The sequence below is a fragment of the Xiphias gladius genome, chromosome 10, assembly GCF_016859285.1.
Source record: "Xiphias gladius isolate SHS-SW01 ecotype Sanya breed wild chromosome 10, ASM1685928v1, whole genome shotgun sequence".
In the NCBI taxonomy this organism is placed as follows: Eukaryota; Metazoa; Chordata; class Actinopteri; order Istiophoriformes; family Xiphiidae; genus Xiphias; species Xiphias gladius.
The window spans coordinates 18,638,623-18,709,637 of NC_053409.1; the positions used below are offsets into that span (position 1 = coordinate 18,638,623).

General features: G+C 40.1%; 5 protein-coding genes and 1 gene segment (V, D, J or C); 2 read left to right on the top strand and 4 right to left on the bottom strand.

The window, feature by feature from the left end:
• Positions 1 to 1,659: 1,659 nt before the first annotated feature.
• On the bottom strand, positions 1,660 to 16,168 carry diras1b (DIRAS family, GTP-binding RAS-like 1b). Its single transcript, XM_040137791.1, has 3 exons — positions 16,072 to 16,168; positions 3,599 to 3,940; positions 1,660 to 2,466 (listed from the first exon to the last, which is right to left on the bottom strand). The coding sequence occupies exons 2-3, from the start codon at positions 3,905 to 3,907 to the stop codon at positions 2,179 to 2,181; spliced, it is 597 nt and encodes a 198-aa protein (XP_039993725.1). The 5' UTR covers positions 3,908 to 3,940; positions 16,072 to 16,168; the 3' UTR covers positions 1,660 to 2,178.
• A 3,703-nt stretch (positions 16,169 to 19,871) lies between these two features.
• zgc:101744 (uncharacterized protein LOC541409 homolog) lies at positions 19,872 to 27,492 on the bottom strand. The gene is made up of 6 exons (XM_040137792.1): positions 27,368 to 27,492; positions 27,127 to 27,259; positions 23,400 to 23,493; positions 22,352 to 22,490; positions 20,840 to 21,008; positions 19,872 to 20,604 (listed from the first exon to the last, which is right to left on the bottom strand). Exons 2-6 carry the CDS (start codon positions 27,239 to 27,241, stop codon positions 20,567 to 20,569), a joined length of 555 nt encoding a protein of 184 aa, XP_039993726.1. The 5' UTR covers positions 27,242 to 27,259; positions 27,368 to 27,492; the 3' UTR covers positions 19,872 to 20,566.
• A 14,379-nt stretch (positions 27,493 to 41,871) lies between these two features.
• The window catches only part of LOC120795282, a 36,872-nt gene continuing 7,728 nt past the window's right edge, over positions 41,872 to 71,015 (top strand). Inside the window, 2 exon segments of the V gene segment in view lie at positions 41,872 to 41,935; positions 42,070 to 42,370. Of these exon segments, the coding sequence occupies positions 41,887 to 41,935; positions 42,070 to 42,370 (350 nt within the window).
• slc1a8b (solute carrier family 1 member 8b) lies at positions 45,729 to 55,488 on the top strand. 2 transcript variants are annotated; one of them, XM_040137065.1, is made up of 11 exons: positions 45,729 to 45,893; positions 47,078 to 47,157; positions 48,169 to 48,384; positions 51,174 to 51,216; positions 51,331 to 51,544; positions 52,731 to 52,830; positions 53,972 to 54,205; positions 54,319 to 54,513; positions 54,614 to 54,748; positions 54,841 to 54,985; positions 55,342 to 55,488. In XM_040137065.1, exons 1-11 carry the CDS (start codon positions 45,729 to 45,731, stop codon positions 55,486 to 55,488), a joined length of 1,674 nt encoding a protein of 557 aa, XP_039992999.1. The 2 variants fall into 2 exon arrangements, with proteins under 2 accessions (XP_039992999.1, XP_039993000.1); XM_040137066.1 differs by having other exon boundaries at positions 54,841 to 54,955.
• Positions 57,431 to 67,509, bottom strand: elavl1a (ELAV like RNA binding protein 1a). Of its 4 annotated transcripts, none has more exons than XM_040137071.1 (7): positions 67,363 to 67,509; positions 65,179 to 65,238; positions 62,812 to 62,992; positions 62,149 to 62,252; positions 61,349 to 61,502; positions 60,951 to 61,176; positions 57,431 to 60,513 (listed from the first exon to the last, which is right to left on the bottom strand). In XM_040137071.1, the coding sequence occupies exons 2-7, from the start codon at positions 65,212 to 65,214 to the stop codon at positions 60,189 to 60,191; spliced, it is 1,026 nt and encodes a 341-aa protein (XP_039993005.1). In that variant the 5' UTR covers positions 65,215 to 65,238; positions 67,363 to 67,509; the 3' UTR covers positions 57,431 to 60,188. The 4 variants fall into 4 exon arrangements, with proteins under 4 accessions (XP_039993005.1, XP_039993004.1, XP_039993003.1 ...); XM_040137070.1 differs by having other exon boundaries at positions 61,340 to 61,502; XM_040137069.1 differs by having other exon boundaries at positions 62,812 to 63,004.
• The window catches only part of tspan37 (tetraspanin 37), a 7,438-nt gene continuing 4,603 nt past the window's right edge, over positions 68,181 to 71,015 (bottom strand). For 2 of the 3 annotated variants that reach the window (XM_040137073.1, XM_040137072.1), the window contains 3 exons: positions 70,433 to 70,585; positions 70,257 to 70,340; positions 68,181 to 68,809 (listed from right to left, as the gene is read on the bottom strand). In XM_040137073.1, the coding sequence (XP_039993007.1) occupies positions 68,732 to 68,809; positions 70,257 to 70,340; positions 70,433 to 70,585 (315 nt within the window). In that variant the 3' untranslated portion in view covers positions 68,181 to 68,731. The remainder of the gene's footprint in view (positions 68,810 to 70,256; positions 70,341 to 70,432; positions 70,586 to 71,015) is intronic. The other variant, XM_040137074.1, reaches the window with a different exon arrangement.

The window sequence follows — 71,015 nt, forward strand, 5'->3', positions numbered from 1 at the left end:
ACCTCATTGTGCCATGTACCGGACAAATAAAACATTTTACAATCTACATCGAGACTGAGAGCTACCTATGATCATGATGCGATTGTTCCGCAATGTTCAGGACTGGTGAGTAAATGTTAAACGATGGGAATCGCACAGAAGGCAAAAAGGAAAAAAAAAAAATATAAAAAAAAAGAAATACAAAAAAAATGTACAAATAGATATGTTGGTAAAAAAGTATTGTGCTTTTGGCTGTCCTGTGTACACTGTGTACAATTTTCAGAGCTCCTGCATGAAAAAAGGGTGTATATATGCACTTTGGACATAGAGCAATGGCTCCAGGATATTCTGTGTTGAGCAGAGATCATTAAAACATAATGCAGGCAAAACATGGCAAATTAAAGTTGTTGTGTGTGTGGGTGTGTGTTTATGTTATAAAGTGCAATGTGAGGGCATTTAGGCTGAATGAGCCCCGTTTGTCTTCATGTAATCCATCAACAGTGTAACTCAAAATGACAACCACAGCTATGCGTGTGTTTCTTTTCTTTTGACACTTGCATGACTGCATTTGTGTGCATGCTGTGTGTGTGTGTGTATATATAACGCGTGCGACCCATTCTGTTCCCTGATGCCTGGATGAGCGTATGAGAGGTAATGTGACCAAACCAAACAAAGAGGAAACAGAATTACAGATTCAGGTCACACTGAATAATCTGCGTGGAGCAATTTTACATCCATCCCTTATTCTTATTCTTTTTTATTCTTATTATTTTTTCTCTGTGTGCTTTTATGTTTAAGGAGGGGTTTTTGACGTTTTCGTGAATTTAAAGAGCATCTTAAAGCAGGAAAAAGAAAAGGCAAAAAAAAAAAGAGAAACCTTCACATGAAAAGTGCCAAAGCAAACTGACATTCTTCACCTCAGAACCAAAAATCCTCCCAGTTCGCTTTCGTCTTACCAGCTTGGCAATGATTATCAAAGTGTATCGTCCTCAAGGCAGACTTGTATTTCTGTTTCATATTTTGATGAGAGTCCAGCTTCCTTTCATCCAGAGTTATTCTACGCTTGATGAGTCTTAAAAGGATTGTTGCGTCGTGTCAGTAGCGTGTGTGCATGCCCTGCCGCTGGATGCTTCTCCACTTCAGACGAGGACATTTAGAAGAGCTGCACATGAGTTTTTGATGTAATGACAGCTTGATGAAAGTTAAAGAGGGGTCTTTTTTCTATCTTTCAAGAAGAGCGGATGAGGATGAGGAGAAGGGTGAATTTGTCCTCTAGCCACAAATTTAGGCTTTAATGCTTCAAACTTCACATTAAACTTTCAGTGACAGATATAATAGTTGGGGCAGGGCATGTGTAGACTAGATGGAATATATCTAAATATCCCATGTTTATATACAGTACATCAGAGTCCTTGGGTGTGGCTGGGTGCTGGGTTTTGCTGCTGTTGTTTATGCTAGCAGTCTCAAACCTTACTAACATCACAGACACCTCGGTTTCTTAAAATAGTGTGTCTACCAGATGACTGAGCTTAACTAACTTTGTCGACTCTGTTACATATACATTACGTATCTCTATAGTTGTTATAATAGGAGGTATGCAAAGGTTGATGGTGCTGGGATGTTGGGGGGGGGGGGGGGGATGTTTAGGTGTGAGCAGAGCAGGGAGGGGGGGCTGGGTGTAGAAGTGAGAGAGGGCACTTTTGTTTAGATCAGAAACCTTCAGTCTTTGTCAAGGGGGGCTGTAGTCTGTGGTCTTCATTGCAGTCCAAGGTGTTGATGAGATCCTCAGCCAGGTTTTGTGGCACTAGGACGATGCAAAAGTCCACACTCACCCTGTTTCCCATTCATGGCTGACGTCCACAGGTTTTCTTCTGTGACACACGCTTTTTGTTTTTAATTTACTTCTCGTTACTCTATGACAGTTCCCCTCATCTCTTCTTTAAGCAAAATGCACATGGATGTAATGCTCCAAGCTGAAATCCGGTATGTTTCCGGTATGTAAGTTGTGTTTGTGAATGCGCCGGTCAAACAGAGGAGGATGTGGATGATGAGATTCCCGTTGCCTTCCAGACGTTTTGCTCTGAGTGATACGTTCAGTGAGTCTCTCTTTTCTCTCGTCTCCCTTCTTTTCCTTTACCTTTTCTCTGTATTTCCTCCTCCCTCTCTCGCCTCCACCTCCCCTCTCCTCCTCTCCTGGATTTACATCACGCTGCATTTGCCCTTCAGTCTCTCGGCGCGGGACTGCTTCCCCGAGCGCTTGCCGTCGATGTTGAGGCTCATGTTCCTCTTCTTGTCCAGGTTGAGGAGCTCCTGGAAGAGCTCGGTTACGTTGTGGTTGGTCTTGGCTGATGTCTCCATGAAGGCGCACTTCCACTGGTTGGCCTGAGCCTCCCCGTCCTTGGTCTCCACCTCCCGCTGGGTCTCGTCGCTCTTGTTGCCCACGAGCATGATGGGGATGGCCTCAACGTTGCCCTTTATGGCCAGGACCTGCAGCGGAGGAGGAAAATAAGGGAAACTGTCACAAACAGTCAAGAAAAAATTTGATTACCAAGGTAATCTTAACACCAGTTACAACATCCCTGGAGAATATATGACTGAATATTAAATTAAAATGGTGGCACAAGATGCTGACCATGCAGTCACAACGTCCCTGGTTTGAATCTGGCTGGGGACTTTTGTTGACTGCCTCCCCTAATTTTCTGTCAAATCTACTACTATCCCTGCCAAATAAAGGCGAAAATGCCAAAAAAAAAACCCAAAAAACTTTTAAGGAAACCCTTTTTAAATACATAATTCTCCTTTATGTCTGTTCTGTATTGGTTATGATACATATTAAAATAAAATGTAAAATAAAATGAATATAATTCATAACTTATCACTTTCTAAGAGAAACTGCTATTTATTTTTGCCGAAAATGGCAATTAGTAGAGAACAATTTGGAGTGAAAATAGTCCCATATCGCATAAAGATTTTCTTGTGCTTTTTTTATTGTGCCTACATATTTTACAATATGTAATTTATTCGATGTCGGAAATCAACACCAGGCAGATAAGACATAATGTATAAGATGTTAATAAGTTGTAATTCATGAATGAATAATTTACTAATGCTTCAGGGATCAGTAATAAGCCATTAATAAGCACAACCTGCGTCTTGTTCAAAGACACTTCAGCAGGCAGGAAGTGTGTGAACTCAATTTATCAAGCTCAATGTCTCCTGATAACTACAACCCCTCTGAATCCTAGAAGAAAAAAAAAAACACTGTCCTTCTACACAAATTTGATTTCATTTATAAGACAAATCTAACAAACAAATCTGATACATTTCAAGGGAAAAATATCTCTTTGGTGGACGTCTGCCAGCTGTGACCAGGGGTGACAAGCCAAAAAAAGTTGACAACCACTGGTATACAGTATACTATATAAATGGTATAATACCTCTTAATAAAAAGTAATATAGTAGCATATAAAGCAAAATGTAGGCACAAACACAGAGAAAATGAGACAACCATGAATAGACCTGCACCTGTACAGATCTGGTACATTCATGCACTGCAATGTAACATCGTCCTCCCTCTCTACAGTACAAACTCACTGACAAACACTCATACACGCCGCACCTGTTGGTAAATGGGTTTGAGCTCCTCCAGGGACTGTTTGCTCGTGATGGAGTAGACCAGAATGAAGGCGTGGCCTTTGGAGATGGACAAGCGCTGCATGGCCGGGAACTGGTGGCTCCCCGTGGTGTCGGTGATCTGGAGCGTGCACACGCTCTTATCGCAGCTGATCACCTGGCGGTAGGTGTCCTCTACTGTGGGGATGTAGGTGTCCCTGAAGGTGCCCTTCACGAAGCGCAGGACCAAGGAGCTCTTCCCCACTCCCCCTGCCCCGAACACCACCACACGATAGTCGTTGCTCTGCTCCGGCATTCTGCCCCCCTCAGGCTTAAGACAGTGTTACACCTATGATGTTGAGGGTGGGGGCATGGAGAGGAAGCAGGGTGAGAGGAGGGGGTGGGGAAGAGCAGAAGAAGAGGGTCATTTTAGCAGAGAGACAGTACAGAAGCAGCAGATGCAAAGCAGAAGGAGGAAAAGGGAGGGTAAGCGTTGGCAGGACCTCAGGCCAGTGGGGGTGAAAGCACTCTCTGTCTGTCCTCGTGCGCTGACTATGAGCCAGAGTACAAATTAGAGAGGATGAGTTTGGTGAGGCTCCAAGTGTTTCACCTGACGCTGACATTTCCCTAATCAATACCGTTCGCACAGTCACAGTTTCTCAGTTTCAACCCCAAAAAACGTTCCAGAGCTCCCTCATTTATGAGCTTAAGCAACTGCAGCAAACCCTGGAAGAGACGGAGTCCCTGCAGCTAAGGAGAATAATCTCCAGGCCTTCAGGGGACGGGCACCATAACATGAACTCATGTATAATACAACGCACCTCGAACGACAGCTTCGAAAAGGACTATAGATTTGAATCAACAGCTCTCTAACACAACAATGGAACATTATTAGCTTCACAAATGGAGTATATAATACAGGGCTATTGTATTAGATTGCATAAGGTTGCATGTGTGAATGATATTGTGTCCACACACTGTATATATCTTGAATGTATGCATGACAAGACTGTTTAAACATCAACTAAAACCGATGCACTTCACCCTCTCTCTGTTGTGCTTCCCTTTGGTTTTGATCCAGTCACAAGGTGTAAGCAGCCAGGGTAGCCTGTCTCTGTAAATGTAAACTAAAACTAAATGTGGTATATTTTTCATCGTCATTTTTTGTTCATGTGAAAGGTAAACATAAAAATTAGTTCTGGAAACAGATGTTTTTTTTTTTTTTTTTTTCCTGAGCCCTGTGAGGCACTGCTATCCTGTAACGTAACTCTGATCCACCTCTGGCTCGAGAAGTAAATGTTAATGTTGCCAGTGTCAGTTCCGTTTCCATTCACATTAAAAAAAAAAACACAACAAAACTGAAAGGCTGAATACAAAAATTAAAGCTGCTCTAATCAATATTTTTATTTTAACAATGGATCAAATAATTGCATGTATGTTAAAAGGTATCACTTGTAGTTACAAATGAACAAAGAATTTTTACAAACTCTGCAGCTCCATTTAGCTCTACGAAGCCTTTAAGCATCTTCCAGCTCATTGTTCTAGTATTACAGCCCTCTACGTCACTGTTTTGACTCAGACTCACTGCTCTCATTGCTTTGTTTCTACCAGCTGCAGCAGGCCTCTGTTTTTGGGAAAATAGCTCTGACAAACTGACTGTACACCAACTGCCAAGCACCAAACGACTGATGAAGTTAAAAGGAGCATTTAGCTTTAAAACCAGATATTTCCCTCAGGAGTTAATGGAGACCGAAACAGAGCTAAAATGAAATGAGGGTGAAAACCAGTTGGCCAGAGACACGACTCCAAATGAATGCTAATGTTGCTTTGTATCTGCCGGATGTGTAAACAGGCAGCTGCTTGCAAACGTGTTTGCCACATCAACTTAAAAGCTGATTATGTCAGTGTTGTGTTCACGTCTCTTTGCACTGTTCCCATGTGCCCCCCCCCAAAAAATAAAATCGATTAATGCAGGTCTAGAGTAAGTAAAACCAGTTATGATTTATTGTTCGTTTGACAAAATACCTGCTGTGCACATTTAGTGCTAATACTTTTAAGATATCTCCTCCAGAAATGTGGGAATTGAAACAAAGCCAGCAGGAATATCATAGCTCATTTACAATGAAGCATAGCGTAGAAAAAAATAACTAAAACTACCAAATCAACGTAGTGAGCAGTCAGATTATGAAAATTCTAATATTTACACTACTTAGACTACTGAAAAGAATATACAGATCAAAACAAATCCATACAAATCTTTAATAACTCTGGTTAGTAGTCAGAAGCAACACTGCACACTGAAGGACTCTACGAATCTTCACTCTCGGTATTACCTGGTGCAGCTCACCAGGTAATATATACATATGCATCTGAACAGCATCCTCACACATAATCTATTGCTATCTTTGTAAGTGCTTTGTGTGTCTGCTGAGCGTCTGTGCATGATTACGCATTGCATCTTGTTACACTATTCATTTGTTTTGGTTCTAAACTTGCTTTAAGGTCTCATAATAAGATGCTCCTTCAGTTGTGATCGTGTGCTGCTCTCTGAGCTCCAGCTGTAATGAAACAGTAAATTGACATCAATACTAGATGGAATAAGTGGATTTCTGTCATGCTTGCACCGCTGGAACCCACTATTGATGGCAGGGCCCCTATAATTGCATTGCCAGGTTCTAGATAATATCAGTCAAGGAGTTCAAAATAAATGGGGATTCGGGGAGTGCCTCTTGAGTTTTATGTTCAATCCATAGCTGTAAGTCTGGGTGACATATAAGAGTGTTTTACATCCAGACTCAACACACAACCACAGTTTAATTTGCAGGTAAGCCTGTTTTTTCTGCTCATATGCCTGCAGACTGTTAACTGTTTAATTCCGGTCTGGCAAAGCATAAAATCTTATTTAATGGCTCTCTCATGCTTTAGGATGATGATACACTTCCTTTTTTTTCTTGAAATAGTGAGGGTTACTGTCAAAAAACTGTCTAAATAGCCAGTTTTCCAGTGTCAATTAAACTTTTATCTTTAATGAAGCCTTCGGTCACTCTGAAGAATTGTGTTTTGAGCTGCCGGATTCGCACGGTGATTTCTACTTGGGCCTGCTTTATGTCAGATGGAAACAAACAAACACACTCACACAAATGCATGGACATATGCACCAACAACACTAATCACACTAATCTTTTCAGACATTCTTTCTTAGAGATAAGTGAACTTCTAAAGAGTAATTTTAGATTATTACAACTTGCATCTTCATTGTTCTCATAATCACTTCAATTGGTCATGATAAAATTTTAGTCTTTAAAGCAGCTATAATCAATATTTTTATATTGCCAATATAAATATATATTGTGTATGTGAAATGTGTTGTTTGTAGTGATGAACCCAAGGTGAATTATCACTGAACAATTACTTTCACCTCATTGTTTCAGGTTTCACAACCCACGACTTTACTGTTTTTGTTCACTCTCACCGCTCTCACCCGTGCCATTTCCAACAGCAGCAGGTGGCTGTCTTCAGCAAAAAAAAAGGTCTGAAAACCTATTGTACACTACGCAACTAGCTGTTGAACAGAGTCGAGCATTTAGCAGCTAAAGAGCCAGATATTACCTCTCAGGAGTTGGTGGAGACCAAAAATAGAGCTAAAAGAGATTGAATATTTGACTTACATTCATTAGGTGGACACAAACATGAGTCCAAATGGATGCTAATGAAGCTCTGTGTCTGCTGAATTTGTAATTAGGCAATAGTTTGCTAACACGTTGGCCATATCAACTTTTCTATGTCGATAGCATGTCAATGAAGTGCTTACAGCTTGTTGTGCAGCTTCCGAGTGGCCAAAAAAAATCAATTGATGCAGGTTTAAAGTAATTGCAGAGATTTGGGAACAATGTAGATGATCAGACAATAAAAAAAAAGCCAACAGTTTATCCAACTTATCTCAATCACTTTATGTACAGGTAAAACCAAAAGTGAGTGCATTATAAAATGTTGGTAATAATCAGGCAGGTCACAGTTTAACCAAGAAGTCGGTCTGTAAACTGTGATGGATAATTACAATGGACAGTTTGAGCGATAATTTTACAGCGCTCTTCCAAATAAATTTGGCTAAACAGGGGATCTTATCCTTATCCTGTCTGACTTATTTTTAGCAGTGTAGCTGTGTTCCTAGATCACAGCAACTTGGTGAGAACAGTGTTATTATTAGAGATAGAAACAGTGGCCAATAGCTACTAACACAGGTTTAATCCAGGTTAGAATAAAACAGAATTACCCTTTGAAAAAATAAATAAAAGAAAAACCGCAATGTTTCTATTCTGTTGATAATTTGAAAGTTGTAATGAGGTACTGCAAGGAAAAGGATCACAAAAATGCTAATTCCACAATTGGCCAAATATCCAACATGAAAGTATATGGCCCGGTTCCATTCCTGTGTTTTAAAGCTGATATATCAGTGCACTTGTGATGGAGCCACACACTCATACACGCTCTTCATGTTGATATGCTCACAAATATTCTTTTTATTCTCTCTTTCTGTATCTCTTACTGTGTCTTTTCTCCTAATTTATGCATGTTTTTCTTTGACCTGCGCTCTGACTTTCCTCTTGCTGCTTCTCCTCTGTCTCCTGCTCTCTCACTCCCCAGGTCTCCGTGTTGTTTGATCAATAAACTAAGGCCGCTGTGGTTTTGATCGATGGGGCTCATCTGTCTGGGCCCTGTCAGTCTGTCATCCATCCTCGCCTGGTGCCTGTTTGGTTTTTTGGACGGGGATTTCGGCTCCACGACAGCGATTCTGCTCATCAAAACCTTCCTCCGCTCCCTCCCTTCTTTCACCTGAACTAAAATTAGCTGTCTCCCTCCCTCTGTCAGCAGCTATAACTGCACACACAGGTGCAACCTCACAGTGACAAACACTTACACATGAAAGCAAACGAACACACACACACACACGCACACACTCACGTCCTGTACTTCCGTTCCTTCATCATTTGTCCTTGACACCAGGCCTCCAAGATTAATGACACTCCTCCCAAATGCAAGCTGTCTCTCTCTGTTTCCTCGTCCTCTTCTCTTGTTTTATTTGAAATGAGAGGACTGCAGTTCCTTAATGAATTAATGGTATACTATAAATGCATCTGTGGCAGTGCAGCCAAACTCCATTAGCAGATAGCTTTGGCACAGACCAAAAAGGCCTCTCAGTCAGAAAATAGACGCAGCACAGCCTTCTCCACTCCTTTATTTCACAGAGCGAGCAAGGAAATGTCACCTTTAGCGAAAACATGCACATAATTTCCCTCAAGAGAGCCACTTATCCAGCGGCACAAAGGAAATGCATTAACCAACATCAACGCAATGCCATTCAACAGATCAAGAGCATGATTAAATAGACACCCGCAAAGCCGTCCCATGGTATCTTGTGGAGAAAGGGTTTTAATCAAGCCACGGATACTGGAATGCTGTGGATACACGGCTATTTGGCGATGAGTGTTTCACAGGATCAAGAGATTGTCAGGTAAAGGTTTTGCTGAAATATTCGTCCTCTTCTGGCCACGGCTGTGAACACACACTCACACATCCACACTCGTCATTATGTCTGAAACCTGCACAAAGTTTCTTTAGCTGCCAAACTGTCAGATAGATGTATGACCATGTGTGTGTGTGTCGGAGATGTGTGTTTGCGTCTGTGCAGTGAAGCAGAAGATTCCCTGTTCTCTGTGCACACATCAGCCCAGGCTTTTTCAAGCGTGTGTGTGTGTGTGTGTGTGTTTTACCACAGGAATGAATCTGCGTTTTTAGCGAGCGAGGCAATTTTTAGACCCGGGCGTTTTCATTAGGTTTGAGCAGACTGTAGAGGTTCAATTTATAAATTCTGACTCTGTCTCACATATTCAGCCGTGCTGCTTCTTCACTGCCTTCACACCTGCTATCAAAACAAACAAATGGAAAGCCCAGAGAAAACAGCCCACATGTGCTCGTTTTAAAATATTTGATAAATCTCTTAATTGAGTTAAGAGATTGAGTTAATTTTAGATTTATGAATATGGATTTTACTAAAACAAGACAGATAAGACAATGTATTTCTCTTCCTGCCTCACTTAGTCTGTGTGTCTGAGCGTGTGTTTGAGGGTGATGATGCAAAGAAAGGAAACATTCCTTTCATGACCATCAGAGCTTGATCTAAGAAATATGTTCATGATCCATCAGAATAATGGATCCTATCCACTAAATATGGACTTGCTGGACCGTACAGTGTTGTGTATCTGGTTGTGTTAAGTGTTTCAAAAGGTGTTAAAATGACTGAACTTAAACAGTGCCATTCTGGAGTTTTCTTCATGTCTGAATGTTTTAATGTGGCAGTATTCATTTGTTTTTATATGATATATGTGTTTTAGGTCCAACCAATGAATCTAAACTCTGGTTCTTTCACTTCAGAAACTTGGAGAAGCCTCATTATTAGTTAGATGACGGTGCATTTTTTACGTTAAAGGCAAAGTTTGACTTTGCCTATTAGCTCTCTTGCCGACAGTTAGATGAGAGGGTCGATACCACTCCCATATGTGTACAGTAAGCTACAGCCAGCAGCTCATTAGCTTAGCTTAGCTTAGCACAAAGACCGGAGATAGAGTAACAGCTAGCCCGGCTCTGTCCGAACAAAATCCAACACCTACCAGCACCTGTAAACCTCATGAAGTAAAATATTATATTATATCTTTTTCGATTAATACGTGTTGTATGAATTTGTGTGGTCTTGTTGTCACTGTAAGGTTGTCAGGTGACCTAACTGCAGGAAGTCACTGCACCCTGGCAAGAAATAGAAATAGTCCTCCAATAACCCTTTTGAAGGCACAAATTGTGGTTTTTTACATGGTTTTTGAACAGAATGAACAAACACGGCACATTCTTTGACCTTTGGCCAGAGCCAGGCTCGCCGTTTCCCCTTCTCCAGTAGTTTTGCTAAGCTATATCCAGCCCCATATTTAACTGACACACGAGAGAAAAAAAAATGCATTTTAAAGAATTTCAACAGTCCAGGAGATAAAGAAAACATTCTTGTTGCACAGGTCATCCTTCAATGGAAGTTAAGACAAGAAAATCCCTTAAAAATAGGAGCTATGAGTTTTTACACAATTTACAGCACTCCTTACAAACTATGTGAGTAAGCCATTTGCAGCTATAAATGCACCTCTTGTACACCTGTCATTCTTTGCCAGCTAAATCAAGTAATTAATCATCATGAGCATAACACAATTTGGCTTCCTCTGTGTGATTCTGAGTTATTTAAGTAAATAAGATGGCAATTTAAAACAATGTCAATGTAAAGGAAAGCTAAATGTGATGTATTTGTGCATGTGCATGAGAAAATATGCATGTATTTATATCCGTGTGCATACCTGCTGAGTTTAAAGGTGTGTGAGACTGGGTGTGACTGCCTCTCATCAGTGTCAGTCTATACTTTGATCGAGCTTACACCACTGTACGTGCACGGAGTAAGTGTGTTAGACTGTACAAGAGATTGCAGCACTGTGGTCTCGGCTTAGTAGCTAATCATTGAGCTTAACCTCCTCTGTGCTCCTGGCCTGCTCTGCATTGACCCAATTCCCAGGACTTAAGTTACCGTCGGTCTCCCTGTAACAATGCATCCAGCTCTTGACGCGCACTGAAGCCCTCTGATACTCGATGCACATCCCTTTGACTCAGCATGCACCGATAAATATAAGCAGAGCCGGACAGTCAAATAATGAAGGTGACTTTTATCTGTCTGTTGTTACTCACAACATCACTTTTGACTTGGACCAGGAGGTTTGCAGCTGAATACTCATCCATTTAACCACAGAACCGGCACTGACAATATATTATAATAATATTGTGAGGACACAGAACAGATGTGCACAGTTTTCATCTTCCCCAGTATGACGTTACGTTCAGACCAAATTTACTGACCAGTGTACTCACTATAGGCCTGGAATTGTGAGACAAGGTCAATAAGCATGATACATTTCTAATTACCAAATACAGTTGACAAAACTGGTCCTCGTCATCAAAAAAAAAAAAAAAGTTTTCCTATAGTTCTTGAAATAAATTATATTTTGGAGTTGTGAAATTTTCACCATAAAAACTGCAGTTTTCACATTCAGTTTGTCATGGATTGTTGCAAATTGCAGTTTCTTCTTTTTTTTTCTGGTGGTGAGAACCTCACACCTCAATTTTAATTTTATGCCTTTATTAGATAGCACCAGCAGAGAGGTGACAGGATATGAGGGAAAGAGAGATACAGCAGAGATCCTCTGCCAAACTTGAACCGGGGACGTTGTGGTTCATGGTCGGCATTTTGACCCTGAAGCCACAGGGGCGACAATTCACAACGGATTTTTTGAAAACCTCCCGTCGTTCAGGCGAAAACAAGGCTGTTTGGTAAACATCTTTCTGTCAAGTAAATTGTTTTCTCATGTCTTCATAAAGCCTAAATTATTAGCAATCCCTTACGCTACTGAGTTATTGACACTCTAGTCTTACTCTTGTCTCTGCAACGTCTGCACTGTGCTGTGTCAGGAAAAAGTATGAATAAAGTTTGGTCCGAACCCATTATCAAAAACAAAAGGGTTACGTTTCTAACTTTGGAATATTCAGGTCAAGCCTAAATTGTGCACAGTTCATTGTTGTACTTCTAAAATAGTGCAATTGGGGAAAAAAAAAAATTAATTTCTTATCATAACAACACGTAACTAATATCTGTAAAACAAATAATCTACAGAATGAACCAAACAAGTCCGTCTTACTGCAGAATCCAGATATCTGTCATCATTAGTATTTAGTTGGCCAGCACCAGTGCTTGTTGATCACAGAGACTGGCATTTAAAAAGAAGCAACATAAGGAGACAATAAGAGAGAGCAGTATTTGTCCAGTGGGAGGCTGGTTGGTCTGACTGTAAAATTATCATTAAGTTCAAGTTAAAACCTGCAAATAAAATAAGATTATTAGCTAAAGGTGAACAAGGAGCAGAATTGTCCCTTCTGGTAGCGAAAGGAAGGCTATGGGTTGAGATTAGAAAGCTGTAAATTCAAATCTCTGGACAGGAAAATGAATTTACACACTTTTAATGACTTCCACTGATGCAAGTCTTTTATGAGCAGGATGTGGACCGAAGTCTGTATCTAAAAACATCCCTCTACCTGCAACTGCTATCTAAGGAATAAAATGAAAACACACATGCAAGAAACATGCATTTTCAATTAGAGTTTAAGAGGAAAACAATTTCCCCTCAGGCAGATTGATTCCCGACTTATAATCAAACACTGTAAGCATAATCCCACTGATTCTATGCAGCAGTTTTACACAGGACTGGATGTAAGATGCCCTTGTAATTAGTGTTTGAATGTGTATTAGTGCTGAGAATTAACTTAACCTGGGGAACCCTGGGTTGCTCCTTCTGGCTTCTCCATAAGACCCTGCTAATACCTCAGCCTGACAATCTGGGAAAAACACGGGCACCTGGTTAACAACTCCAGGACTGGGCTGGGCTAAAGAAGAGTGAAGAATTACCAACACTGGCAACAGAGCAATCACGTTTGTTTTCAAGTCTACATGTCGTATTCAAATGTATTTATTTTTCAAGAAAGCCTATTCGTAGAAGTTACGAGGGCCCTGACCTGACTGAAGAACAAATTACAGACTAGTGGAGTGGGTTCCAGAACATGCCTGCAGCGACAGATGGTGACAGGGTTGGTAGTTTTGGATTGGCTCCATTGGTTTCTACGGGCGAGATCAACCAGGCACAGCTTTTTTTATAATACCAGTTGATCCAGGTCTGATAACAACGCAGATGGTTAGAGGCAGAAACAACAAGGGAGTCCTTCTCCAGACTGCTTCTGACGCTCCCATGATGCAACTGGAATTATAAGAAAAACCAACTGTTGACTTCTCGTCATCTCTAACCACCGAATACTTTCATTTTTTTTCCCTCAGTTCTCAAAATGTCCTACGACAGATTTAAAGATGTCTAGTCTAGGCTTTTTACATCAAATGAACAGCTGATATTTCAGCAAAATGTCAAATAAAACACGGTAACTCAGAGGTCACACTGTGCATAATTAAGCAGAACAGCCATCCTGGCCTGCGATTAGTTATGCACAAGACCGAGAAAATCCTGCCCGATGCCATGTATAATGAAGACTGTATGGCACTTTCAAATGAGCTGATGCCCTCAGAACAACTAAAGCACTTTAGCATTGATTTGTTCCAGTATTAAAGCAGACGTTATACAGTATATAGTTATATATAGCTCAGGGGTGCTCAGCAGTGATGGTGCTCTTGACTAGACTTGTGCTGTCAGAGCAACAGACAGGCTCAAACATCAAAGGGAGACAACAGTCTACTATTTGAATCAATAAAAATAACCAGGTGAAGATAAGAACTATTGTCCTGAACTGAAAACTGATTGAAAAAAAGCATCAGAGAGGTAGGTTTCATTCTTTGTTTCATACTTTTGGGACTAAACTGACTTGTAAATCATCCCTGCAATTATATGTATGTGTGTCTATTTTCTACAATTAAAATGCCACAAGGGTGCTGCCACCCCTCCCAGTTCAATGTGATGTTGAGAGTGTCAACAAAATTCGGACTTCTTACTCAATTAGATATACACTTCACCAATTGTTGCTGCAGCATTGTCAGTTGTTTCCTTCTCACTAAAGAAACACGACATTCCTTATAAAGTATAAATGCACACATAGGGGCACAAACACAGGTTGGGGCATGGTCAAAAAGCGAATGCTCCTCTCACACAGAAGCACAACACACCTAAACCTGATTAAATTAACCTCCTTTAGTACCTCTCTTTACCAGTTACTCCAAAATAAGGACGCTCCACCAGGTGTAAATACAAGATATAGTTCATTGAGCATGCATGGTCTTTCAGAGCAGGAATCTAGTTCAAATTCAAAGTTTCAGTCCAGCTAAAGCTAAATATCCATCTCAGAAACAGCACCTAAACATTACTAATAATGAATGTTTTTTTTTTAATTATTAAATTTTTTACTCTCTAGAGCCACGAAAATGCCTCTAAGAGCCCAGTGTGACTCGTGGCTAGATCTCTGGATGGTGCTGATCATGATAGTTGCAGAAAACTGGGGTTGACATGTATGTGTGGAGCTGTGAAATGTCCGGCCAGTCTCCAGACATGAGCGGACGTAAGCGATGCCCTGACAGAATTCACGTGTTTCTCAACATCTGGCCATCCTGACCTCAGTTATCTCCCACGGCCTTTTTGTAGGGTGCTTTTGAACCACCAGAATCGTCATCATCAATTTTCAGCCTCCATGTTCGTCTCCAGCATCATCTCCTCCTCCTGTGTTTTTTCTTTGTCACCGTGTACCGAGTCTTTTCTTTCTCCTGCCTCGGCAGAGCGAAGTATTCTTATGCAACCATACTGTGGCCATTCAAGACAGACAAACAAACGGACAGGCAGGCAGCCTGGACATCGTCACTCCCCCACACTTCCACTTACCCCCCATCCTCGACCAGCACAAGCCCGCTTTAATACAGTCGGCATCTCTAGGCTCCTGTCAACCACACACTTTAAAGCTTAATCGCAGGATTTACTGTCATACATCCCAACCCCTACACAAACACACCCATGACTGGCAGTGTTCAATGCATACAGGAAGTTGAGTCATATACGTATGCACACACACACACACACACACACACGGTGCAGAGAAGGCCTGGGTTCTCCATAACTCCCTCTTCGTGCCATGTTGTCTTTCCTCTCCAGTCATGAGTCCCACAACAAACAGCACATCAGGGACGGAGGAGGACGAGGCATGGAGAAACACGGATCCAGATGGAGGATTAACCCTGGCATTTGCCACAGAAATCGGGCTTTATGCGTCACGCTGGCGTCATTATTAGTGTATAGCCCGATGTTGACGTGCACCTCCGCCTCGGCTGTAGTCAGGAAGGGGTGGCAGGAGAGGGCTTGCCGTCGGTCCGCAGATTGTTGCGCAACGCCATTACAGACCCCCCTACTCTGCTCGGTTCATTCATAAATACCAGAGGATCGCCATCTCGCTGCTGTGCCATCATTTCGCAGTCGCAGCCCCCCCCCCACACACACACACACACACACACCACCCCCTCCCTTTACTCCTCTAAGCAATATGACAATCCCAACACCCTCATATCTCTCCCCTTTCCTCCCTTCTCCTGCCGACTGCCAATATGGCTGTGGGGGCATGGGCTACATACAATTCACACGACCGAGGTTATCAAACGCGAATGCGGGTCGCGGTAAGAGCCGGCGCGGATGCATTTACACCGGGACTAACAAGACCGACAGGGAACATCTGCCGTCCCGTGTTGGCCGTGAACAGCAGGAATCCTGTGCGCACAGCGGCCGGCCGGGCAGAAGGACCGCGGTTACGCCACTGAATACCGAGATCTAACCTCCACGTAGGATGTGGGCACGAGCGGCATCTCCGTACCTGGTCGTGAAGAATAGCTCCGCTTCAGGCTCGTCCTTGGTTCAGACGGATGAAAGACAAACGCCGAGAGCGTCCTAAAGCATTTTTACGCGGTTCATGTAGAGCTCATGTCGTCCGATTTCTAGCACCACCACAGCAGACTCCCTCTCTCTCCCTCTCTCTCTCTCTCTCCCCCTCTCTCTCTCGCAGATAGGACGTGGGAGGTGCTATGCCCTCTCTCCCTTTTCTGTCCACACTTGATTTTCTTTCAGTCCATACACTTCCCAGTGGGTGGACGCCAGCAAAAAGAAGCTATCTGAAACAAACAGAAACACTCTTCTGTGTCCTGGATGGATGCAACCGTGGGAAGTTGACCACGGGGTCGCACCAAAGCCCATGAATTAAGAAAAGGAAAGAACATGACAGGAAATGAGATGAATAATAAGAAACTGCACAGGCCAACCATTTCTCTTATTCATGTAGGGCCACAATCTAATCATGTCCAATATAAAATATCTAAGAAATCCGGAAGTGAAAACACTAATTGCCCCTGAGCAACAAATCACATCAAAGTAGCCGGATTGACGACATTAAATTCACGGTCAAAAATGTAACCTAAGCAGAGCCCCATTTCATTTCCAAATGATTTTGTCGATGTCTAAGCCACAGCCAAGTATTTTGCAGCTACCAGAAACCTCCGGGGCCAGGGCAGACACTGTGTACGCCATTTTCCCTTGTGGCCGAGGGGCAGCAGAAATGAGAAGGACCACTAAAACTGGTGAAATCTCGAGCGAAGTTTCGTGAGAATGAAAGGGTCATAATTGTTGGATTCATTGGATCAGGTTAAGCATTTGAGGACGCATCTTCAATTTTGCGGACATGGACACATGCACCTCAAGTACGTTAAAAAAAAAAACTTTTTTGAAATAAATAAATGTAATGTAAACACGCACTTTACTTAAAATCAGACAACGGATCTGAATCAATCGAATTAATCAGAAATAATCCAGCAAGGTTATCTTGAGATAATGGAAATACACGACTGGATGGTTTTTACTTAGTTGTATTACTATGGTCATGTGTGTAGTCAGTATGGAGAGCTTTTAATCTAGGCAAAAAAATAAATAAATAAAATAAATCACATCCCTGGTTGTCTGATCCAGGATCAGGACCACGGACAGCGACCTCATTGTGTTTCAGCCCCATGGACAGAGCCAGGAATACACGGGAGCGGTAGTGCGTACAGTACGTACAGTATAGGCTACATATTACTGCACGTACACACACCACACAGCAAAACAAGGTCCAGTGGATGGAAAGGACAGGGACTGTTAAGCAGGAAGCGTACCAGCCCAGTAGCTGCAAAGATGCCCAAATTCTCCACCCATGTCAGCGGAATTGAGAACATTTCACTGATTTATATAACTATCACAAATAGATGTGGAAAAAGCCCATCCCCGGAGCTACTAAAGGCCTACGGCCGGGGCAGACCAGGCCCTGATTTGATCTGTGCTGCTGGTACGTGACGGTCTCGGTGTATGACTCACCAGCTCTCCGTCCGGGCAGCCTTGTGTTTGTCGCCCTCTGCCGGTGGGCCGGGACACTGCAGGGGGGGAGGGACGGCGGGTGGCGGTGGTCGGACGAGCAGACAGGGTGATTACACGTAGCGTCGATTGTTTTTTTTAGTCCAGGGGATAACGAGCGGAAGAGCTGGGAGGTAGCAGGGTAATGCAGGGTTAGACAGGAGAAAAGATTGTGCGAGAATATGCAGAAGGCAAGTCGGCTGTCAAACCTACCTTTATTTCCAGTGATGTCTTTTTACCCTCCTAGGAGATTAGCATCAGTTTATAAGTATTAAGCCCCAAATGTGTTATCCGCAGAAGAACAGAAGTTTCCTAAAGTCATCATTGTTGTACAAGAATGAAATTTAAAATCTCAATTTTTCAATGCTAGCATCTCTCAGAAACTTTTAACTTCAGCATGCTAACAATCAACCATGTTCGAGACATGCTAACATTTGCTAGTTAGCACTAATAGGGTTTCTTCTGTCATCACCAAATTAATTTTAAGGCTTTTTAAAGACAATTTTTTTTTATAAATGTTGTCAGTATTTCCCAGGTGTATATAACAATAATTCCTAGTCCACAAATAGATGGGTATATTAACCAATCAAAAACCGACACTTGCCCATTAGTCAATAAGCTTCTTAGCTATTGTGCCTCACTCACTGTTGGCACTTTGATAAAAGCAATGATAAAGAGACTTTTAAATTGAGAGTTTTCAATAATTTCTAAGGAGTCTTTTTTTTTTTTAAAGGGAACTCAATTCACCGCTTTTTAAGCTTTTCCAAGACCTGCAGATGCGCCAACTAGACTGATAGTACAGCTGAAGCGGGAGTGTCAACAGGTAATAAACCTAATTATCTTAAAATCAAAATTAGTTCTTTGACCAGATGATGGCACTAGAGCAAACGTTTTTGCAATTCATCCTGAGGGGAACGTGAATGTGTTTACCAAATTTTCTGGCAATCCATCCACTATCTGTTGAGACATTTCAGTCAAAACTACAAATGTCAAGCTCATGGATGGTGCTAGAAGAAAAGTCGGGGGATCTCCAAAGGCAGTAGGATTCATCATCTGGGCACCATGAATGACTGCACAAAATTACAATTACCTCTCAAGACATGTCACTAAAACCCCAAAATGTGAACCTGCTGGTGGCACAGGGAATCGCCAGTCAGTGGGATTCATCCTCCAGGGCCCAGGAATGTCATCTTTAGAGCTATACTGCTATAGTGTGCCCAAGCAGTATGTTTTCATAGTTTCACTCCTTTCCTTCTTTGTCCCTTCCCTTCAGCTCTTTATCTACTGTCCTAAGTCATTACAGGCCCGCCACACAATAAAAAGCCTTGAATCAAACTACGCAGCAACACAATGCAATTATTGGTTTCTGTGTCCCATTTCTGCTAAATCAATAATACGTCAGCCACCGGTGGCTCAGGGAATACATAAACACCCAGCAGACACATCTTCACAGCAGCCATTTCCAGATGGGTGCCTTCCTCTCCCTGTGGCGGTGTGTGGCCATCGCACCGGCTCCGTCCACCATTTCCAATGCATTTCACCCAGTGCATGAATACAAAGGGCCTCCGATTCAGAGCCCCTCAAGCGTGAATACAGAGCCAAACACAAATTAAAGCGTGGGTGGTTGGGCCGCCTGAAAGCCGGTAAATGTACTTGAGGGTGACATGTTAAAAGATCAAGTGGATACGTAGGATGGGAGAGAAATTGTGCATGGCATTAGCATTTTCCCTGAAACAAAAAAAAAAAAAAAATTCCCACTATACCAAGTGTGAAATAATACTAAATAAAGTACAACTACATTTGCAAAGTTGGTAGCATGAATTTGACTTTACTAATAATAATAATAAAAATTTTTTTAAAGTGAATCTCGATAAGGGTTAGTGAAACTTTTAATGTTTCCCAAGACACAGAGCAATATACCTGGGCACGATTTAAAATTACTGCAGATAAAGTTCATTAACAGGAAAAATTTGGTGCTGCAAAATGAACTAGAAACAAATCTACAGAGGTTATGGATCCAGAAAATACAATTTCCCTGACTCGCCTCTGATAGATATATATATATATTAAAAAAAACAATTACAGAAATCACTCGTGTGTGAACACTGTTATTTGGACCGAATAAAATCCCATTTCCCATTTTGTGAGGAATGACACTGCTTGGAGAGAGGGCCCCAGAAGAAACAGAAAAAAAACAGAAACAAATCTGAAAGTTTAAAGTCAGACAAAAAGACACTATTTGCAGTTCACCAGGATTCCAGTTTTACTGTTTCATCATTATGAGATGATAAATTAAGACATATCAAAAGACAGAAGTCGTCCAGTTAAACAAATGAAGTGAGAACCTTCCCAATAGCTCAGTCAGATTTTAAATTCTGCGTGGCACATGAGAATAAGGCTTGTAAGAGCAACACAGACACTAATGACATGTAAAAGTTCCAGTTTTGATTTACAGTGTTAGAAAATGCTGTGTATGGACACATTGTAAGGCAACCTCCTTCTATAACCATATTGGTACCAGCCTCAGTTTTCTGTCACAAATGGCTCAATTAGACATAATATTGACTATACCCCCAGTGTTGCTGAAACCTGCAGGTACACAATCATGTTCTGCTATCAACGTATTTCTTTCCACTTATTTTGTCACACTACAACAAAGAAAATAAGATCTCATAAAAAAGTCATAGTTTCACCGATTATTTTAGCAGTACCGATAGCAGTAAAGCAATGTGGATGCACAAACAAGTTGTTATTTAATTTCAGGAGTGTTAGGCTTCAGTTCACCACAAGATAGGGGGGTCGATCATCATCATTCGTTATGGAAGGGGGGGGAGGACAAACCGACAACAAAATGACAAACACACACGTACACTCCCTCAGTCACTCTTTCGACACACATAAATGCACACACGCACACAGCCTCCACATGTTTCTCACTGGTTCTTGTCATGGTTGAGGGCCCGGTTAACAGCTGATGGAACAAACAGAGAAAGAAAAACATTATATTTTGCACAAAGGTAAAAAAATAAAAAATAAAAAAGATTCAAATATACAACTGATTACTGTATTTGGGGATCTGTATTTGTATTTTTACGGTCTGAAACTGTGAGGTGATGCACACGTTTGTCCCCTGTGAGAATGCGTTGCTGCAGAACATACAGTATATGAATGTATCTGTACTTGCATGTATACTGTGGGTATCTCACCCTCCTTTGTGACAGTCTCAGTTATGTTCTTAGCCTTGGAACTCAGATCGCTGACCACATTGTCCATGGTAACCTGGTGTTTCAAGAAAAATGGCCGGATCACACGCTTGTACAAGATTTCAGAACCGTTCCAGGTCACCGGGGCCATACACCATATCAGGAACAAACACTGAGGAAAGAGCAGATGGCACATATTAGATATTTGGCTGCTGTAACTTCCTGTCCAAAACTAACTAATGTCTGGTTCTGTATTTCATTACATAATAAAATGAAAAAATCTGCAGCTAATCGATAATGAAAACTGTTGGTTGCAGCTATTAAATGCTAAGTGTTAGCATTTTGCATAAATGTGCGCTGTTGTATTTTTGTTGTGCTACACAACAGGCCTATGTCAATGTACCATCGCTCACTGCACAGAATGAGGCATGGTTTATTAATCCTATTTCTTCCAGGATTAGGTTTATTCATTGAAATCAAACCGTTTTAATGAAGCCGAGCACTGATGATCATGATAATTAGGCTGAAACTATGAGATAGTGAGGTGACTTTCGTTGGTCAAAGCAGGGCTTTCTGATATGTGGGGTCACTTTCTCACGTATAATTTACCACTTCACTCAACTTATTATAAACTCAATAGGGACACGAAATGGAACGAAACACTTTCACTGCAACTGATGGGGATTGTTGTGTGCCAATTCCATACTACTTCTGAGCTGTGTACAGTATGTATTAGCATATACTTATCTCTATAGTTTATGTTCTTGCATTTAATTTACAGGAACAACATTTACAATCAATATACTTGGGCTTGGTCTTTACAACATACTTTTATGAAGATTTATGAAAGTACAGTATGTGCACAGCTGGATGTCAATTATACGGAAAGCTATGTCAAAAATATGGAAAGCTACTGCCACATTACACTTTGCAGAGAGAGCAAATTTTTTGCTAAACCTTTAATGCTTATTTTTTTGTTTTCCAATATATTTCAGAGGCTGTTGCACCACTGCTCACAATTCATTCATCAAAATTCATGTTCTGCAGCTGTGAGCAGCTGCTCCATTTACTTTGTACAATGCATTGTCGGACAACAGTGTCCATAGGCAGTTCCCTCAAAAATCAAGTGTTTTTCAGTCCGCATGATGAGTTTTTTTTAGTGTATACTTAATATTGTCACTTCTACTCTCCATAATGAAAACCTGGTAAAAAAAAATTGTTTATTGTGGTGCAACATGAGGAAGATATTTCTGAACCTTTTTCCATATTTTGACATTATGTAAGTTGTCCACAAGAGGTCACTGTTGGCAAGCTATGACAGAGAGGACCATAGACGTCAACCCTCGTGATTCAAAACAGTGTGACTGTGGTTTAATGGTCAAAACAGACTTAGGTCAGTTGTTAACCTCATATAGGAGGTGCTGGAGAGCGAAAATAGTAAAATACAAAGTATAAAAAAACGGTACCAAATATCACCCATACAAAAACACCCTATAAACCCAAAGGTCACTCTACCTTGCCAGCATAGTAAAAGGGGAACCAGAAGAGGAAGATGTCAGAGAAGGCCTCAACAATGCTGAAGAGCCCATAAACAACCCAGTAGGTCAGCCACTGTGTGTCATCCTCCTTAACACTGCTCTCGATGGCCTTAATGCTGAATAGACAGGAGGACAGGTCTGATTCAGGAGACTAATGAGGTCAAATGATTAACAGTACATGAAGATTAAAACTCACTGCATTTAAAAGGTACGCTGTGGAGTTTTTGACAACGAGCAGTACTGTTAATAGGTTTTCATGAAAGTACCAGTACGCACTCGAGGATATTCATGCAAGCCAAGGGTATGGGGACGACATGATACACACTTATGCTGAATGCAGAGGACCGTGGTGCTTATCAAAAGCCTGTGGCAGTAATGTGTTTGCAATAGGTAACAATGCACCCATTAACGAGGGGAAAAAAAAAGACAAAAGGACAGAGTTTTTCTAACGCCTGAAGGATACACACAATGTGATTTGGTGAGTGATGCTGAATGTTTAAAAACCTGTTTGTTTCAGTTAAAATCTCCACAGGGTACCTTTAAGCAGTACTTAAAGAAAAGGTTAAGATTTTTTGTTAAGATTTGAACATTGCGAGTTACTGACCAATGTAATCATTAATTCTCTCCCTACTGGTCGTAATGTGATCCCTTCCCAGCACATCTCCAACCCAAGTAATAATATCCATAGTCTTTAGTCATCAGAGTTAGCCAAACAAAGTGTGTATTTTCCAAGCTGCAGTCTTTTTTGAACAAATCCTCTCTTTTTTAATTTCTCATAGTGTTTTCCTTGATGAATTGCAGTGAGGGGATAGTAACACAAAAAACAGAGTATGCTTTTCCTGCAACAAGTCAAAATGTTTGCTAGTTGGCACTGAATTTCGTATCAAAATAAGTTTTCATAAAGCAAATAAACAAAACCTAAAAAAGAACTTCAGTTTATTACCATTTACATATTTAAATCCATTGATTTTCTACATACTGTTTTGTTGTGGTATTTATTGAAATAAGCTTAACTTCATACATACGAGAAATATGCTGGATAGATAAAGCCAATCAGGTTGCACAGCAGTGAGGCTCCATATCCAAACAGAAGATACAGCCCGACAAAACTCAGAGCACCTGCAGAGGGAGGAAGACGAGGAGTAGCACTGAGATGAGCGCAGAAGGCGGGTAAGGAAGGGGAGGGTGAGGCTATCAGGTTACTTGACAAACACATCTAATGTCAAGCGACATTAATTTGTTGTTAGCGAGTGTGTCTGATAGCAGGATGTCAGGACTGCACAGTACCAGGATTAGGTGGAGCACTAAACACAAGTCAAACACTGATAGTCAAATCCTACAGAGGAAGAACTGACTTTAAATATACCTCACAGTTCACACAGTCATGAGGCCTATTCACCTCGTGTATGTGAAAGATTCCACAAATGCCACTGCTTTTCAATAACTTAAAACAAAATTTGTTTTACTAATCACAGTGTAAGTAATGTACATAGCAATATCAACAGATGCTGACACAGAATTTTTGCACATAACTTGACTGTGGAGCAGAACGTGGAGAAGGGCATCTCCCTTTATAATGTACACTCGGTGTCCTCTTTATTAGGTAAACATCTAAAATCTAGTCCAGGAGTTTCAAAACAGGAGTACTTTATAATGCGGTCACTGAGTATATATATTTTTGCTGTGCTTAAGCAGAGTTTCATTTAGAGCTGAAAAAAAGGTCTATTAATTGATAAGCTCATCAACAGAAAATTAATCAACAATTATTTTTTACAATCAATTAATGGTTTTGTTCATTTTTCCTAGCAAATGTGCTAAATATTCCAGCTTCCAGCTGGTTCCAGCTTCTCAAATGTGAGGGTTTAAGGCTTTTCTTTGTCATATATGACACGCACGCGCACACACAAAATCTGCAGGACAATCAGCTCTGTGTGAACTCAACTATATGCTGCTTACTCTTAACAGCAGCATTTTGGCTGCATTGCTTACTTTAATCCCTCAGAGGCTTAAACAGCCTGCTGGTTATCTGGCAGTAAGAAACTGACTTCCCGATAAATACATTGGAATCTAATCAGCCATCTTAGCCTATACATTTCTTAAATTAGAGACTGATTTCCCCAAATGAATCATGTTTTTTCTAAATATTCAAAATGCACCGTTCAGAGCTTTTGTGTCTGTGGGAACTCTATTTTTATGCAAACCTGGAAACAGGTTTAAACCTGGAGACAGGTTTACGGTAATACAGGACATTAGGAATGACTTTATCACCCTCACGCTGCTGTAGATGAAGGATAATGCCATAAAGTATTCACATTTATGCAAAACTCAACTTTTGATACAACATTCAACCGCCATAAATATAATGAATTCCCACAGGTATCCAAAGTTATAAAAGCCTTTGATATTGTTTCAACAATTGCCTGCTCTTTACATCCCATTTGTTTGTCCCAGTTCATATACAAATATCCATGCAATTCCCAGCCCAGTCTGCCCAGCTGTGTTTATTGAAGTAAACTGGAAGAACTGGTTGAAATGGAAGACGCCGGAGAGTCAACTGCTGACATGAGCAGACACTCCAGTCTCCACAGCAACACTATGCATAGGGAAATCATAAACTGATGCTTTTAATTAGTCAGTGATTATTGATTAAAAAAAAAAAAAAAGCTGGACCAGGACCTTTTTTACTGCCACAGATATCTCCAAACCTGCATGCCATATGGCTCTATGCTTTGAGTAAGCAACTCCTACACTGCTCTAAGAAAATCAACAATGAATGCATCTGTTTGACATTGTGGATTTTACAGCCTTAAATGAAAACACGCGTCTTTCTTGTGAGAAGTCAGAAAATGCAAAAGCCATTATTAAGTTGTGTACTCCTGTAATGTACTGTGTGAGTCAAACTGCTTATTACACAGTGGCACGACTTGTAATTCAGCTACAGTTCCTCTTTAAATCAAATCATCACAAAAACCTACTGTGTACAGAGTAGAGTACAGAGGGTGAAGGGCTGCTTTAAAAACATGACGTTAACATACAACAGTCACTCAATCAGTGAGTTTGACTGCATACACAGTAGAGATTAGGCGTCCCTACTCCGGTTGGCACAGAAGTCTTCACACTTCAGAGTGTCACAAGGGTCAGCATGAACTTGAGACGTTTCTCAGCCAGACAGAGGACAGTCACATCAATTTTGTAACTGTGTTCAACTGACATGCCTGGATCAAGGCAAAGTACAACATGATATTATTGTGAGCAAACAAAAAAGAATTTCCTGTATGGAACCCATTATCTGTGTACACTTTTGTAACAAGCCTGCAACGGGGCCAAAGTATCAACTGAGTGGCTGTTGCCTCACTAACAAGCTAACTGGATAGTTCTGCAGTCAGGCGAGGCCATGGTATAATCGACTGCTCTGTCTGGTTGTACCTTCTTCTAACTGCAGGGTAGAGACGAGTCAAGTGGTGTTTGCATACAATCCACAGTACCTGTTTTGCGAACCAGTTTGATGGTGTGTGTGTGTGTGCGGGGGGGAGAAAAAAAAAAAAAAAACGGAAGTAATTAAATGCTGAAAAAAAAAAAAACTGACACCAACTGAATTTGCTAAATTGACATTTTGTGATCATATGATCATTTTTTTTAAACCCTGGGAGGGCAATAATGCCGCAGAAATGTTGGGGGATCAGGCCTCTGTTACTCAACGATACTTAATTAGGGTTGATGCTGGTTAGAGCCAGGGCAACAGATCAGCCGGACCTATTTATCAGCCGTAATTAGCTTATCAAATACTCTGGTGTTGTGGGGATTGCATTTAACACCAGTCCAGTACTTGATGATGTAAACTCTTAACTGAAAATAGCAAAAATCTTCAGGGTTTTTTTGCAAACATGCTTGTGCTCCAGATCTGATAAAGTGCAGCTATATACATACAAAACATTTCACATACAGCATCCAACATCCACAGATATGCACATCCTCTGTGACATTGAAATTGGTTGTCTAAGTGCATAGTTGTGTTTGGCTGTCAACACAGATCAATTTTGAGTAAAGACAGAGGGTCTGAATGTAGGTCACGCTGGCTAACATGTTTCCTGTAGCTGAGGGGCATCGTAGCCTGAGGTGTTTGGCCTTTATTGACTATTAATGTGAAAAAAAAAACACTGACTTCGGAGCAGTGTGAAAACACGACTCCTAAAAGCGAACTGAAAGAGCAGGCTGTAGCTGAATAACTAGACACCCTAGAAACTCCTTCCATCTCTGCCTTGCACTGGATATTTCAGGACGTGATACAAATACCACTGGGAGGCTGGTGGTGGTGTTGGCCCTGGGATATCTGAGGCAGTTCATTCAACAGCAACTTTTTTGAAAAGTGGTGTGTGTGTGTTTGAGAGTGTGTAAAGCGGATTATATACACAACCTCTAATCTTGCAATGCAGCACAAAGGTCTGAGCTGGATGCACTTTGGTATTCGAGCCTGAGAGGGGTAATAAAATGAGCCACAGGACAAGGAAACCACACTGAAGCGTATTCGTGCAAAAGTGTGAGCACAGCCGCCTGCCATTGCAGTTTGAGGGACAGTGTACCAGCTAAACCAACTAACGGTGGCTTCGTGGCTTGTTAGCTAAACATGTACTTAGTTTATGGAGGAGACGTTAAGCCCCTAACTAAGTTCATTTTCTCTCCAGCATGTTAAAGTACATTCACGCATTAAAGAAAGGGTTTTTTCTTCTCTTTTTTACCGAGCTGTTAACATACCCAAGGCGATATACTCCCTCTTCACTCCCGTTTTTTGTTCCAGCTTCGCCAACTGGTCTGTTACAAAGTTCTTCTCGTGGAGCAGGGTCACGAAGCGCTCTTTGAACTGACTCATTTTCGGGCTTTGCCGAGCCTGTGGTCGACACCGGCCGTGTAAAAAAACAAAACAAAGCAAAGTGTTATACGTGTCGATTCTTGAGGTATTTATGCCAGAACAGCGGGGTTTTTTTTTTTTACTAACCTTGGGTTCGCTAGTTTGCCCGAAAACGCGCCGCTGTGGGGCCGGCTGCTGACTCCGCCGAGTTGCGGCGACAGTGGGGGAGGAGTTTGAAAGTCGCCCGCCGACCAATCACGGAGCTCCGGCGAGCAACGTTTGCGGCAGGTGATTAAAAAATACGGTTTGTACTGTGGACTGAGGGTGGAAGAGGTACTCAGACCTTTTGCTTAAATGAAGGTACCGGTACAACACTGTGAAAATACCCTGTTTGCAGGGGGGGAAAAAAAGTCCTGCATCCTTGAGTAAAAGTGAAGAAGAGTAAAGAATAATATCATAATTAAAAGTACTCGTTTTGCATAAGACTGTTACATGATTCGATGGGACATTATTAAATTACTAATGCATCAGTGTGTAAGCAGCATTTTACGGCTGCAGTTACCCGGGATTGGAGCTAGTTTGTAGCTACTTTATATACAGTTAGGCAGTTTAGTCCAGTGGTGCCCAACCATCTCCAGTATGAGATTTTGGTATATTCTGAGGAAAGAGAAGGATTTTCACACTCGCTAATGTTACAAAATATGTGAGTGCTCTTAACCATTGCAGCAGACAAAGAGCAACACAATGCTAGCTTTTGTTTTTGTTGTTGTTTTTTTTTTAATGTTAACGTTGTGATTTTAAGTTTAACCCCTGCCGACAATTTTTGGACACACAAGGGTCACGTCTCTCAATCTGTGGAGCTAACTTTGTGCATAGCCTCCTGTAGCATTATCACTGCTTCTAGCTGCTGTTTCTCACTGGAATATGTATCATGTCAGCAGCCAGGGTTGTCTATCAAAGGTTGTGTGTGGGTTTAAAAAAAAAAAAAAAAAGGGATGCAATTCAAGGATGTGTGTTGCATACAAATTCACCTCCAACCACTAATTATTTGTAAATGGTGAAAAGTATAAGCTATTATGACATAGTGGAAAGATGAATCTGGTGATCGTGGCCTATGAGAAATCAATAACAAACATCTTAAACACGGATGAATTTGAATTTGCCACGGGAACCAAGACATCGCCGCAGGTTTGTCGGTAGGTAAATTGTAAACTGCTTTCAATAAAAGTGCTTTATAAATGCAGTCATTTACTATTTAACCTCTGACAGGTGTCACCATTCTTTAGTCCCGACCTAATGGACCTCTAAGCTGCCTTTGAATCCTATTCTCAACCAAGTAAAGAGCAGATACTTGGCGGCATGACAAGGCCTTATATCTACCTTTGTATCTACTCAATTACCACTTGCTAAATGTTTTTAGTTTTAGTGTACCATTCTTTTCTATCATGCAAGCTTCCTCTTTCAACAACAACAACAAACAAAAAACACAAACAGAAAGTCCCTCATGTTACACCCCCTAGCTTGTAAATGTGACATAAAGACGATTGGGTCTTGCAGCAACATGTAGATGTTTGCATCTGATGAGTAGCTTGATTAAAAAGGAAAAAATTCTCCATATTTGTATGAGAACAGATACTATTCTGTTTTCAAAGAGCCTGATGAGATGCATGGGTCTGAAATAAAAGTTTTTCAGTGTAACTGGAATCCAGCTAATTTGGAGGCATATCAGTTACTGTATGGAGTAACTGTGAATCGACATTCCTTAATTAATTGAGGATATATTCAATATTTACTACTAACATAACATGATAGTGAATTGATCACTTGTTACCTGTGAACAACAGGAATTCATGACACCTCTTATATTAAATCATGCATACAAATATATCTATATCCATCACCTTGGAACAAAGCTTTTCATAAAGAAGGTTTTTGAAACAGCTGTCAGAGAAAAGTAGAACAAACCCTAAATTTCTTTTAATGGTCACTGATGACCTGGACAGTCAGAAAGACACATCATGCTCATGCAGGCAGCCAAGTAATTTCTATGCTGATCACCTGATCAACACCCACAGAGGCCTGTCCACCCCCATGACGGCTTTAATTACAGTGGATGATTGTGGTGATGCACGAAGCTTCACTCACAATGGATGTGTGGGTGGCCACACTGGGTGGAAGTGACTGCATGTGATGATGTTCTGTTTCTTTTTTTTTTTTACCAACAAGGCACAAGAAGAGACAATAATAATAATAATAATAATAATAATAATAATAATAATAATAATAACTTAATATAGCTCTTCCATACACAAAATACAGAAAATTCAATGTGTTTTAGAAAACAAAAAGAAAGAAGCTGTTCAAACATTAAAATATTAAAATAAATTCAAAAAGAGGAGGGAAGTAAAATAAACCATCAAAAGAAAGAAGAATATAAAAGGAAAATAAAAAAAATTATGCCGAAGTGTAGATTAAGACTAAGAGCCAACATCCATGCTAGCAGAATTGCAACCCTGACTGTTGCGGCTCTTTTTATATTTTCCACAATTAATTCATGTGATTATCTCTTTCATATTAATTTATTTATTTAATATTAAACACTCCACCCTACAATTATTTGAGAGCTTTATTTACTGGTTAATTTTCAGATACAGATTTTTCAAATAAAATGTATGATCAACAAATAAAATACGATGCAATGTTATAGATTAAATTACCCAACAGTATGTAAAGTAATTAAAATGAGTTCCACCATGTCCATTTACAATGTAAAAATGCTAATTACACATTAATCCATCAATAAGTGTAACCCAATTATAATAAGATATATATGATAATATAAAACTCCGAAAAAAGTGATTCTGCATATGAATACTTTTACTCTATTTTGCTGATTATAATTCTGTACTTGAAACGCTGCACTGAAACAGCAGTTTGCCAGGTTGCAGGAAGCAAACCAAAAAGTGATGCATGAGAATGGATGCATACAGAAGATGCTGGGGAGAAACGATTTGTAATTCTGTTGTCAGACAATGGAACAAGTATGAAATAGTGACTGAAACGTGGCCCATTAAGACTACATGTTAACCAGCAGACACTTCCAAGCTATTTCCAAGCTGCTGCTCTGTTCTGCTAAAATCCTGATTTTATAACTGCGACGTAGTCTGACAAAAAAAATCACCATACACAGCAGTTAAAGACAACGGCTGTGCTGCGATTTTGGCTATATTTACTTTTAAAAATGATCAATCACAGAGAAAGTTATAAGCTCTTTCCCGCCTGTGTCTGCTGCCATGCCGTCGGTTGGATGAGACGCATAGAGAGGTGTGCCTGCAGAGGGAAAGGGCGACTTCGCGCTCGTGGGGCAATACTGGCAACTCTCTTCTTCAGAAAGTAGCTAAGGTTTGTCCAGAGAGTCACTAGATTTGTCGTTGGTGATTTGGCTTGAAAAAAGTCAGTAAAGGGGCGTGAAAAGTCGGTAAATCTAGCAACAAAGGTGCCAGGTTGGCAACACTGCCTGTAAATGCCCCCCCCCCCCATGATGCAATAGAAACTGTGTCAATTTATTTTTAAAGAGCAACAGCCAATGGGGAGACTCCAACACTCAGCTGGCAGACCAAGGGATGTAACGTTATCACGCACTCACTTGACGCTCAGTCAGACAGTCACGGGCATTTGCTGCTCTGGTGCTGTCGCCATTGTTGCGGTCCAGTCAAAAATTAAATATCTAAATATTTTATATAGTTGGTGTAATAACAATGCTTTGTGGTATTATTTTGTCACTTTACTCAAATGTGCAAACCCAGTTTGTGGCAAAGGAAAAGGGGGTTACCACTTTTCTACGCAATGGGTTTTAATAAGGTCAGAAGAAAAGTAAAAAATATTTCAGGAAAAAATGTTCAGTTTTGCAATTATTAGTATTATTTTGACACAAACTGCATTGTGGACTGGCACCACCAAAAATGAAGGAGTAAAGCTAAAGTAAAAGTCGTAATACCACAATGTAAAAATAATATTTTTCAAGTAAGAGTTCTGCATTACAGAAGAAGCAGCGAAATATACTTAATGTATCAAAAGTAGCATTCACATGTAGCTGGTTGAGCTATTGATTTGAGCTACTTTTTATACGGATAAATTTAGCCTATAAGGGTGTATCCTATTAAATAAGATGATACTATGTTTGGTATTGCCATCAAATAGATGCTGTGGAGTAAAAGTAGAATAGTTTCATGTGAATTGTGCAGTACTTGTACATGTTACTTTTGATCACTGGATTGAGGTTCCATGGATTTAGAGGTAATTATATAATGAATATTTTTATGTACCAATTGGTATATAACAACCAACGATATAAATAAAAGCAAATCTCCAGTTTACGAAAAATATCTAACATGCTTTTTGTTTGTTTAAAAGCTGTGTAAATGTCGGCAAATCAGTGTCACCTCATGGTTCACTTAGGAGCTTATCTGAACCTTGTAATCATATCACATGATCTTCATCAGCAGATGCAGCTTGGTCAGTTTTACTGGAACTGTAGATGTTGAACATTACAGTTTTTCTGGCAACTTTAAGAAATGGCCATCCATACTGATTAAAAAGTTATTTTCTTCTGTCTGTATACCAATGGACTGAGAGTTGTAAACTTAGTGAAGTTACACATTTAGGCCTATTGGTGCAAATAGTAGTTAGGGAGGGTAAGAATACTTCATTTAAATGAAAGCCTTGGAACACCGACGATAGGTTACATTAATGTTTTCTCTCTTTGAATGTATACTTTATTTTTCCTAATATCACAGCATGATTAACAGACTGATGTACATGACCATGAACATATTTAAGGACTGAATACAAAATCAGTCTCGTGCCAGTTGTCGTGAACCTGAACTATCAGCAGAGGGCAGCGTGCATCTACGTATGAGCATAAAGAACTTTGGAACTTTGCAAAGACAGAAACAGAAGAGAGATGAGGAACAGAAAGTTGCAAACCACCTACTGCCCCCATGATCCTGCTCATCACCCACTGCGTCAGTTATTATTATCATCTTTACTATTATTATATTAGGTTTTATTAATATTATTATTCACTGTATAATTATAATTATTAGTTTTATAATTAGTCTCATTATTGTTGTACATCCTTAGGTTATACCTGCACTGTGCTATGTTCTCTACCTGTTAAAAGGGAGCTTTTCCTTGCTTCTGTCGGCAAGTCCTTGCTCATGGGGGAATGTTGGGTCTCTGTAAATATAACTGTAAAGAGTACGGTCTAGACCTGCTCTCTATAATCTCTATGATGTGGCGCTATATGAATAAAATTGAATTGTATCAATTCACATGGAGCTATCACCTGCTCTTATTCAACCTCATCTCTCCCTCTCAGTTTCACAAAGACAAGTGTGCTCAATGTATTTTGCATGACTTTTATGCATCACTGCTCCTCAGGGTTTAAGTTCTTCTGTCACATAGGGTCCAGGATGATGTCTCCATTAACTCTGATTGTGGTGTTGAGTTTTCTGAGTCAGGGTGAGAGATTTTGAAAAGGTTTTGGTGCAAATCCGGTCAGTGCTCTCATTTTTTTAACTTTGGTTTAAGTTTGTATTCTTTTGTTCTTTTCTCCACAGGCTATTAAACATTTCTTAACATTTCATAAATAGACTACTACTCTGCACCTGCAGAGGGTTGGTGAAGATACTGTGAGGAGGAAAACTGGTCCGCGGAACACAACACAAGGGTCATCAAGCAGAACCACAACAGATATAAATAAAACTGAAACAACCTCACAGACACATTTCCATTTACGGTTTTAGACATATATTCATGTCATTTAATTCCATCTCATTATGGGGAGGCTGAAAACATTTAATTCTTTTTTGGGCTGAAGCTGATTGAAGCAAATATTTATGCATGAAACAATCTGAAATAACAGCAGTCCAAAGAGAAAAAAACTTCTAATTTATTGCAAATTTAACATTTTTTAGTCACAATGTTCTAAATGAAGTTTTCTGAATAAATGTTTAAATAATTGTCACGGGACTAGATTAAGATTCTCTCCGTGTCACCTCTGCGTTTTTTTCTGTTTCACATGAACAGGTGTGTGTTTGCCTTCTTAAATGTATTTTGCATGACTTTTATGCATCACTGCTCCTCAGGGTTTAAGTTCTTCTGTCACAGAGAGTCTGAACTGTTTTCATGCGCTCACACTGAAAACTGCATCAGGATGATGTCTCCATTAACTCTGATTGTGGTGTTGGGCTTTCTGAGTCAGGGTGAGAGATTTTGGTGCAAATCTAATCTGTGCTATTCCCTTTTTTATTTTGGCTGTTTCTCCAAAGTTTTTCTCACTGCTTTTTTTTTCAAAAACATTTCTTCTCACAGACTAAATTTCATTTCTCATTTCAGAGTCTTCTGCCAACAATTTTCTGACTCAGACTGACAAATCCAAGTCTGTTAGTCTTGGTGGGTCTGTGACCATCAGCGCCACAGGGAGTTCAGATATTGGTGCTGATCTCAGTTGGTACCTTCAGAAACCTGGACAGGCTCCAAAACTTCTTATATACACTGCATCAACTCGACCTTCAGGAACTCCGTCTCGATTCAGTGGCAGTACATCTGGTTCTAGCTACACTTTAACCATCAGTGGTGTTCAGGCTGAAGATGTTGGAGATTACTACTGTCTTGGTGCCCATGGTGGTGGAGTGCTCACACAGTGATTTAGAGCCGTACAAAAACCTCCTTCAGTCTGACTGAAGTGAAAACCGCCTGCTGCAGGTGCAGAGGGTTGGTGAAGATACTGTGAGGAGGAAAACTGGTCCAGTGAACACAACACAAGAGTCATCAAGCAGAACCACAACAGATATAAATAAAACTGAAACAACCTCACAGACACATTTCCATATACAGTTTTAGACATATATTCTTGTCATGTAATTCCATCTCATTATGGGGAGGCTGAAAACATTCAATTCTTTTTGGGCTGAAGCTGATTGAAGCAAATACTTATGCATAAAGCAATCTGAAATAACGGCAGTCCAAAGAAAAACAAACTTTTCTGATATATTGCAAAACATTTTAAAAGTTCCAAATGATTCAGATTTCAAATGTAGTATTCCCTATTGAAATATGAAAAAGGAATAAAACTGAAACCATCACCTGTACTATGAGTATATCATCAGGTTTGATACTGGAATGATGAAGAATGTATTTTTCATAATGTATATGTTATAAAAGAAATACAAAGACAGTGATTTATTATAACACACAGTTTTATTTAATGATGTTTAAATGTTTGTGTCTCATTTTTGATGAATGAATATTTTCTCTTGGAGTGAAAGTAATAAAATTCAATTTAATTCAAAAGTAATGAACATAAAGCGGAATATGCAGAAGATCAGCGTTAGAAAGCAACATGCGCACTAAAACACTGTGAAACTTGCAGAAATATCTGAAGAGAGGAGATCTGCAGCGTCATCGAGATCTCTATCAAAGAAGCAGCATCACTTCCAGACAGGAAGTGTGTCTGAAGCTCTACTCTTAGCAGCGGTCAGGGTCCAGGGTTTGAATGACAGGGCTCTGTCCATTCAGACTGGCCTCACAGCTCACTGAGCCCGCCCTCCTCCACTGGTCTGCAGTGAGGCTCAGGGTGCTGGTCCAGCTGTAGCGGCCGTCATTCCCCAGGTCCTCGGGGCTGTTTGAGACCCCCGAGGAGCTGCTGCTGCCCCCCACCTTCCAGCCCAGCCTCCAGGCCGAGGGGAAGCCCCCGCTGGCCATACACACCAGTGTGGCACTGCCCTGCTGCAGCTGCTCTCTGGGGGGGGGGAGGACGGTCAGGGTGGGCCGCACCACACCCACTGGAGGAGAGGGGGGGGGGCAAAAGAATGACAATGAAGGCTTGGTAGTAAAGAAACATGACATACTGGTCATTTCTTGTATTTTATCAAATAAAACAGAAGAACTTGTTCTACTGTTGCGCTCATAAACCACTCAGCATCAGACCATCAGCCACATGGTTCAATGGAAATGCAACTAAAAAGGTTCATTGATAATAATTATCGATGACATCTTCATATCTGTTTCAAAGTGAGTGACAGTGAATAACTCGTCCCTGTGATGATTTTCTTCTCTTAAAACTAACAGAGCTGAAACACTCGTGAAAACAGTTCAAACTTTGCCATCTGTCTCTTTCACATCCTGTTCACTTCATGTAAAATGAACGAACCGTGAACAAGAAGCTGAGCTGCATTTACTGATGAAATCATGTTTGTGTTTAACCGGAATCCACATCACATTTTTATTCACTATTGTTTTGTTTTTTTCAAAATGAATAAATGAAAAAAAAATGAAATTATTGATATTTGTTTTGAAGACTCAAAAATGATCTTGACATAATTTTACCATCAAACATTTTTAAGGACACAATAATTCAAAGCTACCATACAGACTGAAAATTAGAAAATAAACGAGTAATTTTGTGTTTTATATAATAATAATAATTACTGCAAAGTTTCTTCTCAGATTGTGAAATCAGCTTTGCATGATTAACAGCAAAAACAATCAAAAACAGTAAAAAAAAATGAATACAATCAAAGCCTCATTTAATATTTGATAAAAGTTATAAATGGTATATTGAAAATTTGAAATCTCTTGTACTTACAGTCAATGAGGAGTTTGGTTCCTCCACCGAAAGTGTACCACAGTGATACAAACTCATTAAGTGGCCGTACAAAAACCTCCTGCACTGTGAACAAGCATCTATCTAATGAAAACAATCTCTCCTTATTCTGCTAACACACAAAAAGTATACTTATTTTTATCTACAAAGCGTTTTTAAGGATACGGATGGAAATTAATGTATAAACTAAGTTTATTTCTCTAATTTTGCTTTACTTTCCTACACCAGATATAGAAGCCGTAACAGTCTCCTTGTATTGAAGTCAGATTTTTCGCTATTTTATATCAGTTGATAAATGGTTAAAGGAAAACGATGCATTAAAAAAAAAAAGATTTACAGACTTCAAACAGAATCTAAAATGATTGTTTTTGTCCCAGTAAACATTGTAAGTAAATTAATGGCAGATAAACATCGTACCAACCACAGTGGACACAAACTTATCCTTAAACCCTCAACTGCATTTCTAATGTAAATATTTTCTTCTGTTCCACTCAGATCATATTTAGTGTAAATCCAGGCAGTATTTCTCCTGATGTTGTGTCCCACGTTGCCTTCAGTCTATTGAGAGCAGAGAAATCATTTCCATAGAGAGGAGGCTTTGCATCATCAGCTGATCCTCCAGTGAACTGAGAAGGTTTATAGTCCTGTGAGTTCAACACTGCAGGACTCAGATCAGTCAGTCAACCCAGCAGAGACCACAACCACCATGACTCTCATCACCATCCTCACCTGGACGCTGGCCTGCTGCTGTTTTACAGGTTCATTCACTCGGCAACATTTCAAACATGATGTGCTGCCTTTTCTCTCATTTCTTTCTGCTGATAAATGAATGATTTCTTTTCGTCTGCAGGATGCAGTGGTCAGGTGACTGTGACTCAGCCTCCAGTAGTGACAACTACTCCAGGATCCTCTGTCACTCTCACCTGTAAAACCAGCCGAGCTGTTTTCAGAGGCAGTGCTGGTGAATACATGTTCTGGTACCAACAGAAATCAGGACAACCTCCAAAGCTCCTAATAAAATATGCGAGCACACGTGAATCAGGAACACCAGCTCGGTTTACTGGCAGTGGAAGCAGCTCTGATTTCTCTTTGACCATCAGTGGAGTTCAGACTGAAGACGTAGCAGTTTACTACTGTCAGAGTTACCACAGTGGTAGAGTGTTGACACGGTGATTTGTAGTCGTACAATAACCTCCCTCAGTCAGACTGCAGAGACACTGAGCTGTTACAGCAGGAAGAAGCTCTGACACAGACCACCGAACACAGAGCTGACAGTAACCTCACCAAGCACAAAATACTGATTCACATATTAAAATATTCTATATTATTATTATATTATTTTCATTTTTATTACATGTAAAAAGTGTGAATGTAAAAATGTTATTGGCTTATCAACATCCCTAACACCAGTAGCCAGGTATCTAAGCTTAGTATAAAAAACAGGGAAATGGGGCTGGCTCGGACTTCAAGTAATAAAATCTACCTATCCGGAGCTCTAAAGCTCAGTAATGTGTTACATCTCGTTTGTTTAATTTGTACAGAAAACATAGTGGAAAAAGTCAAGTTGCGGTTTTACAGGGTTTTTGTGTGTCAGGTCTTTTGTGGACCGTTGAACCAGGGATTTCTTGTAATTTTGTCTTTTCTGTGAAGTTGCCAGTCAGCCAGCGGAGACTTGAGTTTTTGCACATATCAAACGATCAAGATATTAATGAGTGAGCTTCAGAGGGTTGGTAGACAGATTATTTTACCTAGGGACAGGCCAGTTGCCCCCCCCCCCCTCCAATCTTTACCCTAACCTAAACTAACAGGCTGCTGGCTCCAGCTGCATAATTACTCCACAGGACATGAGAGCAACATCCATCTTCTCATTTCCCTCTAGGAAAGAAATCGAATGTAATGGAAATTCAGTAGACTCTTCATCTTTCTGCTGGGTTGTGCACATTACTCACTTAGTTGCAGTCTGACATTTTCAAGCAATGTTGCTCTCTTATCTCATTGACACTCGTCTTTAAATCAACAGGGTCTTTGTTAAAAATACTTAACTACTTATATAAACAGATATTTAATTTTTTCCACCAAGAATATAATTTTACTACCGTAAAACAGCAGCCCAAGAATAGTCACACTCAGTCAGTGACTGTCACAGGTGCTGAAACACGGATCAAAAACTCAGGTTTCTTCCTCCACATTTCTCCAGATGAGTCAGAAAATCAAAAAGACAGTTTGTTAAACTTTACTTAAAATTCAAAACTGTCACGACGTTGTGAAGTGTGGATTTCAAGATCAGGTTGCTGATCATCTGAAATGCTGAGCAGGCCCTAAACTGAGCTAAAATGAGTTTTGATCTCCGTCTTTCTGTTACCAGCCTTCTTTGAGCTCTTCCAGTGTACTAAATCACCAGATTGAGGGAGAAGAAAAATGAAGGTGAAAACAAGCTAATTCAAAATCAATAAACAGTTGCAGCATTTCATCTGAGTTCGGTGGTGATACGATTTGCCAGCAGGGGACGCCATGCACCTGTTAATGAGGACAAAGTCATGTGGGACGAGACAAAACAGGACTAGATTAAGGTTCACTCTGTGTCACCTCTGCGTTTTTTTCTGTTTCACATGAACAGGTGTGTGTTTGCCTTCTTTAATGTATTTTGCATGACTTTTATGCATCACTGCTCCTCAGGGTTTAAGTTCTTCTGTCACAGAGAGTCTGAACTGTTTTCATGCGCTCACACTGAAAACTGCATCAGGATGATGTCTCCATTAACTCTGATTGTGGTGTTGGGTTTTCTGAGTCAGGGTGAGAGATTTTGGTGCAAATCTAAACTGTGCTATTCCCTTTTTTATTTTGGCTGCTTCTCCAAAGTTTTTCTCACTACTTTTTTTTTCAAAAACATTTCTTCTCACAGACTAAATTTCATTTCTCATTTCAGAGTCTTCTGCCAACAATTTTCTGACTCAGACTGACAAATCCAAGTCTGTTAGTCTTGGTGGGTCTGTGACCATCAGCGCCACAGGGAGTTCAGATATTGGTGCTGATCTCAGTTGGTACCTTCAGAAACCTGGACAGGCTCCAAAACTTCTTATATACCGTGCATCAACTCGACCTTCAGGAACTCCGTCTCGATTCAGTGGCAGTACATCTGGTTCTAGCTACACTTTAACCATCAGTGTTGTTCAGGCTGAAGATGTTGGAGATTACTACTGTCTTGGTGACCATGGTGATGGACTGCTCACACAGTGATTTAGAGCCGTACAAAAACCTCCTTCAGTCTGACTGAAGTGAAAACCGCCTGCTGCAGGTGCAGAGGGTTGGTGAAGATACTGTGAGGAGGAAAACTGGTCCAGTGAACACAACACAAGGGTCATCAAGCAGAACCACAACAGATATAAATAAAACTGAAACAACCTCACAGACACATTTCCATGTACGGTTTTAGACATATATTCTTGTCATTTAATTCAGTCTGTATATGAGGTAGAGAGTAAAATTGTTGTTGGTCCATAGCCAGTGATGGCAGAAATGTTCAACATCATGTTTACTGATAGCTGCAGAAAAACGAAAAACATCCAATTTATTAGTCAACATCTTAATAATGCAGCCGATGTCACACTCAAAAGTAGTATTTTCTATTGAAAAGACACAAAGCAATAAAAATAAAACCATCTCATGTACTATTTAATATACTAAATAATGTATCATAAAAGAAATACAATGACATTGACTAATTACAATGTAAAGTTTTAACCAGTTTAAATCTTAGTTTAATTGTTAATTTAATGAACATAAAGTGTTATCCATGTAATATATTTCCCAAATTCCACTGATATTATATTTAGTGTAAATCCAGGCAGTATTTCTCCTGATGTTGTGTCCCACGTTGCCTTCAGTCTATTGAGAGCAGAGAAATCATTTCCATAGAGAGGAGGCTTTGCATCATCAGCTGATCCTCCAGTGAACTGAGAAGGTTTATAGTCCTGTGAGTTCAACACTGCAGGACTCAGATCAGTCAGTCAACCCAGCAGAGACCACAACCACGATGACTCCCATCACCATCCTCACCTGGACGCTGGCCTGCTGCTGTTTTACAGGTTCATTCACTCGGCAACATTTCAAACATGATGTGCTGCCTTTTCTCTCATTTCTTTCTGCTGATAAATGAATGATTTCTTTTCGTCTGCAGGATGCAGTGGTCAGGTGACTGTGACTCAGCCTCCAGTAGTGACAACTACTCCAGGATCCTCTGTCACTCTCACCTGTAAAACCAGCCAAGCTGTTTACAGAGATAGTGCTGTTGGTGATTTCATGTTCTGGTACAAACAGAAATCAGGACAACCTCCAAAAATCCTAATAAAATTTGTGAGCACACGTGAATCAGGAACACCAGCTCGGTTTACTGGCAGTGGAAGCAGCTCTGACTTCTCTTTGACCATCAGTGGAGTTCAGACTGAAGATGTAGCAGTTTACTACTGTCAGAGTTACCACAGTGGTGGAGTGTTGACACGGTGATTTGTAGTCGTACAATAACCTCCCTCAGTCAGACTGCAGAGACACTGAGCTGTTACAGCAGGAAGAAGCTCTGACACAGACCACCGAACACAGAGCTGACAGTAACCTCACCAAGCACAAAATACTGATTCACATATTAAAATATTCTATATTATTATTATATTATTTTCATTTCTATTACATGTAAAAAGTGTGAATGTAAAAATGTTATTGGCTAATCAACATCCCTAACACCAGTAGCCAGGTATCTAAGCTTAGTATAAAAAACATCTCGTTTGTTTAATTTGTACAGAAAACATAGTGGAAAAAGTCAAGTTGCGGTTTTACAGGGTTTTTGTGTGTCAGGTCTTTTGTGGACCGGTGAACCAGGGATTTCTTGTAATTTTGTCTTTTCTGTGAAGTTGCCAGTCAGCCAGCGGAGACTTGAGTTTTTGCACATATCAAACGATCCAGATATTAATGAGTGAGCTTCAGAGGGTTGGTAGACAGATTATTTTACCAAGGGACAGGCCAGTTGCCCCCCCCCCCCCTCCAATCTTTACCCTAACCTAAACTGACAGGCTGCTGGCTCCAGCTGCATAATTACTGCACAGGACATGAGAGCAACATCCATCTTCTCATTTCCCTCTAGGAAAGAAATCGAATGTAATGGAAATTCAGTAGACTCACATCTTTCTGCTGAGTTGTGCACATTACTCTCTTAGTTGCAGTCTGACATTTCCAAGCAATGTTGCTCTCTTATCTCATTGAAACTCGTCTTTAAATCAACAGGGTCTTTGTTAAAAATACTTAACTACTTATATAAACAGATATTTAATTTTTTCCACCAAGAATATAATTTTACTACTGTAAAACAGCAGCCCAAGTATAGTCACACTCAGTCAGTGACTGTCACAGGTGCTGAAACACGGATCAAAAACTCAGGTTTCTTCCTCCACATTTCTCCAGATGAGTCAGAAAATCAAAAAGACAGTTTGCTAAACTTTACTTAAAATTCAAAACTGTCACGACGTTGTGAAGTGTGGATTTCAAGATCAGGTTGCTGATCATCTGAAATGCTGAGCAGGCCCTAAACTGAGCTAAAATGAGTTTTGATCTCCGTCTTTCTGTTACCAGCCTTCTTTGAGCTCTTCCAGTGTACTAAATCACCAGATTGAGGGAGAAGAAAAATGAAGGTGAAAACAAGCTAATTCAAAATCAATAAACAGTTGCAGCATTTCATCTGGGTTCGTTGGTGATACGATTTGCCAGCAGGGGACGCCATGCACCTGTTAATGAGGACAAAGTCATGTGGGACGAGACAAAACAGGACTAGATTAAGGTTCACTCTGTGTCACCTCTGCGTTTTTTTCTGTTTCACATGAACAGGTGTGTGTTTGCCTTCTTAAATGTATTTTGCATGACTTTTATGCATCACTGCTCCTCAGGGTTTAAGTTCTTCTGTCACAGAGAGTCTGAACTGTTTTCATGCGCTCACACTGAAAACTGCATCAGGATGATGTCTCCATTAACTCTGATTGTGGTGTTGGGTTTTCTGAGTCAGGGTGAGAGATTTTGGTGCAAATCTAATCTGTGCTATTCCCTTTTTTATTTTGGCTGCTTCTCCAAAGTTTTTCTCACTGCTTTTTTTTTTCAAAAACGTTTCTGCTCGCAGACTAAATTTCATTTCTCATTTCAGAATCTTCTGCCAACAATTTTCTGACTCAGACTGACAAATCCAAGTCTGTTAGTCTTGGTGGGTCTGTGACCATCAGCGCCACAGGGAGTTCGAATATTGGTGCTGATCTCAGTTGGTACCTTCAGAAACCTGGACAGGCTCCAAAACTTCTTATATACACTGCATCAACTCGACCTTCAGGAACTCCGTCTCGATTCAGTGGCAGTAGATCTGGTTCTAGCTACACTTTAACCATCAGTGGTGTTCAGGCTGAAGATGTTGGAGATTACTACTGTCTTGGTGCCCATGGTGGTGGAGTGTTCACACAGTGATTTAGAGCCGTACAAAAACCTCCTTCAGTCTGACTGGAGTGAAAACCGCCTGCTGCAGGTGCAGAGGGTTGGTGAAGATACTGTGAGGAGGAAAACTGGTCCAGTGAACACAACACAAGGGTCATCAAGCAGAACCACAACAGATATAAATAAAACTGAAACAACCTCACAGACACATTTCCATGTACAGTTTTAGACATATATTCTTGTCATTTAATTCAGTCTGTATATGAGGTAGAGAGTAAAATTGTTGTTGGTCCATAGCCAGTGATGGCAGAAAATGTTCAACATCATGTTTACTGATAGCTGCAGAAAAACGAAAAACATCCAATTTATTAGTCAACATCTTAATAATGCAGCCGATGTCACACTCAAAAGTAGTATTTTCTATTGAAAAGACACAAAGCAATAAAAATAAAACCATCTCATGTACTATTTAATATACTAAATAATGTATCATAAAAGAAATACAATGACATTGACTAATTACAATGTAAAGTTTTAACCAGTTTAAATCTTAGTTTAATTGTTAATTTAATGAACATAAAGTGTTATCCATGTAATATATTTCCCAAATTCCACTGATATTATATTTAGTGTAAATCCAGACAGTATTTCTCCTGATGTTGTGTCCCACGTTGCCTTCAGTCTATTGAGAGCAGAGAAATCATTTCCATAGAGAGGAGGCTTTGCATCATCAGCTGATCCTCCAGTGAACTGAGAAGGTTTATAGTCCTGTGAGTTCAACACTGCGGGACTCAGATCAGTCAGTCAACCCAGCAGAGACCACAACCACCATGACTCTCATCACCATCCTCACCTGGACGCTGGCCTGCTGCTGTTTTACAGGTTCATTCACTCGGCAACATTTCAAACATGATGTGCTGCCTTTTCTCTCATTTCTTTCTGCTGATAAATGAATGATTTCTTTTCGTCTGCAGAATGCAGTGGTCAGGTGACTGTGACTCAGCCTCCAGTAGTGACAACTACTCCAGGATCCTCTGTCACTCTCACCTGTAAAACCAGCCAAGCTGTTTACACAGATAGTGCTGTTGGTGATTTCATGTTCTGGTACCAACAGAAATCAGGACAACCTCCAAAGCTCCTAATAAAATATGCAAGCACACGTGAATCAGGAACACCAGCTCGGTTTACTGGCAGTGGAAGCAGCTCTGACTTCTCTTTGACCATCAGTGGTGTTCAGGCTGAAGATGTAGCAGTTTACTACTGTCAGAGTTACCACAGTGGTGGAGTGTTGACATGGTGATTTGTAGTCATACAATAACCTCCCTCAGTCAGACTGCAGAGACACTGAGCTGTTACAGCAGGAAGAAGCTCTGACACAGACCACCGAACACAGAGCTGACAGTAACCTCACCAAGCGCAAAATACTGATTCACAGTCATATATAGGCACATTAAAGTTTTGATGAAATCATGATGATTTTTTCAATATTAGCACGAGAACTGTTATGTATTTCACTCCACTATTACCTATCTGTCATTAGAAATTCATCCATTGAAACTAATATTTGCATTCTATCTTCACCCTAAGCTTTTCAATTTCCACACAGAGGAGCATCAGTAGGAGATATAAAAGTTTTTTTTTTCTGGATATACAAAAAGTACATTTTCTTAAGTTTTGTACTGACATTCATTTATGAGGTACTTCCAGAGTACTAGAGTATTCCTGTCATCTGCTACATTCTGTTTATGCTCCATTACATTTCATCACACATTATTCTGTATACGTCTTACTTACTCACTTGTAATGATCCATGTGATCCCCCTAAGTCTTCCTGTGGGGCCTTTTTGTTTTGACAAGGGGAAAACAAAGCAATAGTGGCAGTGGCAGATTTTGGCAGGGAAAGAAGTTCACAAGGAAACAAAGACACATTCCTTAGAATGTCTCCGTTTTGTACCGTTCATTGATCTTGCTGTGTGTATTGTTCAAGACCAGGATTAAATGTTATTGGATTGGTTAAAGGTGACGTAGGTACAGACATTGTTGGATAGGTGAGAGTCAAGTCTGGATCTGTTCTCAGATCCCAGGTCAGCATGGACATTGTTACGTCAGCAGACGTAGGGCGACTGCAGAATTAACAAGGATGCAAACAACACAATAGAACAGACAGACAGCTGGGGCGGCTGATAACAATGGCATGCCATGATTTCTGTTAACAGCTTTATTGGTTGCTTATATCCCACTTTTCTTTAAGATTGTTTTCTTTTCATCTACAGTTGTGTGTAAATAAACCTGATTCCACCTTTTAAATTCTGCTGAAATTACAGTCAAAATGTACAGTTTACACTATTTTAGCGTGGCCGTGATCATTTGTCTCCTCTAGAGAAAACGCATTCCTCTCAACAGCCCCCAGGTTTTAAGTTCAGGCCGACACATGCAGGTCCATTTCTAAGCTTCTGTGGTCCAGCAAGGCTCTATTTACCCAGCGCAGTGCCAAGTCCTGACGATAAGGCCTCTCTGTGCACGCCCTGGCGACCGAGCAGATGGCACAGCCTAACGTCATTGTAAGATCAGAGGACAACAAAATGGGAGGACATGTCCTGAACACCGAGGACTGATGCTGTGGTGTCTTATCTTTGGCCTCTGCCCTCTGGTAATCTTGCCTGCAGAGCTCAGTACCTTCACTTAAACACGGTGAAATCAAAGGCCACGGTCATTGTTTGTCACTAAAAAGCAACAATTGTATATGTGATTATTTATGCAATAAGAGTCTGGGCAGATGTCATGTCTCGATTTTTAATGCAGCTTCCATCTTGTTTAGATTTCTTTTTAATTACTTTCAAAAAATTGCATCTTGTGAGTAAATATAATCTGATTAGTTAATTAACCAAAAACACGACTGATTGGAGGACGTAGGACAGGCAAGTTATGCTGAAAAAGTTGCTTAACCTTGTCTGCATGAGGATTAAGTCCCAGAGATCAAAGTGCAAGCATCTGATTCATGAATGGGATGACTTGGAGGCGGGTAGTAATAACTCATAATGAGCTATGAATGGAGGAGCTAATCAGTGCTGAAGTCTCGTCTTGAGCCCCTTTAATAAGCCTGAGTGGCTGTGAAGGAGCCTCTCTTGCCGTAGGATAGGGATAATCCTTTTAGGCAACACTTTACCAGGAATCTCTTAGCGGACACTTCCTCTTTCAGACAGGATGAGCTCCTCAGTATGAGACAGAACCCACATCTGATCAGGTCTGCTGACTGCCCTCTGCCACGGATTTTGTGGGATACACACCAATCTACCTCACTCACCAGGAGATCCGGATACCTGTAGTCACTCAGGGGGGAGGGGGGGGTCCTGCTGGAATACAGACTGAGCCTGAATCAGGATGGAGGCATTGAAGAAGTTGCTGAAGAATTTGGTGTCGATGAAAGTCAGGGAGTACGTGAAAGACTACTGCAAGAGGAATGGCCTTCTGACACTCTCTGTTTTTGCTGTGGTGACAGGCTGTGTGCTTGGATTTCTCCTTAGGTCCCTCAACCTATCCACACAGGTATGGATGAATGGATGGATGGAAACTCATCAAGAGGCAATGTGACTGGTTTTGGGTCTTACAGACTCCTGTTATATCAAGCTGACAGATCATAGTGGGAATTATGTGTAAATAAACACAATATAACAGCCAGCCCACAGTTAGCAACTAGCTGGTGAACACAGTGGAGAATTTATTAGCTAAAGAACCAGATATTTTCAACAGGAGTTGGTGGAGACCAAAACAGAGCTTAAAGAGAGGGATGCTCTTGATATGAACTCAGAAGGTAATAATATGTCAATGTTGTGTTTACATCTTGTTCCAACTAGGTTTAAAGAGTATAGTTCATGATCGATTTCGCTTATTAACGTTTTTTCAACGAATAATCTAGAATTGTTTACATGTCTGGTTAAAAGCCAAATGCACTCCGTAAGAGGCTCCAAATGGACTAAGTAGCAAATGTATTTTGGCAGAGACTGAATCATTGATTAGTGTCCAGTGTGCTCAGCAATGTAGCGTTTGTGCTGGCAGCAGTTTATAAAACATACAGCATCCTCATCTGATGAGCAAAGAAAGAAACTGCAACAAAGGCCCACATTCACACCTGTCGGGATATTTTTCAAAGCAGTTGTTTTACCTGCCATTTGGGAATGTGGACAATAATGTCATCACCATGTTGAGTATATTGTTAATCAGAAATTAGCTACATCTGATTTATAAAATACTCATAATGCTACATGTTTGACATGGATCTTCTTCATTTGATCTTTAACAACTTTCATAAACAGTGTTGTGCAGTTTATTAAATAAAAGCAATCATATTCAATTCACACTTAAATTCACGAACATAAAGGTTAAAGAAAATTAGACACTGGCATAAAAAGCAATACAGGCCTTCAAATAGGCTGTTGGAACTATATTAACATATCTGTTACAATCAAAGTAGGCAAATAGAAAATACAGATTTGTTTGATGAAACAATTTAAAAGAGTGTTGTGTTAAATGCACAATTTTCATGTCCAGTAGTACAAAATAAATTTAACCCTATGTTGCTAAAATGGACTTCTGCAGCACTATACTATACTGGAATTGTCTCGCCACAGGATTTCCAGTTGTGGGATGTTATGTGGTCTTTACAATATGATGGTAAACTCTTTTAAATGTAGAAATAAGGTTTGCTTCAGGTGTTTCTCTCTCACACACAGGCCAAGATCTACTTCTCCTTCCCTGGAGAGCTGCTGATGAGGATGTTAAAGATGTTGATTCTGCCACTCATCACCTCCAGGTAAGAAAAGTTCTCACCTGCCTTAGAGCGATCTCAGGTGAAATACAACTGCAAGCACATGCAGTGTTTTGAAGCTGTTACATTAAACCTGTACTATGAAAGGACTATGAAATGAATCACTCCTCGTATATACCAACAGATAAACATTCTGTTTTTATTACAGCTCAAATCCCTTTAACAAGTGAGGGATGTTTTGTGTGTGTTTTTCCCATCACCTGCAATTCTGGATGAAATGTTTGCTCTTGCACGTCTCATTGCAAACTGTGATCAGTATAAAAGTAAGAGCTGGATCTTCAATTTAGCGCATGTCGACTGTTTTATTAAGCAGTATTTGTATAAGAATGTTTGTGTCTGACACTCCATATTCATTCTTGAAGAAGAAAGACGAGTACAAAGTTTCCCCATGTAGCATATTTGTAGCAAAAGTATATATTTTGGGGGGGGGGGGGATTTCTTTAGACGAGAGAAGTCTGGGGCATCCTGGTGGGTCAGTCAGCATAGATTAAGGCTGCGTTCAGACAAGATGCTGACTTTGAATCTGGTCTGGGAAAAATTGTTCCACATCATTCCCTCCTCTTTCTTCCAGTGTCTTCTGTCTAATATAATGAACTTGTTGATTTTAACAAGAGAAAAACATCTAAAAAAGAATAGGTCTGCAATAACTGATTTTATTCACGTTTGAATAATCTATGTGTCATCGTTTTTCAAGTAATCAGTTTATACTTTAGTGTATGTAATGTTTAAGATGACAACACACATCACAAGCCACATAAATCATGATTATTTCTTAAGATTTCTTCCAAACTAATCTTTTTTTAGGCAATAAAGGCCAAAATATCTATTTTTATTTCTATAAACTGGTAAATTTATTAATTAACAATCAATCAACTCATAATTTTAGAACTGAATTAAATTATTTAACTCTTTAATTAATTGATTTGAAATGAAACATTCCACAGTTCAAACAAGAGTTAATCAGTACTAATCACACATCCCGTTTTTCCAATCCAGTCTTATGTCCGGCCTGTCGGCCATGGACACCAGGGCAAGTGGTCGGCTAGGAGTCCTGACCATCACCTACTACCTGTGGACGACCTTCATTGCTGTCATTGTCGGCATCGTGCTGGTGCTCATCATTCACCCAGGGACAGGCTCAGAGAAAGATGGCCACCATGCAAGTTCAGGGCCTGTAATGACCTCCGCTGATGCTCTGCTGGACCTCATCAGGTAACCATCACAGTTTGACCCAGCGAACATAGTTATAGGACTGGTGTTACTCAAGCAATTACCTTACTGAAGTCCCCTTGAGCAAAGATGCTGAGCCCCCTACCAGTTCTGCTTGTTGCTCTATAAAAAACAATTATCATCCAGACATGATTAAATTTATACTTCCCTCCATGATGAACGAGACTAAGAGTCTACAGCCATGCTAGTCGAGTATTGGACAAGTTTTGATTTTTCTCCGATGATGGCACAAGATAAGAATTTATAACTCACCCTGAGAGGTGCATGAATGTCTGTACCAAATGCTATGGCAATAGTTTTTGAGGGATTTTAATCAAAGCCACATATGTCCACTTCATTGTAGAGAAAAAGTCAGTGGCTCACCAAAGTAATTAAGATTCATGGCACGGAAACCGTGAATGTATGTACAAATTCGGTGCCAATCCATTGGGTGGATGTTGCGATATCGCTGGATAAGTGAGAAATATAACCAGCTGTTGGTGCAAGATGAAAACTCATATTTAAAACCACAAATGTCAACCTCATGGGGGCTCATCCTCTGGGCACCATCTGTTGAGAAATTTTGGTCTGGACCAAAGCGGTGGACCAACCGTCCCTAGAGGCATGTCAATAGTATGGATAAAAACTAGTAAAACAGATTGTGTGTTCTTTTAGTCAACTTGGTTAAGATATTCTTCCTCTTTAGCCTTTCATAAGGGCATCTTCTTGGACTATAAGTAAACAAACAACCAAATTAGGCTTTCCCGGTAAAAAGATTTTTCTTCCATTTGTTGCCAGTCTCCGAAGGGGATTTCACATTGAAATCAATAAGAGGAGACAGTGACACACTTCGGGTCTCTGTTATTGTTAGGCAAGATCTGATAACTGGAAAAAGTATTCCCCACCTTCACTTCTTCTATAATAATGGAGTAATTCACCCTCCTGGTATGGGCTTATCAGGAGATTTTCGAATCTATTTTATTACTGTTGTTTTCCAGGATTAAGATTTACTGTGTAACGCCCTTTAACACCTGGGGAAAACCAGTGTAGACTAATTAAATCCAGTGCAGATCCAGTTCAGAACTTGGAAATTCCCTGTACTTCCTCGGGGACAGGAAGCTCCCTAAGCACAAAATCTCAAGGGATGAGTTTGATCCTGGGAGCTGACATAGCCAGTAGCTTTCTCAACAAAACAACAAGACGTCAGAAATCACGAAATCCTCAGCAGGTAAAGCCTCCTGAAAATGTGGTTTGTTCTGACATTTGTCGAACTCCAGTGACTCCAAAAATTATGAAAAAATAAATAAATAAAAGGGCAGATAATTTCAATCATTTATAGCACAAGACAAGCATTTCAGTATTGCATTAAAAAGGGGAAGGATAGTGGCGTCACTCCTACGCAGCAGGTCAGCTAAGAATAGGGAGACACTTAATTGTGATCTGTTAAGCCTGCACTTTCTCAGAAGGTCCTTGTGCAGTGTGACGCTCTGCAAGATCGAGCCTGCAGCCTGGTGTGTGTGCGCCCAGGCTTACTGCGGGGCCATTCATGTCAGAGCTCCACTAATACCTGCTTCTTAATCCTGATTATAATAGAGTGCTGTGGCCGGTGTGTATCTGTTGCTGTAAGCCAAAGGCCAGGTGTACATTTCAGTCCTCTTACGTGTTTGACAAGATTGCTGCCTGGGTTCAGTGTCAGTGACGTACGCTGTATAAATACAGCCCCAGTACAAGATCCTAGCTGTGCCTGGGCACCTTCCACCTTGTTAACATGTGGAGGCCTATCTCTTTTTTCCTGTATTGTATGAAAATGTAACAGAAGCAAAAATGAACACTGGTAGTCCATACAGAAAAATGTCCCTTGCAAGTGTTGCAGCATTTTAGTTTTGTAGCTGCTCAAGGTAGAGCTAATTTAGCTCCTTTTTTATATACTGTCAGGTAGTTTAATTTATAACAATGTATTATATTTCATAAGTTATTCTGTTTTACGTGTAAAATCCTTATTCGTAAAATAACTACACGCTAACTTTATTAACTATACTTTGTAAGCCAGCGTCACTCATTACAATATTACAACTATTTATACTATCCAGCTACATTCAGACACTAAAACAGATGTATAGCGTGTAGGACTAACTTCCTATTATCAGATGGTGGGAAAATCATACATGCAGTTATGTTTCTAACGTGACACTGTTTGGTCAGAAATTCACCTAAAACTCTCTTGAATCCTGTACTTCAAGTGTATTTTAAATAAGTTCACGAGTTGAGTAATTGACACTGCAGTTGGCTCATGTTGTACCAGGAGAAAGAAAACAGCTTCTGCCTTGTTAAGCATTTCAAAACTCAAAATGTAAAAACAGCCGGGAAAACAATCCCACCACAAGGTCAATTTAGAAGTTGTCCTGGTGCTTCCAATCATATCAGATTCAGCTTCATCAGCAAATGGAGTTTGGCCACTTTTCATGGAATTGTAGATGTTCAAAAATTTTTCTTTCTCTCAGCGCTTGAAAGAATTCTTGTGTATTCTGGCTTAAAAGTTCTGGTGCGTTCATTGTTGAATTTGGAGATAGATGGAGCTTTCAGTCATACCCTATGACCTTCATCGGTGATGAATCCACTGCTGTTTCCAAGGTCAAGAATGAACTTTAACCCTCATAATAAGAAAAAGTCATCAGCTCTTTATGTAAACTGGATAATATCAGTGATATATATCCAAATTGGACATATTTGCCATGCTGTTTCAGACACGATCTGATGTACCAAATTTGTCTGTATGCCTTTGTCTTTTATAGGAACATGATCCCGTCAAATCTAATTGAAGCAACTTTTCAGCAGGTGAGTGGGCAAAAGGAGGAAACTCACAGTGAAATGTAAAATACTGTTCATTAATTCAGTGTTCCACATCCACATATTAACAGATCTCTGTGGTTCTCTTTCATCCCACTCCAGTACCGGACAGATCTGGTGCCTATTGTGCAAAACATTGATGTAAAAGAGTCTCAGGCCAACTACGTGTATGTCATGCCCGACTATCACAACCCTCAGCTGGGCCACCCAGTCTTCCTGGAGATCACCCCTGCACCCGACATCAAGTATAAGATCGTCCCCAGCACAAGCAAGGGCATGAACGTACTGGGGATTGTCATCTTCTCGGCCACCATGGGTAAGACCCTCACACAGCTCATTATATCATGGAAAACACAGCAAAACCCGAACCCCTAACCCTAATTCATTTACGTGTAATCCTTCTGGTACTACTTCAGGTACTCTCAGGGTTTATAAATTGCCACTAATGAAAGCATTGATTGTTAATAAATCTAATGCTAGCTGGTGCTTTACAGATCATTAGAAGTCATTATTACATTCATTACATTATAAGTAGTAACAACTTTTGGGTTGCCAGCTTGTGAGAAACCCCCCCTGTCTGGTGTATGTCCTGCTTCATCATGATACTTTGTTTTTTTTGGTGCTTTACTTCATTAAGAAGACTCTTTCAGTGGTGCTTTTTGTAGATAACAAGCTTATTGTTTTTTTATTCGAAAGCGATGAAGTCATTACCCTTCATTAGTGACCAATGCTGGAAGAAAAATATAGTTTAAAAAGTAAATGCACTCATTCTGCAGAAAAATTGCCCCCTGCATCTGATACAGTGCATTATTTTATATTATATTATATCGCCTCTGATGCATCATAATGTAAGCAGATCAAGGTGGAGTTTAAACTACTTTATATACAGTTAGGTAGTGTAGTCTTTTGGTTCCCAACCTAGGGGCTGGGTCCTCTCCAGAGGAGAGTGGTCATGAGATCGTTAATGGGGTAGAAAAAAAACAAAGGTCTGCTTCACAAATCTGTATTCACCTTTTAGACTTTTCTCAGATTTTTGCTTTTTTTGTGAAATACTAGATACTTTTACCTCTTTGGGACCCAGTTTTAATCTTTAACTCTGCCTGCTGTCGTTCATTTCAAGTAAAATCTGAAAAGTAAATAGTGACTAGAGATCTCAGATAAATGTAACACACTGTACAAAATTTCCCACTGAAATGTAGTGAAGAATAAGTAAATGGAATCACTCTAGTAAAGTACAAGTATCTCTTCATTGTACTTCAGTAAAGTGCTGGAGTAAATGTACTTAGTTACTTTCCACCACTGTTAATGACTTATTGATATTGTTAATTGCAGACATGATTGAAAGAGGGAGTTTTCACAATCTGGAAAAGCAAAAGTTGCTCTTATTAATGGTTTATGACTGATAATTAGTAAATGATTTATTAATCCTTAATCATCATTGAGAAAGGGGTACTGTAATTACTAACTACAAACACACGTGTCGACGTACTGCCTGTTCTCAGGTCTGCTGCTGGGGAAGATGGGAGAACGTGGAGCACCACTGGTCAATGTGTGCCAGTGCATCAACGAGTGCGTCATGAAAATCATTAACGCAGCTATGTGGTAAGGCTGCACTCTCTCTCTCACACACACACACTTTCAAAAGTACACTACTGTACCATGCACATGCATCCAAAAAAAAAAAGACAGGCTGCACACAGTTGACAGAGCAGATCCAGATTAGATCTAAAAATAAATGTCACGCGACAACTCAGGGAAGAGTTACTGTTGGTGTCTGAAGTGTCCTTGCTGCTTCTCAAGGGAGTTGACTCCTGGATTACATTTGTGTGAATGGAGTAAGAAGGCATTTCCATTAATAAGATTAGTGTTAAATAATTGCATGTACAAATACACGTGGTTGGGATGGTGGATAGTATTATACAGCATATGGCTGCAAGTATGTGGACATTTTGAGAAAACATTTTGGTCGCCGGAACATTACAGCTATATATGATTTTTGAACATCTCATTCCCAAGTCATGGGCATTATTACTTTGCTAATATAACGGACTCTCCGCTTCTGGATCCTGGCCGCAGGGACGTGCTGCCATTCTGCCACAAGAGCATTGGTGAGGTCGGCCGCTGATGTTGGGCCAGGCTCACAGTCAGCGTCCCACTTAGTACCAAAGGTGTTTGGGTGGGGTCGAGGTCAGGCTAGTCAAATTCTTCCGGGCCAGACCCTGAGAGCCATGTCTTATCACTCAGCCATTACCTGGCTTTATGTGGAGGAGTATTGTTACAGGTGCCCTGTGGAGTTTTCTCGACAAAAAAAAAAAAAAAGTTTTATTTACATTCAGTAATTTCACATCAAAACACGTTGTGTCTGTCCTTGACGTGTAACAAAAGAGTGCTTTCTTTAAAATATTTAAATTGTGCATTAATTACATTCATGTTTGCTTGCTAACAGATGTCTTCTTCCTTGCCTCGGTTGGAGCACTGCTACATTTCTTGCCGCGTTACTACCACTGAGTGCTGACTGGCAGGATAGTGTGAAAACAGTTGCAGGGATGTGTATCAAATGTGCGTGTGCACGACACAAACAGGACAGCTAGCCACTTGTTCAAACATTGCTCCATTGTACCACTATTGGTCAAAAACTCTGTGGGGTAACTTTAAACTGAAACAAGAAAGAGCTTCTCCCCGAAATCTTGTCATGAACTTAAAAGATTCAAACACATTCTCTTCTCTCCTTTCCTCTATGCAGGTACTTCCCCTTCGGTATCGTGTTCCTTGTGGCTGGGAAGATTCTGGACATGCACGACCCAGCCCACCTGGGGGAGAAGCTGGGCATGTATTTCATCACGGTCCTGTCTGGTCTCTTTGTGCATGGCCTCATCCTGCTGCCTCTCTTCTACTTCTTCTTCACTCGCAAAAACCCCTTCCCATTTATCAGAGGGCTGCTGCAGGCTCTTGTCATTGCATTGGCCACGTCATCCAGGTAAGAGGAAACAGATGTTTTTTAATTGTTCTTTTTTTTACCAGCTATGTAGATGTTGTCCAGTGTGTTCACTGAGCAACTCTTTCACATCGTATTTTCTTCTTCCTCTGCAGCTCAGCCACTTTGCCAATCACCATGAAGTGTCTCCTGGAGAACTGTAGAGTAGACCGGCAGATTGCTCGCTTTGTGCTGCCAGTGGGAGCTACCATCAACATGGATGGCACAGCTCTGTACGAGGCAGTGGCGGCCATCTTTATCGCTCAGGTCAATGAGTATGATTTAGACTTTGGCCAGCTGGTCACCATCAGGTGAGAGTATACACTGGACTCACTATGCTCCCATGATAAGTTCTTTGTGTTGAAGTGATTGCATTTTTCATTTCTAACATCTTGGCTCTTGTCTCATCAGTATAACGGCAACAGCAGCCAGCATCGGGGCAGCTGGGATACCTCAAGCAGGTCTGGTTACCATGGTGATTGTCCTGACTTCTGTGGGGCTACCGCCTGCTGACATCTCGCTGATTGTGGCCATTGACTGGGTTCTGTGAGTTCCACTAAAAAATTATTATACATCAATGGGTCTTATTGGGGCTGTTGAGACGATCTTTAAATTATTTTCTTACGTCTCATTCTCAGCGATCGCTTCCGGACGATGATCAACGTTCTTGGTGATGCCTTAGCAGCTGGGATTATGGCTCATGTATGTAAGAAGGACTTCGAGAGAGCAGCTGCTGCAGCGGCTACCACCACTGTTGCCAATAACGGAGGAGGCCCCAAACGGGTGAGGAGGACAATTTCTATTTGTTAAGGTCAAAGTGCATATGCACGCGTGAGGATTTAAGACCTCTGAAAACCTGACTTGAAATATTAAGTATTTCTCTAGCAACTATCAAAGATACATTTTGGGAAAACAAGACTTGGAGTCTACAGCCATCCACCAATGATAAAGCTAACATGCTGTTTAGGAACCCATAGATATTAGTAAGAAACTGATTGCAGAACATTCAAGGTTATTTATGCTCTAAGCCTTGATTCATTTTTTACCACGTTTTTATGTAATTCTAGAAAAACCCAACCTTTGAGAACTACTGTCTACTATCTTAACTAACAGAGCTGCTGTTTGCGTCTTCCCTACAGAGAGACACAGTAATCTCCTTTGGTAATCAGAGCGTGGCGCTGTCTGATGCTCCTCTGATCACACATCGCTGCGATTACGTGTACGAGGTGGATGGAGACAACGTGCTGGAGAGGCCTGTGACCTGCTACAACCTCTGCCAAGTCTGAGACACTTACACAGGACGGACAGCGAGGGATACTGCCTTCTAGATCACATACAGTCACCTCTCAGGATCAAAGGGACCGTCATCTGAGGCCCTAAAAATCCAGTTAGGTTTCCATTCGAAATGAGACCAGAGATCGAGTATGTTGTGGTTTCAGGGTTAAGCAGCTTAAGTGGATTTTGCCTGTGCCATGCCGAAAAACCAAAACCTCCATTATTTCCGTTATTGTATATACTGTATGTCTCCATTCAGTTTTGACTGGATGACAGGAGTTGTGAGGAAATGCATTAAGTTTCACATGTAACCTGAATCTCATTTAGACAGCGGTTATTGTCTGAATGCACCTGCAGACATGACAGTGTGTTGCAATAACATGCATTAGATGAAGATTAGTGTTTATCAGTCTGTGGTAAAAGATACTGACAGTAGGCCTGTCCTAATGAAGTTTGATTGCAGGTTTAGACTTACAGTACATCCAGAAATGAATTTAAAAGATTTTAGCATAAGGCTGCACCATAACAAAATGTGAAAAAAGTGAGGGGTCTGAATACTTCCTGAATGCACTGTAAGTCAAGGTTTTGAGTTGCCTTAACCTGATCTCAGTCTTGACAATAATGCTGAGAACCTGAAAGACTTGACAGTAAACAGAGTGATAGTCAAGGAGCAAATTAATTTTGTTGAAGTGGACCTTTACCTATGTTAGACAAGGTATTTGTGGATTAAAGCAACATTTACAAAAACATTTACATTACTGTAGTACAAAGATGTCACATTAAGATGATCATTTGTGTTTTTATACGTATGCTTTTAATTGTGTTCATTTTTTCTAATAAAATCCTACTGTACTCCAAGTCCTGTCAATGACTAGTTTTATTTGGAATCCAAATTCTGCAAAAAATGGTTTTATAACTTAATTAGGGACTTTTTAGTATATTTACTGTCACAATAACATAAAAATATGTTAAAGAGCGATCAGAAAAGTCCAAATTGATAGCTTAAAGTAGCAGAAAATGGTTGAAATGTCGGAGCTTTTCCAACTCCAAGCGATAGTAACGTAATATTGAAGCAAAACTTACTGAAAAGAAGTAAGAAACCTGGACTAAAAAGAAAAACAAAAAAACCACCCTTCTGGATCACTGTCTGGTATGGTGGCTGTGCTTCAGGTGGTAGAGCAGGGCTAGAGTTCAGTCCCCGGCTTCTCCTGGCAGCATGTCGAAATCTGAACTCCAAACTGCTCCTAACAGCCAGGCCTGTGCCTCAAAGCTCACAGCCATTGGTGTGTGTGTTAGAGAAGCAAATTTTAAAAAGAGCTTTGGATAAAAGCATTTTATAAGTAAAATTTAGATGTGTTAGGAATACACCGCAGTGTGTTTTCTCTGCAGTGACAAAATATCAACTAATTCCTTGACGATATCCCTTCTACTGAAGAGGAAGCTCTTCTTATCCTTTTCTGGCTAAATGACCTCTGCGTGAAAAGATGCCACATGAAACAGTTCCGTAATTCTTAATGGTGGTGTGCTCAAGAGACCATTTGAGTTGGTGTTCAAATTCAAGTTTGTCATCTGTATACATCTGACTTTAGGTGAAGGGTTTTTTTTTTTTGACCTCGATTCTAAATTATAACACATTTAGAGGAAGGCAAACACACATCCACTAAAAGTGCTGCAGCAAAATGCTTATGTATTGACGTTACTGACAAATGCAGGAGAAAATATGCAGACATTTCACCACCATCTGCTCTCTGAAGGTAATATCTGGGCCTGTACCTTGTGATCAGCTGAAAGCCAGGTGATTGTACAAGATAATTCATTCGTCTTGCCGTAACCATGACGCAAATGCTCCTGAATCCTATTTTGGTGCTGTTGTCGTCCATCACTTCACTTCTGTGTCTACTTGTTGGCATTCTGATGAGTAAAATAGGTAATATAGTCATCTTACAACAATGCTATTGCACCATCTTTTTATTGAAACGATCCAATGTTAGAAGACATTTAATGGACTTCAACTTAGTGTCCGTTTAAAACCAAAAGAAAAGAAAAACCAAAAATCAATAATCGATTAAAAACACTCCAATACGTAACAAGTATGACCGCATACATTGTCAAATAAATATTTGCGCCTCCTCTGATGTAAAATACACCATTACCACTTATAAATTAAGGCGGAATGCAGTTTATTCTGACTGCCTCTAAAACAAATCCACTTGCATCTTTCATACAAATCCAACTAGACTGCTGAGAAAACTAAGCAGTAACATAACATCAGTAGAAAAAAGAAATGATCAAAAGATGACAGTCACAACAAATTTCTATCACCTGCTTTGAGCAAGTCACAAAGTATTGCACAAAGTTAAGGATTGTGACACAAAAATAACATGGAAATACTAAATCAAAAAGCACTTTTAAGACCAAAATCTGAAGCTTGTGATGGAAATACTCCTTTCAGAGACAGATTAAATAGATTAAATACGCATTTAATAAGGTGTCAGGTGAATTATTGATGGGAAAAAAATTGATTTAAAAGTGAATTCTAAAAAGTGTGAGCTCCAAGCGGCTCCTCTGTTCAATTTGTGGTCAGGTTAAATCATAAACAATTACAGTACCAATGCCACTGCTCCACCTTTCAACTACCTTAGAGAACAAGACAATCTACCAAATTCATCATTAGAAAAAGATGAGCGGTGATTTGCCGATAATCTTTTCTAAATGGACGATATGAGAAGTGTTTCACTGTGATAGTAAACAAAGCCAAGTCCTCACTACTTAATAGTAATCACCATTAGGAAAGAAATAAATCAGAGCAATGGGTTTGGGTCTAAAAGCCTAAATCTTCAAGTCAACTGTCTCTTCTGCTGTGTTATCAAAAAGCAGATTTAATGAGCCAGATGACAATAAATAATCCTGACATTCAACTCCCAGCTGCTGGATAGACACCTGTACCAAAAGTGACCACATACAGCTTCAGTTTGCTTATTAGGTAACTCTTCAGTGGTTTATACTTATCTGGCCATCTGAGAAAATGCTGCTTCATGAAATGTCTGTTGGACAATCACTTTCTTTCAAGTGTGTGTACAGTTTAAATAACCTAATCTCAACTAACATTGGTCCATATTTTTTTTAATCTTTCAAAAAATTTAAGCATGTTTCAAATGTTTAAAAGCCTCCAGTGGAAACACTGTAACAGCCCGTTTTTGCTTGACTGGGGATCTTTTATCAGCGCTGCAGATTTGCAACTAGAAAAATAATAGAACAAAACGCCAAACCAAATCTTAAAAGGGTAAATAAAAAAAGAAACAAACCAAACAAAACTTTCAGCAAAACGAAATAAAATTTAATGGTTTATGTTGAAAGTGAAACAACCAAAACAAAAGAAAGGAAGAAAAGAAAGCAAATCTAAACTGAAATCATTAACAAAGGCCATTGATTTCTTTCCAAACTTGAGATAAGCACTCGTTAAAACAAGTTTGTAACTTACATCGTAACAAATTAAAAATCTATGCCTCTAGAAAAAAGAAAAAGAAAAAAAAAAATCCAAACAAATTAACTCAAAATGAAAGAAAAAACAGAGTGGCAAACTGAGCCTGAATGATGTTATTCTCAATGTCAGATTTATCCTTAGTACCTCTTCGGGGAGAGAAAAAAAACAAAAAACAAAAAAACAAAAAACCAAACAAAAAAACCCAAACAAACAAGAAAAACCAAACAAACAAACAAAACAAAAAAAACCTAAAAGATGAGAATTTACCTTGTGAAAATCTGCTCAGAAAAAAAAAAATCTTCTAGGCTTATAGGTTCAAATCTCTCCCTGTCTTTGGTCCATCTCAATTCCCTACTCATTGACTGGGGATCATTTTCAACAGGACTCACCTGGAATACAACATAGAATAAAAAAGACACTTTACACAAGGATAACAAAACAAAAACATTTCCCTCCAGAGCTGGTCATGTTTAAAACTGTGAACCTGGTCAGAGGGTGAGCAAATGTCATAGATTACATCAAAAAGACTGATATTCATAGTAACCTAAAACAGACTGGTTAAAAGTGCTTTGCTCGTAGATTGACTCAAGACAGTGAGTGGTGCTGTAGGTCTTTGTGCCTACTGGATGTCTAGATGATCATTTAAGGCATCTATTTCTACTTACGGTGAGGATCCAGGACAAAGCACTACTTTACCAAAACAAAACAACCACTGGCTCCTGGGAAATATTGTTCTTCGCCTTCTTTAGACTACGAATTATCCACCAAAATTTTGATACTTTGAGAACAATTTGCAGGGGTTTCCTTATGCTCTGTATTTTCAGTGCACTGCTTGCCTGCCTCCTTTATCTAGTCCCCACAGTTATACATGCAACAAGTACAGACAGTATTTTAGGTTTTTAGATAATTTTCCAACGTTATCTTGGGAGTATCTTGGGATTTTGCCCTCTAAATCCTCTCCCTAAAAATTAAAACTACTGAGTGTCCTCAAGCCCCAAGCATGAGTATAAAGATGAAAAAAAGAAAGAAAAAAAAAATTCAGCCTAGACACACTTTTAGACAAGTACAAGGTGCAGAAGAGTAAACGTCTCATTTAACTCTGAATACACTAAAACCAAAACTGATGTGCCAGACTTTGCAAACTCATACTCATACTTTGCTCTCTCAAATAAAAGCCTGGCCCAGGTCACTTCCCTCCCTCCTCTACACCTGATTGTCCAGCCCCCTCTACTTGTGGCCCTTGTTGGTCTTAAAGGACACTTGCAGTATCTTGTCTCCAAGCCGGTAACCGTTCAGGCTGGCGATGGCCATGGCCGCCTCCTCGTAGTTCGTCATGGTAACGAAGCCGAAGCCCTTGCACTTGTTGGTGTTGAAGTCTCGGATCACCTTGACGTTGGTGACGGCACCAAAGGGGCCGAACATCTGCCACAGGATGCTCTCGTCGGCCTCCTGACCCAGGTTGTAGATGAAGATGCACCAGCCGGAGGTGGAGTTACCAGGGACACTGACGCCTCCCATGCCGCCCATGTGATCGACACCCATGGGGGAAAACCTGGAACGAGACGTCTTTCCATTGAGCAAGGAACGTGTTCACAAATGCCAGTATGTCCACAAACATTAAGAACTGTTTCACTGTATCATTAGTTTCCAAACTTCTTCCTTTTCTTAACTTTTCATTGTATTTCTAATGTACAATCAAGCCTAGTTCTATTAAACACCATTATCAAGAAAATGAACTACACACTTCTTTCCACAAATGTCTGTCATTTTCTTGACCGCAAGGCTTCTTCATGTTTTGGATATGACTGTTGTGTTTCCTCGTGTTATGTGTACTGACCTTTGTAGATAAACCAGGGTTAAAACAAGCTATCACCAATCGCTTAGTTATCACAAGCAACACGCAGAGCAATGGCTTGTCTGAAACTATTTGTTTCTTGAAGTAAGACAAAGTCTTACTTGATGTGTGTGAACGTTCACAATTTCTCTCACCTAAATCGCTGTGCCTGGTGGTGTAAGGGCCCGCCGAAGCGTCGGGATTGGTTGTGGTAGAGCTGAGAAATGAGCTGCGTGTTCTTCGCCTGGTTTGGGTTGGCGGCAAATTTCACTGTGATTGGCTCAGCGGCCCCCGGTGGTTTTTGGCCATTCAGGTTTTTGACGGCGTCCTCTGCCTCTGCCCGTTTGTCAAACCGGATAAAAGCCACCCCACGGGACACACCTAGGTACAAGAGAGCAGCTGGTGACTGCCTATTCTGATACGAGCAGCATAACTACATTTGAATGAATGTAGCTGCTCTCTGGTCATTACTTTTTTTTTCCTTCCAAAAACAAAAGGAACTATCATAGTGAAAAGAATTTTAAAAAGCAAGGAAGTCATTCACCTGTCGTACCTGTACCCTGATCAACAAGTACCCGGGAATTAATGATGCGTCCATAACGTGAAAACATGTCCTCCACGTCCTTCTGGGTCATGGACTTTGGCAGGCCGCTGATATACAGGTTTGCATCTTTTATTGTATCAGAGCTGGGCCGTGCGTATGAAACCTGGTAACATCAACCAACAATCGCCTGATTAAAAAAACCCCGATACACATGTACAAAATAAAGTAATTTTAAAAAAAAATAAGAAATTTAAAAAAAAATTAAATCAAAAGTACAATGAGCAGTTAAATCTACCAAATCGTTGACATTTTAACAATTTTTTGGATTTACAAGAACAATTACATCAGGTGTTTAAGTTACAGTCAACAGCTCATTCATCTCAAAGGTCTTGTCTATTTATTAATAACAACATTTTTGGACTCTATTAAAGAAAACTCAATAAAATGATCTGATAAACAAACTGTCACCTAAGTGGTTTTAGGTATTAAGTCCTCGTTCTGAACAAAAATAAAATGAGTGAGCAACAAAGAAGAAGAAAAAAAAAGAAAACTGATCAAAAAGATACTTTTTAGGAATTAAATACATGATATACATTGAATCTGACAGAATGTGTCCAATAAAATAAGTAAAATTACAGTGAAACTGAACAGACATGTCAGATAAGGCAGTAAGTGAGCTGTAAAAGCAGTATCACTTCCTCGGGCTGACATGTACTAGCTAGTTAGCGGAGAGCAACAGGAGCCACAGGAGAGTTATATGACATGACATCTTTGGTTTGTGAATTGTAGAACACCTTATTGCACGTTACCTTGATAGTTTTGGACTGTAGCCTTAGTCCATTCAGTGTACTGATAGCTCTGTCTGCATCACTAGGGTTAAGATAGTTAACAAATCCGTACCCTAAACTGTGGCCTAGAGAAAAAAAAAGGAAAACAATAAAATAAAACAAAAAAACGTTGTATAGTTCAAAAAAAGCTGCAAACAAATAAATATTTAAAAACAAAAACAAATCTTAACATTGCATGCCTGTCTAAACAAACAAACAAACAAACAAACAAAGAAACTCTACAGTTAAACAAGGTTGGACTGGTTGGAATAAATAAAACAAGGCTATTGTGGTGAAAAACTTTGAGCAAACTATTACCCAACTCAAGCAGGAAAATCAATTTGGGAATTTTTAAAAAACAAAAGTTACATTATAAAATCACTTAGGACAGAGGAGCCAGAAAACACTCCTTTAGTAGATATCCTGCCAGTAAAGACAAGCTCATTTGAAAATGAGTGACCAGGCCAATCTACTCTCTTAGTCATAAAGCTGGACCACCACTGATATACTCAGAGGTTGTTGCCACAACTTTTATTTTTTTTTGCTAAGTCTGTAACACGCATCCCTTGCAATTTAAAACAAAATCTTGTTTTTAAGCGTCGCTCTGCTCTGTCACAGGTCTTATCGCTTCAGAGCGCAGCATACCTGCGACTTTGTCTCGAATCAGCTTGGCAGACTCCACCTCTCCGATGCTGCTGAAGAGGCTACGCAGCTCGTCCTGCGTCATGCTCTGAGGCAGGTAGTTCACTATCAGGTTGGTCTTGGCGTCCTTCCCCTCGTCCCCTCCCATGTGGTCTTCATAACCGTTTGACATGTCATACACCTCCTGCAAGTCAGCCAGGTGGGCCGAAAAACACAAAGCAAGGTAAGCACGCAGAGTATGCCAAACTAAAGCTGAAACAGTAAAAAAAATTAAAATAAATAAATACAAAGCGCTTTTCTAAAAAAAAGACACACCATCCATAAAGCTGCCAACTTTACACGTACTCGGGCAAGGAGAAAAGGACAGATGCAAAGGTAAATCAATTCCAACAAATTACTTTCAAATTAAATTGCTGCCAGCAGCAGTCAAAATTGAGTGAACAATCAGTTTCCCATACACGCCCTATAATTTATACTCATCAGGCTTCGCTGACCTCGCCTCTACCCTGATACCTCAAACAATCCCACTGACAAGGATACAGCAACACAGAACATACAGCAGACAGTGGGTATAATAGTACGACAGGAGGGGCATGCTATCTGAAAAAGCTCCCATTTAATTAAATGTTTTATCTGAAGAAACGTTTTCCCACCTCAAGTCTTTAACGACCAGTCCAATCACTCAAGCATTATGCAAATTCATGAAAAACACACAGAATTATCAGTTATCGACTGGAAGAGCCGGGGACTAAATTTAGTTCAGCCAGGAAAAAGTCCCTGCTCCAGGAATAGTACATTCAGGAACTTGGAGCGGTGGAGTTTGGACGGCTGACTGTCACTAACTGGTGAAACACACAAGCTGCAGCTGCTGCTCCAACTCACGTACCATTCACATACTTCATTCATAAAAAAGGAAGTTTTTAGGAGGAGGAGCAGCAGATATTTCTTATTGTTTCTTAACATTAAAAACAAAGTTAGGCTTTGTTGTCAGGTTCCTGACTTGTTTTTAAAAAAGAGCGCAAGAAAGAGAGAGGGAGTATGAGTGTGTGTGTGAGAGAGAATGAGCTACGAAAATGAGAAAGCATTCTAAGTAAACAAGAAAAATTAAGCTTTATTTGGTGATACTTTTGTGGTGGTTCCTTTCTAAAGTAGAAATAAAAAACTATCAAACACTCAGCTGAATGTCTACTTTGGAGACAGACAGACTGTTGTTTTCTGTCTCCCTTTTCATCTCTGTATTTCTCTCATTCATTCATTCATTCATTCCATCCAATCAAACATCAAAGATATGCCACAGTGAATTTAAAAAAAAAAAAAAAAAAAACAACACGGTGACTGTCCTGTCGTTTCCTTGCGCTTGACAATTACATTTCAAATCGCACCACCGTTTTTTTTAAAACTAATTTCCCCAATTTACACACATCTTCAGATGCACTGGAAATGCAAACAGTAATGTGCAAAAGGGACTTTTAGTTCAAAGTTTAGTTCCTGATTCCTTAGTTCCTGCAACTTTTTGGTCGAAAAGGGCTAACAGTGTCCATGCAGTGTAATTTAAGTTTTCAATGCAACAGAATAGCGGGGGTCTAAAGTTATAAGGCCACATAATGACAACTATTACACAAGCATGTGACCGCACACAAAAAGTTTGCAATTGCAAAGTGGGGAAATAACTCTCTTATCCCCAGATTACCTAAATCACATATCAGATTGCGACCTAGTCTGAAGGGTCTGAGATTAGTTTAGTAAACAATGTAAACTGCACATAATAAAAATGAAGCATCACTTCATAATACTTTTAAAAGGTTGCTTCCACTATCTGTTAAGCAGAGTGTGTCATGGTGGACACATTTAATGGTGGCTGAAATGGGTTCAGGCTTAAAATGGGAACCAGTCCAGCGGTTAACCTGACAGAGGTCCATTCATGCAAGAGAAGGGTTGTGATTGTGTATTCTGGTGGGTAAGATACACAGCCTGAGAGGATGAATTAGAGTCCTGTATTAAGGTAGAAAACATGGGCAAAGCTGGTGGGAGCTGGCATGCGTGTCTGTTTTTGATTTCTCTTAATGCCATCTCACTTGTAAGGAATATAAAATCATTACATCCAGCAAAATGACTGTACAGTCATGACTTCTATTACGCAAATTCACAACGAGGCTTTGTCCAATTCTCAGTATAAAGTGAAACTTTATAGTTAGTCTGTACATTTTCTGCAGACAAATTTACTTACATTGGTACCATATAAGAGGAATTGAGCATTTGATTATCTGTCAGGCAACACATCAAAAATATCTGATCATACTGCTAACAATCAGTTGATAAGATCAAATACTGTGGTATGGTCTAAAATGGGAGCTGGGATCTCGTACTCACTTTCAAGTACTTAATGTGCCCTCGACGAACTGCCATGAAGACACTTCACTGCTCCTGAGGCTGGTTGGGGATAAGACAAAAATCAAACAACCAATCAGTCAACGTGGCAGTGAACAAGCAAGAAAACCTTTTGCATGAAGAAAAGAAACAACTGATAACTTCTTTAATATGCAAAAACATATCATCTATCTATGTGAAATTTTGCATGGTTCTCAACTTTTCTTAGGGTCGCGTAGAAAAAGTTCAATGACAAATGTGTAAAGGGGACAGATATCCCATATAATGATCATGAAACTCAATAGGCTCTTTCTGGTTTAATTTCTGCTTTGAGTAGCACCAAGTTCAGTGCAGATGAATTACACTAAGAAGTGTTGCACACATTGTGGGAACTATTTGATAAACTCTGATAAAGGGACTGTTTTTTTAATTACTACGAGCTCCATTCTTCTGTGATCAGTTTACATCATTTTGTGCACTGTAGCATGCTTACGTCATTAACCATCTCGCTGCACTGACGAGCCAGGTGTGTGGGTAGCTGGTACTGCAATCAATTAACTGTATGTTATGAGATCACCCGGAATGTAACCGGACAGCTAATGCTAGCTTGTATGATCTGAGGCATTGGCATACCTGCCTTTAGCAATTAAAAGGATGGTCGGTCTCATGGTATGGTTAAACTGGATAAAACAAGACGAACAAAGAGATGCCCAGCCATTTCCTTTCCCACCTCCGGCGAAGCAACACCAGTAGGGACGATACAACTTAGAATTATTTGTTATTATATTACATTTCTTACAGCATGTCCCAGCAGTACATGACAATAATTATAAATTATATAATTAATTAAATTGATGCAACTTGGACCAGGATACCCTCATAACATGGATAGATTGATTAACCAATGAAAAAAAAAAGAAAAAAAGAATTCATTTGAGTTCAAGAACAGAAAAATATTTTATGACTTTTGGAAATTAAATTTAAGACTTTGTAATACCTTCTGATGCCTTTTATTATTAATTTTTAAGAAAATTGAATACAATAATTTGTAAGGCTTTTCAAAACCTGTATGTACCCTGAATTTTAAGGAAAAAAATCCTGTAATTAATATCTAAAAGAATTGTCCCAGATGACGATATATGCAGTGTATCTCTGTAATATAACCATTCATTACTTAAGCATTGGTCAGTAGCAACTGAGGTGGAGAAAATATCGGTATGTGCTGATGTCTAAATTTAATGTTGCTCCTAAATTATTAAGTAATGAGCACCACAACTCCTAGTGGGAACCCATTCCAGTGTGCTGGCATTTAAATTAGTATCCAGTGGAAGGGGTAGCGTCAAAGTGGAGCTGTTTTGGCAGGAGGGGTAGGTCAGAATTTGGACAACAATATTTTAAAATATCTCCGCCGCTCTCCTCTCAACTCGACCTGCTTTCTCTGGATGAGCAACCTCACTCACTAGCCCTTGAACTCCACTAGTAGATCACACTGAGACACACGCTCAAGATGTCTGAAAAAACAATATTCTACAGTGCTACAAAACATGCGACATCGTCCTCAGGTTAACGTTACGAATTGCGCAAGTAATGGTGGCTAACAGTAAAATTACGACATAAACAACTTAATATTGTCCTCTGCTGCCACAAACTCTGTTTTAATAGTTCAGTTTCGTTTATTTATCATTGATCAACAGCACATGAATTCATGAGTCGCTCTCCCTCTCAGAAACGTGCAGAGGCCTGACTAGCATTACTACCTTTAGCAGGCTAGCAGCTGCATGCTCACGCCTCTGGGATTAGAAGGGTAAACATATGTCCACAGGGTTGACAAAAACCGGGCAAGTATTGCTATTCTAAACCTTAACGCATACCGATGAGGACGACCGCTCGCATTACGTTAATAAGACAGATTACCGGTGCGTGGTGGTGTCTTGCCGGCTAGCTAACGTAAAGCACCGTGGCCCTATTTTCGCGAGCGTGGGATCATTGTGTGTCTGTCCCCGCGCCTAAACCCCAGCGGCCTGCTAACAGGCCAAGGATGCTAACGTTAGCCAGCGCTACCTAACCAATGGCTGCAAGGGCCGCAAGAGCGGCACGGCAGCCATCTGCCAAACCAACAAACATCGAAATATCAAAGTATACAGCCGAGACGGTTCAGCAAACCTTTTTCAGCGTTACAAATCTTACCAGCTTATTGGGGGTGGCTGATGTTTCTGCTTTCTTCCCCTATTTTTTAGCTCTTTCCTAGCAACGTTCACTTCCCTCCAAGTCGACCTCACGTAGCGGAGAAACAGAGGAAGGAGCTACGTGATGCATCCCACCACGCCCACTCGCGTCCGGTCACGCCTCTGCAGAGGAGCCGGCGAGGTCACCATTCACCCAATTGTGAGTTCATTAGGAAGACTTAGCTGAATAATACAACAGTCCTGCATTACATCCTCCTTCATGAAGGTTATAATGTTCAGAATTTGCTGGACCTGTTTTAAAGACGCGTTAGGTCAACTGTACGATGATTTGCGAGGATGTTGTTTGTGGTGCTGTTGAACTGTAGCTACAACTGTATATACCATATATATATATATATATATATATATATATATATATTCCCTTCCTTTGTTCCTCGTCGGATAGTCTGCTCATGTTCCTGTTTTTCCAACCTAGTGTTTCCCCTGTGTTACTTTCAGTGATTTTGTTACCTTGTTGCATGTACCTGCTTGTTTGCCTACCTGCTCCTCAACCCATCTGCCTGTTTGTTCATCTGCCTGCCTGTGAGTCTGTATTTGGGTCCTCCCTGCCTGTGCTGATACCAGCAATAGGTGGCATATACATAGAACTAGACAAAAATGTTGTAAATATAAGGACATGATGTAGTGCAATGCATGTGTAATAACTTAGTGCAAGCAAATTAGATTTAGTTTTAGTATTGTCCCCCTCAGAAATGTCCCTGTGGCAATTTCAGAGAAATACAACAAAGTACACAATATAACCCGATACAGCTAACCACAAGTCATTATATCACATTGATTTGTTTAACACTGGTATACTAGAAGATATGAAAGCGCGCCAGGCATGTGTAGGCAAAAAAAGGATGGTTGGCAACAACTCACATTCACAAAAACTGAAGATGTGATACATCACTAAGAATTCCTTGTCCTTTTATTACCACTCCACGGTGTCATACTACATTGTTGAGCCTAAAATTACATAGACTGAATGGTGCAGCAGTATATATACAGAGCAATAAACAGCTTTCCTTAAACCACTACCATCTCTTTGTTGTCAGGCAATCCAGTAATCCACAACACAACTGCATTACATGCATAATATATTTCACCTCTTGTATGTTGCATGTTTTGTAGTGCACTGGAGTAAACCTGTATTAATTAGCAGTGGTGGCACAGGTGAGAGGTCACAAGAGTGTCTGCAGATCAGGAAAAATCATTCTAACAACAGTCACCATAATAATTTGACACCCATTTACACAATATACTATGACATACTATTATATTATAATATCTGTGCCCAGTACAGGGCTGTCCCATCTGTCACAGTGTCTTCAGTTTTTGTCCAGTACGTGATATTCCCTGAGTGGTTGGTCCCTCATCAGCTGCGCCACTGTCAGAAACACACCAAGCTAGAGGGTAAGAGAAAAGACACGAGACGAGGATTCTGGTCAAATGAAACAATAATTAACTTCTGAAACTTAACAGACACATTTTCATTGGAATAATTAAACACCACGATACTGAAGCAGTACAGTTCTTCAAAAATTCTTACCCAATACTGATTTTTAATGAAAAGCACTGTGACTACCAGCAGTCCATGAAGGGATTTCATGTCTGCAGTGTTTGAATCTCATTTGAATAGAGTCAAAATGTTTACCCAGCAAAGTATTACCCAATTATATATAAATATATATATATATAAAGTGGCCTAAAATTAATGGCATAATGGTCTGTAAGATGTTTAGAATGTGTATGTTTTGTTGGATAAAACTTGGTACAAATTTTTCATATACTGTAACTCTATATATTGTGGTATCGTTTTTCTAAAAAGTGCCCTGGACTTACTTTCAGATCTTCTCTGTTTTTCACATCTTGCTTACAGCTGTAATAGTAATTGTTTTTATTTCATGTACTCTATGTTTAATGTGAAAGAAGTCACTTGAAGCGAACATTATATAGGGAATTATTGCCTGACTCTACAGTTTGTCTTAGCTCTATGGCTTTTTTTTTTAGCATCTTTCATCTCATTGTTTTGGTTTTATGGCCCATCCTTTTACTGTTTTGGTTCATTCGCACTGCTCGCATTAGCCTTGTTTCAAGCAGCAAGGAGCTGTTTCCAGTGAAAGAACTCAGAAGGAGTACACTGCATGAGGAGAAATTAATGGTAAAATAATTTATTAGCTGATCAACTGAAGATTATTTGGCAACAATTATGATAATTGTTTTAATTGTCCAAAAAAATGGTTCAAGCTTCTCAAATATGAATATTTACTGTTTTTCTTATTCCCCTGTGAGGTTTTGGGCTGTTTGTTGGACAAAACAAGCCATTTTGATATGTGGTTAACGGCTATAAAAAATTGTGATTGGCATTTTCATTGTTTTCTGACATTTTATTGACCAAAGGATTACTTGAGAAATTATTAATCATCAGATTCATCAATAAGGAAAATAATCATTAGACACAGTTAGTGACTAGGTGAGGAATACAGTGGAGAATTTAGTAGCTCAGGAGCCAAATATTTCCCTCAAGAGTTGGTGGAGACCCAAAGAGAGCTAAAAGGAGGATGAATATTGGACTTGAGTCACTGGGTGGTCAGAACCATGACAAATTAATGCTAATGTAGCTCTGTATCTGCCGGATGTGTAAATAGGCCACTGTTTTCTAATATGTTCCACAACAAATTTAAAAGATGATAATGTGTACACAGCTTGGTCAAAATAAAATAAAAAATAAATAAACTATTGCAGCAGTAACTACTGATCTAATGATAGCAAAAGTTCCTCAGTATCTGTATTTCATTTTTCAGTTAGTGTGCATATCAAGTGTATACAGAATAAATATGAAGTGTTTCGCACCTCCACCAGAAAAACCACTGGGGAGCTCCAGATGATAAAACTCAGCACAAACTGTAAAGCCATCTCCAGCTTCACCTGGCAGCCCTGAAGAGATTGAGAAACAGAGGGGCCCAATCAGACATTCACGCTGAAACGTTTTTGTTGTTTACGAGTCGTGATTTTATCTTGACGTCTACCTGTGTGTAAAGCTGCCATGGCTGGTCCAAAGTGCCTTTGCAGGAGGTGAAAGTAGAGTTGCAGCAGCTGTGAGGAACATAGCGTCCTCCAGTTTGGTTAAACCAGGAGGTTTGAAGCCAGTCCCTGTAGTTATGGACACCACAACACTGCAACTAACAGGGATCAACACACAAAATGCCAGTCACTATTAATCAATATAAAAACCCTGGAAATCTTAAAAATAGATCTTCAGGAAACATGAGAGTTATTGTGGGCAGGATTTTGGTTTTGTTTTTTCTCCTGTAGACAAAGCATCTGTGATGGCACCATGAAGTCATGCATGGATGATCTGAGGCCTGAGGTTTGGGTTTTGTGGAGATGAGATGGAGCGAGTGAGGGCCAACTATAAATCAAGACAAATACCTCCCAAACACACTACTCTTCACTGTAAGCCTAAATAACTTCTTGGTCATGGATTGATTATGAGACAACAGGCCCCCAGGCAAAGACAAGGAAAGGGCCCCACCCCTCCCATACAGAAGCATGATTCCCCAGACTGAAAGAGAGGTTGTTTGTGGTGGTTTTGAGTCTCTTTCTGATGGC

Coding starts and splice junctions, on each gene's coding strand:
- diras1b (XM_040137791.1), bottom strand. CDS start 3,907: ATGCCGGAGCAGAGCAACGACTATCGTGTGGTGGTGTTCGGGGCAGGG. Junction 2,467..3,598: donor TCAAACCCATTTACCAACAG/GTGCGGCGTGTA, acceptor CCTCCGCTGCAG/GTCCTGGCCATAAAGGGCAA.
- zgc:101744 (XM_040137792.1), bottom strand. CDS start 27,241: ATGAGTCAGTTCAAAGAGCGCTTCGTGACCCTGCTCCACGAGAAGAAC. Junction 22,491..23,399: donor ATCTATCCAGCATATTTCTC/GTATGTATGAAG, acceptor CTGTCTATTCAG/CATTAAGGCCATCGAGAGCA. Junction 21,009..22,351: donor CCTTTTACTATGCTGGCAAG/GTAGAGTGACCT, acceptor CTCTTTCCTCAG/TGTTTGTTCCTGATATGGTG.
- slc1a8b (XM_040137065.1), top strand. CDS start 45,729: ATGGAGGCATTGAAGAAGTTGCTGAAGAATTTGGTGTCGATGAAAGTC. Junction 45,894..47,077: donor CCCTCAACCTATCCACACAG/GTATGGATGAAT, acceptor TCTCACACACAG/GCCAAGATCTACTTCTCCTT. Junction 48,385..51,173: donor GCTCTGCTGGACCTCATCAG/GTAACCATCACA, acceptor TGTCTTTTATAG/GAACATGATCCCGTCAAATC.
- elavl1a (XM_040137068.1), bottom strand. CDS start 65,214: ATGGCAGTTCGTCGAGGGCACATTAAGTACTTGAAA. Junction 61,503..62,148: donor TACAGTCCAAAACTATCAAG/GTAACGTGCAAT, acceptor TGATGTTACCAG/GTTTCATACGCACGGCCCAG. Junction 61,177..61,339: donor TCAGGGTACAGGTACGACAG/GTGAATGACTTC, acceptor TCTTGTACCTAG/GTGTGTCCCGTGGGGTGGCT.